Raw genomic sequence first — 70,738 nt, forward strand, 5'->3', positions numbered from 1 at the left:
GCTGTCGTTATGTTCTCACCCTCACTGATGACTTGAGTAGATATGGGTATGTCTACTTAATGAAACACAAGTCTGAGACCTTTGAAAGGTTCAAGGAATTTCAAAGTGAGATTGAGAATCAACGTGACAGGAAAATCAAGTTCTTGCGATCAGATCGTGGGGGAGAATACTTGAGTCACGAATTTGGCACGCACTTAAGGAAATGTGGAATAGTTTCACAACTCACGCCGCCTGGAACACCTCAGCGTAATGGTGTGTCCGAACGTCGTAATCGCACTCTATTGGATATGGTGCGATCTATGATGTCTCTTACCGATCTACCGCTGTCATTTTGGGGCTATGCTTTAGAGACTGCCGCATTCACTTTAAATAGGGCTCCGTCGAAATCCGTTGAGACGACACCGTATGAATTATGGTTTGGGAAGAAACCGAAGCTGTCGTTTCTAAAAGTTTGGGGATGCGATGCTTATGTGAAGAAACTTCAACCTGAAAAGCTCGAACCCAAATCGGAAAAATCCGTCTTCATAGGATACCCTAAAGAAACTATTGGGTATACCTTCTACCTCAGATCTGAAGGCAAGATCTTTGTTGCCAAGAATGGATCCTTTCGAAAGAAGTAAGTGGGAGGAAAGTAGAACTTGATGAATTATTGCCTCTTGAACCGGAAAGTGGCGCAACTCAGGAAAATGTTCCTGAGGTGCCTGCACCGACTAGAGAGGAAGTTAATGATGATGATCATGAAACTTCAGATCAAGTTGCTACTGAACTTCGTAGGTCCACAAGGACACGTTCCGCACCAGAGTGGTACGGCAACCCTGTCTTGGAAATCATGTTGTTAGACAACGGTGAACCTTCAAACTATGAGGAAGCGATGGCGGGCCCAGATTCCGACAAATGGCTAGAAGCCATGAAATCCAAGATAGGATCCATGTATGAAAACAAAGTATGGACTTTGACTGACTTGCCCAATGATCGGCGAGCCATAGAAAATAAGTGGATCTTTAAAAAGAAGACAAACGCAGATGGTAATGTGACCATCTACAAGGTTCGACTCGTCGCTAAGGGTTATCGACAAGTTCAAGGGGTTGACTATGATGAGACTTTCTCACTCGTAGCGAAGCCGAAGTCCATCCGAACCATGTTAGCAATTTCCGCATTCTATGATTATGAGATATGGCAAATGGACGTCAAAACGGCATTCCTTAACGGCTTTCTTAAGGAAGAATTGTATATGATGCAGTCGGAAGGTTTTGTCGATCCTAAGAATGCTAACAAGGTGTGCAAGCTCCAACGCTCAATCTATGGGCTGGTGCAAGCATCTCGGAGTTGGAACATTCGATTTGATGAGATGATCAAAGCGTTTGGGTTTACACAGACTTATGGAGAAGCCTGTGTTTACAAGAAAGTGAGTGGGAGCTCCGTAGCATTTCTCATATTATATGTGGACGACATACTGTTGATGGGAAATGATATAGAATTCTTGGAAAGCATAAAGGCCTACTTGAACAAGTGTTTTTCAATGAAGGACCTTGGAGAAGCTGCTTATATATTAGGCATCAAAATCTATAGAGATAGATCGAGACGCCTCATTGGTCTTTCACAGAGTACGTACCTTGACAAGATATTGAAGAAGTTCAATATGGATCAATCCAAGAAGGGGTTCTTGCCTGTATTGCAAGGTGTGCAATTGAGCACGGCTCAATGCCCGACCACGGCAGAAGATAGAGAAAAGATGAGTGTCGTCCCCTATGCCTCGGCCATAGGGTCTATTATGTATGCCATGCTGTGTACCAGACCTGATGTAAACCTTGCCGTAAGTTTGGTAGGAAGGTACCAAAGTAATCCTGGCATGGAACACTAGACAACGGTCAAGAATATCCTGAAGTACCTGAAGAGGACTAAGAATATGTTTCTCGTTTATGGAGGTGACGAAGAGCTCGTCGTAAAGGGTTACATCGATGCTAGCTTCGACACAGATCTGGATGACTCTAAGTCACAAACCGGATATGTGTATATTTTGAATGGTGGGGCAGTAAGCTGGTGCAGTTGCAAGCAAAGCGTTGTGGTGGGATCTACATGTGAAGCCGAGTACATGGCAGCCTCGGAGGCAGCACAAGAAGCAATCTGGGTGAAGGAGTTCATTACCGACCTAGGAGTCATTCCCAATGCGTCGGGCCCAATGACTCTCTTCTGTGACAACACTGGAGCTATTGCCCTTGCCAAGGAGCCCAGGTTTCACAGGAAGACCAGGCATATCAAGCGTCGCTTCAACTCCATTCCTGAAAGTGTTCAAAATGGAGACATAGATATTTGTAAAGTACATACGGACCTGAATGTAGCAGATCCGTTGACTAAACCTCTCCCTAGAGCAAAACATGATCAACACCAGAACTCTATGGGTGTTCGATTCATCACAATGTAACTAGATTATTGACTCTAGTGCAAGTGGGAGACTGTTGGAAATATGCCCCAGAGGCAATAATAAAATGGTTATTATTATATTTCCTTGTTCATGATAATTGTCTATTGTTCATGCTATAATTGTGTTATCCGAAAATAGTAATACATGTGTGAATACATAGACCACAACACGTCCCTAGTGAGCTTCTAGTTGACTAGCTCGTTGATCAAAAGATAGTCATGGTTTCCTGACTATGGACATTAGATGTCATTGATAATGGGATCACATCATTAGGAGAATGATGTGATGGACAAGACCCAATCCTAAGCATAGCACAAGATCGTGTAGTTCGTTTGCTAGAGCTTTTTCCGAATGTCAAGTATCATTTCCTTAGACCATGAGATTGTGCAACTCCTGAATACCGTAGGAGTGCTTTGGGTGTGCCAAATGTCACAACGTAACAGGGTGACTATAAAGGTGCACTACGGGTATCTCCGAAAGTGTCTGTTGGGTTGGCACGAATCGAGACTGGGATTTGTCACTCCATATGACGGAGAGGTATCTCTGGGCCCACTCGGTAATGCATCATCATAATGAGCTCAATGTGACCAAGTGGTTGATCACGGGATCATGCATTACGGTACGAGTAAGGTGACTTGCCGGTACCGATATTGAACGAGGTATTGGGATACCGACGATCGAGTCTCGAGCGAGTAACGTACCGATTGACAAAGGGAATTGTATACGGGATTGATTGAATCCTCGACATCGTGGTTCATCCGATGAGATAATCGAGGAGCATGTGGGAGCCAACATGGGTATCCAGATCCCGCTGTTGGTTATTGACCGGAGAGTCGTCTCGGTCATGTCTGCGTGTCTCCCGAACCCGTAGGGTCTACACACTTAAGGTTCGGTGACGCTAGGGTTGTTGAGATATTAGTATGCGGTAACCCGAAAGTTGTTCGGAGTCTCGGATGAGATCCCGGACGTCACGAGGAGTCCCAGAATGGTCCGGAGGTGAAGAATTGTATATAGGAAGTCCAGTTTCGGCCACCGGGAAAGTTTCGGGGGTCAGTGGTATTGTACCAGGACCACCGGAAGGGTCCTGGGGGTCCATCGGGTGGGGCCACCTATCCCGGAGGGCCCCATGGGCTGAAGTGGGAGGGGAACCAGCCCTTGATGGGCTGGTGCTCCCCCCTTGGGCCTCCCCCTGCACCTAGGGTTGGAAACCCTAGGGGTGGGGGCGCCCCACTTGGCTTGGGGGGCAAGCCACCCCCCTTGCCCCCCCCATCTAGATGGGATCTAGAGGGGCCGGCGCCCCCCTGGACCCCTATATAAAGAGGGGGGAGGGAGGGCTGCGCACCCTAGCCCCTGGCGCCTCCCTCTCCCTCTCGTGATACCTCTCCCTCTCGCTGAGCTTGGCGAAGCCCTGTCGAGATCACCGCTGCTTCCACCACCACGCCGTCGTGCTGCTGGATCTCCATCAACCTCTCCTTCCCCCTTGCTGGATCAAGAAGGAGGAGACGTCTTCCCAATCGTACTTGTGTCGAACGTGGAGGTGCCGTCAGTTCGGCGCTCGGTCATCGGTGATTTGGATCACGACCAGTACGACTCCATCAACCCCGTTCTCTTGAACGCTTCCGCTCGCGATCTACAAGGGTATGTAGATGCACTCCCCTTTCCCTCGTTGCTAGATAACTCCATAGATTGATCTTGGTGATGCGTAGAAAATTTTAAATTCTGCTACGTTCCCCAACACAACGCCCACGACGGCACCGTCTTCCTCCTCTGCTCCGATGAGCTTCGCCGCCGCTCTTCACCAACTCAGGCGACGCCCTTTGATGCTACTAAACCCCCAAGGGCCACCGTGTGTGTCGCTCGGTGAGCCTCCGCTTCCTTCCCTCTCTTTCTTGACGTTGTTCGCAAGTTGAACGCGCTGCCCCCAACTTGCCCGAGTGCGTCGCCGCATGCGCTCGTCGCCGGCAGCCGTCCGTTGACCATTTGGTCCTGGGCTCGTACCCTTTGTGCTCGCACGCACATGCCGCCGCACGCTCCCTGCCGCGCGCCGCTTCCCCCGTCCTCTCCTCCTTCCCCGTGCGCGCTCGACCCCTCGTGCCGCGCCCCTGCCGTGCGGCTCCTCCTCCAGCCTCCCCTGCCCGTCTACGCACCCGCTTGGGCCTCGGCTGCCCAGGGCTGCGGCTCCGCAGCCCGCACTCGCCGTCGCTGCCGCGCTACGCTCGCCTCCTCCCCTGCGCGCCGCTCAGGGCCGCGCCCAGTGCGCCTCAGGGCGCGATGCCCGCGCCCAGCCCCGCTGCTGCGCCCCCTGCCCGTTCTCTGCCGCGCTCGACCGCGACCGACAGCACGCACTCACGCCCACACCCCCGCTGCCGCTCCCGCTCGTGCATCCGCCCGCTGCTGCGTTCACCGGTGCCGCCGCTCAGGTCCACTCCCTCCCTGGAGCCGCCTGCGCCTTTGCGCCCCCCCTGACGCGACTGTCTGCAACAACGTCGCCGCCGCTACTCCCTGCCTCGCTCCGTGGTACCTCGCACCGAGTTGCACCGCATCGGCCTCTGCTGCCGCGCGCCGACGCCCCCGCGAGGCAACAGCCTCGCCTAGTGCCTCCCGGCTCCGCCTCCTGCCATCGTCACCGGCCGTCGCCGACGCCGGCCGCCCACACATCGGTGCCCCGCCGCGCCCCTGCAATCATGCGCCGCCCGCGCCCTGAGCCCGGCGCCTGCATGCCCGCTAACCGCTCTGGGCCACTGCCTAACGGGCCCCACGCCCCATTTATTAAAACAAAACGAAAACAAAAATAATAATTATTATTAATCAATTAATTAATTAACTTAATTAATTGTGTTTAATTAACCTAATCAATTAACAAACTAATTAAACATGTTTAGTTAGTCTTAGTCTATGACAGGTGGGTCCCAGTGGACCCACCGGCCAGGTTTGACTCTGGTTAGCTGGGTTTGACCTGTTGACGTTATGGTGATGTCATGCTGACATCACCTTTCACTTTTCTGGATAATGTTTGATTTAAATAATTAAATAAATTTCAAAAATGCATAAAACTTTGGTAAATCATATAAAATAAACCGTAGCTTGGATGGAAAAACTTTGTACATGAAAGTTGCTTAGAACGACGAGACGAATCCGGATACGCAGCCCGCCACACATCCCTAGCATAGCGAACACGCAACATTCCCCCTCCGGTTCATCTGTCCAAAAACGCAAAACACCAGGGATATTTTCCCGGTTGTTTTCCCCCTTCACCGGTATCACCACCTGTTGCGTTAGGGCACACCTAGCACCGTTACTTGTCATGTCACGCATAGATATGCATATGTTTGCATTGTATTCATTGTTTCTTACCCATCTTCTCTCCGGTAGACTACGATACTGAAAGTGCAACTATCCCTAGGTGGTTTTGGTAATTCATAACAACATATAGCTCATTGAGCTAATGCTATTCCAAGATGATTATTTCAGGAAAGCTCAATGATTGGCATGGCATGGATGTGAAAGTGGAACCCTCAAAATGCTAAGGACAAAGGATTGGCTCAAGCTCAAAAGCTCAAGACTCTTCATTTCATATTTTAGTGATCCAAGATCACATTGAGTCCATAGGAAAAGCCAATACTATTAAGGAGGGATGAGGTGTTGCTTAATGAGCCTCTTGCTTCATGTGCTTAATGATATGCTCCAAAATCCTCAACTACTTTCCCATATCCACATATGACCTAAACTCTAGGCCAAACTCGGTCCTACCGATTCTTCCTATCCGGCGCCACCGAGTTTCAATTGTCATTAGCCACTGCCAAACCCTAGCATTTCGGTTCTACCGATAAGGATCTCGGTCCCACCGAGATGGGGTTGCAAACTCTCTGTTTCCCATTCGTAACTTTTCGGTCCCACCGAAAGAGCGAATCGGTCCCACCGAGATTGCAATGTAAACTCAGTGTTTCCCGTTTGTAACTTTTCGGTCTCACCGAGTTCCACTCGGTCCCACCGAAAGAGCAAATCGGTCCCACCGAGTTTGCCTGACCAACTCTCTGGTTAGCTAATTACCAGACTCGGTCTCACCAAGTTTGTGTAATCGGTCTCACCGAGATTACGTTATGCCCAAACCCTAACCGAATCGGTCCTACCGAGTTGCATGTCAGTCCCACCGAAATTCCTAACGGTCACTAGGTTTACATTTTCGGTCCGACCGAGTTTTATGATTCGGTCCCACCGAGATTGGAAAACTGTGTAACGGTTGGATTTTGCGTGGAGGCTATATATACCCCTCCACCTCTTTCTCATTCAGTGAGAGAGCCATCAGAACACACACATCATTCCAACTCATTTGTTCTGAGAGAGAACCACCTACTCATGTGTTGAGATCAAGACATCCCATTCCTACCATATGAATCTTGATCTCTAGCCTTCCCAAGTTGCTTTCCACTCAAATCTTCTTTCCACCAAATCCAAATCCTATGAGAGAGAGTTGAGTGTTGGGGAGACTATCATTTGAAGCACAAGAGCAAGGAGTTCATTACCTACACACCATTTGTTACTTCTTGGAGAGTGGTGTCTCCTAGATTGGCTAGGTGTCACTTGGGAGCCTCCGACAAGATTGTGGAGTTGAACCAAGGAGTTTGTAAGGGCAAGGAGATCGCCTACTTCGTGAAGATCTACCGCTAGTGAGGCAAGTCCTTCGTGGGCGATGGCCATGGTGGGATAGACAAGGTTGCTTCTTCGTGGACCCTTTGTGGGTGGTTGCTTCTTCGTGGACCCTTCGTGGGTGGAGCCCTTCGTGGACTCGCGCAACCGTTGCCCTTGGGTGGAGCCCTGTGTGGACTCGCGCAACCGTTACCCTTCGTGGGTTGAAGTCTCCATCAACGTGGATGTAGGATAGCACCACCTATCCGAACCATGGGAAAAACATCCGTGTCTCCAATAGCGTTTGAATTCTCCAAACCCTTCCCTTTATATTCTTGCAAGTTGCATGCTTTACTTTCCGCTGCCAATATACTCTTTGCATGCTTGCTTGAATTGTGTGATGATTGCTTGACTTGTCCTAAAATAGCTAAAATCTGCCAAGAACTAAAATTGGGAAAAGGTCAAGTTTTTATTTGGTCAAGTAGTCTAATCACCCCCCCTCTAGACATACTTTCGATCCTACAAGTGGTATCAGAGCTTTGGTCTCCACTTGCTTGATCTCCATAGCTTTTGGTGGTCATAGCCTTGGTTTCACAACCTAGGAGAGTATGGCGTCTAGCGAGGGAAATTATCACCGTAGAGGTCCTTACTTTGATGGTACTAATTTTGCTAGTTGGAAGCATAAAATGAAAATGCATATTCTTGGACATAACCCCGCCGTTTGGGCTATTGTGTGTGTTGGTTTGCAAGGTGACTTCTTTGATGGGAGAGAACCAAACCGTGAAGCTACCGCGGATGAGTTGAAGATGTTGCAATACAATGCTCAAGCTTGTGATATTCTCTTCAACGGATTGTGCCCCGAAGAATTCAACAAAATCAGCCGCCTTGAGAATGCAAAGGAAATTTGGGACACTTTGATTGATATGCACGAAGGTACCGACTCCGTCAAGGAATCCAAGTTGGATGTGCTTCAAAGCCAACTTGACAAGTTCAAGATGAAGGATGGTGAAGGTGTCGCTGAAATGTACTCTAGGCTTGCTCTCATCACAAATGAGATTGCCGGCTTAGGAAGTGAAGAGATGACCGATAAATTCATCATCAAGAAGATCCTAAGAGCCTTGGATGGAAAATATGATACCGTGTGCACATTGATCCAAATGATGCCCAATTACAAAGATCTCAAGCCAACGGAGGTGATTGGAAGAATTGTTGCTCATGAGATGTCACTTAAGGATAAAGAGGAACTTCACAACAAATCAAGTGGTGCCTACAAAGCCTCATGTGAAGCCCCTACATCATCAAGTGAGAAACAAGACTTCAATGAAGAATTGAGCTTAATGGTGAAGAACTTCAACAAGTTCTACAAGAATAGAAGCAAAGATAGAAGCTCCAAATCAAGGTCCTACAATGATAAAAGATCTTCTAGTAGAGAGCGAAACTGTTACAATTGTGGAAGACCCGGACACTATTCCAACGAGTGTACGGCTCCCTACAAGAGAAGAGAAGAGTCTCCAAGAAGAAGAAGCAAAGGATCACCACCAAGAGAGAGAAGGAGTAGAGATGATCGTTATGAACGAAGATACTCACGGAGAAGCAAGGATTCGGAAAGGAAGGAAAAATCATCAAGGAGCTACACAAGACGAAGACATCAAGCTCATGTTGGTGAATGGGTATCCGGCTCCGACTCCGACAGCCACTCCGAGAGAAGTTATCACTCCGACTCCGAAGATACTCAAGATGAAGGTGTTGCCGGTCTAGCACTTGTGTCAACCAACTCCTACGACATATTTGACTCACCAAATGAAGGAATTGGAAGATGCTTCATGGCCAAAGGTCCTAAGGTAACACACCCCGAGTATGTTGATTTCAATAGTGATGAAGATGACTTGTTAGGTGATGATTTGATTGGTGACAACTCTAGTGATGAATACTATGATGAAAGACCAATTAATCATGCTAATCAAGATAAAACGAATGACAATGATAAGGAGAAGATTGAGGCTCTAACTAAAGAACTAAAAACTCTTAAGTTAGCTCATGACACTATCTTCGAAGATCATCGAGAACTTTTAAGGGCTCGTGAGAAGCTACGCTTTGAAAAGCTCAATCTTGAGCAAGAACATGAGTTCTTAAAGGCAATCAATGATGATCTCCGCAAGAAAAGTTCTTCTTACATTGCCAAGCGTTTACTCCTATCCACTTACATGCCTCAAGTCAAATCTAACAAGAAAGATTCTTCCTCTAGTAGTAACAATGATCATGCAAAATCCAATATTGTTGCTTCTAGTAGTTCTCTTGATTCCACTAATGATTCTCTTAGCCAAGTTACACTTGAGCAAGAAAATAGCTTATTGAAGGGAATTATAGAGAAAGGAGTGTACAAAAGCCTTGCCGGGAGTAAGCAATTCGAGGAAATTGTGCGCAAGCAAGGAATGCACCGGAAGAATCAAGGTGTTGGTTTTGAACGAAAGTTCAATGCCAATGGAGTTGAATGGGAAGAAGATCAATACCCCAAGACGAAGTTTGTCCCTCAACAAGAGAAGTATACTTCTTTCAAGGGGACACAAGCTCAAGATGATCTTCCACCACAAGACTACGAGCAAAAAGGCAAGGACAAGCTTCAAGAGGAAATTGATGCATTTGAAGAAGCTCCAAAGACCTTAGTCAAGTGGATTCCCAAGACTACTTCAAGTTCCACTTCATCAAGTACGACTACAACTCCAAGGATTCCCATCAAGATGATGTGGATCCAAAAGAAGAAGAACTAGAGAGTTCTTGAGGGTGACTCCGCCAACATACTTCACTCTTATCGTTTTGGCAAAAACAAGTGCAATCAACTTCCACATCTTGCACTAGTTCAAGGAGTCACAAACCCTCTTGTTGGTAAGACAAGGGACAAGGTAACCTAAAAGTTTTCATGGACATCATCTTTTGTGTGCATCACTCTATGTCTATGGATATCCTTGTTTGTTCCTTGTGGGACTAACCCATGTAGGTATTGAAAGTGCAATTCACTCAAATGGATAGCTCCAAGAGATCTACATCAACATTGAGCATCCACATCTTCAATATCTACATGAAGTCATCATCGACAAAACCCAAGGTTAGTTCATCCCTCTTAGGGGGGATATCACATCTAGGGGGAGCTTTACTCTAAGACTTGAGCTAAAGCAACTCTAAAGATGTGAACAAAACAATGCTTTATGTAAAAGTGGTAACCCCACTTGAGCCTAAACGATGAGTATGACCTACGATCAAGTGTTCTCACTTGAATCCTAAGTCAATATACTCATATATAGATGACCTAGTCATTGCAAATTGCTTGATAGATGCTAGAATTGGTTGTGCATGCTTTGTCACATATTTCATTTGCCATCTTATTGTGTGAGCATGTTGATTGCATATTTTACTCATTCGAGGACATCCACTTGTTGCTTTGATTGTTCGGTTTTATTTCTTTTTGCCAAGTGGATGGACAAGAATGCCTAAGAACCTCCTCTATCTATCTATGCTGTTCTCGTCTCAAACTCTATTCATGCTGCATCACAAAATTTGATCAAGTCAGATTCGAACCACTCTGTGTGAGGAGCGCTCGGAGTCCCCGATTCGTCATAGACTTAAACTTCCAAAACCTCTTTATGAATCTCGGTCTGACCGATACTCCATTTTTGGTCCTACCGAGTTCATTAAGTTGATCTAGGTTTTCGATCTCGGTGCAACCGATTTGAACTTTTCGGTCACACCGAGTTGCAATAACTGCACACAGTTTTGCATCTCGGTGCCACCGAGTTGTTCCACTCGGTCACACCGACAGGGTCGGGCTATATATAGTGACGGGCAGAATTTTGGAAATTTCTCCGAAACCTCCTCGCCCACGCGATAGCCTGCTCTGCCTTCGTGGTCTCCGGATCGTCTTCTCGCCGCCAGCAGCCTCCTGTCGCTGGTCTCCGTCGCCGTCAACGAATTTCTGCCCCGCCGTTGCCGCCGTAGCAAGTCCCCGCCAAACTAGGGTATGGACTTGATCCTTATGCTATTCCTTAATCCGATTCCTAGCACATTGTGATCATCATGATTCTTGCCACGATTGAAACACTCCTATCCAGTCAATGAACTCGTAGATTAGGCTTAATTCGAAAATTTTAGGGTTAGGTTTCCGCCGAAACCATCTCGGACCCACCGAGTTGAAAAACTCGGTCCCACCGATCTGGCTTTTGCCATTGCACAGGTGAAACTCGGTCTAACCGAGAATAACTTATCGGTGCGACCGATTTTGGAATTCTGTGAAACCCTAGCAGTCTCGGTGCCACCGAACTATGACTCGGTCTGACCGAGTTCACCAGTTCTGGTGCCAAAACTGCTTCGGTGTCACCGAGTTTGAAAATTGGTAGATCCGAGATGCTTTCTGTGGAAAACTAAAACTAAGTTTTTGAATTATTCTTTTGCAAAAATCTCTGTTTTTTTGTGATGCTCATCCACTCTATCTTATCCATAATCTATTCACGGGGTCAGCAGTCAGTTTGCAACATGTCTGATCAAAGTGACAGTCAGAATGTGTCTGAGCAGCAAGTTGTGATGAGTGAGGGCACTAGCCCCTCAAGTTCTTCTGATGATGGCAGCAGGAGCACACCCAGCAATCTGCCTAAGGCTGCCACACGTCAGAGCAAGAAGAGAACGTCTGATTCTGAGGATGAAGACTATGTGGCAGAGGAGGAGGCCACTTCCAAGAGAGTTGAGCCAGCTCAAGGCTCAAAGCCAGGCCTGAAAATCAAGAGGCCAGCAGGCAGGCAGCCCATGTCAAAGGCTAGAGCCTCCACTGAGAAGCCTGCTCCCATTGAGCCCGTTGCTGCTGAGGGCAAAAAGAGGAAAGAGAGGGTGAAGAAGACTGTAGCCAAAGTGCTTGGGAGAGCCTCCATCATGGTAGAAGAGGAGGAGGAAGAAGAGGCACCTGCACCAGCGCCCAAGGCAGCCAAACTTATGCGAGATGCCATAAGGTCAGGAACAGCTGCATCCAAGCCCAAGGAAGCACCCAAGGCTGCATCTAAGCCTAAGACAGCACCAAAGAGAAACACAAGGAGTATACCTGCCGCAGAAAAGAACAAGGCCCCAGTGCCTGAAGCTACTGAAGAAGAGGAAGAGAGTGTCCTCCGGAAGCTCAAGCCCAAGATCCCAGACCACAACGATGCTCATCCTGTGGCTGAGGACATGAAGCTCAGGAGAGACTCAGGGCTGAGAAAGTGGAGAGAAGCAGATCCGTATGCTTCTAGGAGAAGGACTGCCGTGGATTATAGATTTCACACCAAGGAGCAACAAGATTTTTATGAGACTTTTGCTTGACAAGAAGCCAATCGTTTGTGACATGAGATGGGTCGACTGGACCTACATCAAGGAGAATGAATAATACTACCCAGGAGTTTAGGACAGCTTCAGAGCGTGTGGAGTAGAGGACTTTGTTGGGCAGAAGCTCACAAAGTGGAACGAGGAACTCATCATGCAGTTCTACTCCACAGCTCACTTTTATCCAGATGGGAGGATTACATGGATGTCAGAGGGTACAAGGTACCAATCTACAGTGGCTGAGTGGGCACAGATCATCAATGCCCCAGAAGAGCAAGATGAGGACTTGGATATCTATGCCAAGAAGAAGATGGACCATAACTCCATGTCCAACATGTACAAGGAAATTCCCAATGAAGCTCTTGACACATTCAAGTTTGGCTCAGTGCATTATCTGCTCTCAGGATTGCCTACTATCAATTGGATACTAAGGCACACTATGTTGCCTAAGTCTGGAGATCACAAGATGATCAGAGGTCACGCGATCAACTTGCTTCATGTCTTTGACGTGCCTCAGAAATTCAAGGTCATGAGTCTCATTGTGGAAACCATTAAGAGGACAGCTGCAGATCAGAAGAGGAGCTGTGGATATGCCCCTCAGATTCAGGAGCTCATCAACTCCAAGATGGGCACGGGCATATATTTGTTGGATAAGGAACACCTGCCCATCCGCCCAGATTTTGAGAACAATGAAGTTGTGATGACAGAGAATGAGCCATCGTCTGCACAAGCATATGCAAAGAAGGAGAAGGCGAAGAAGGAAAAAGCTGCCAGGATGCCTACTCAAGCAGAGGCATCTGAATACTTCTTGAAGACCAAACAAGAGCAGCTTGGTTACTTGATTGCGTCCACCCTGCGGATTGAGCAGAGTCTAGCCACCCTGACTCAGAACCAGGCGAGTTTAGAGAGGATCATGGAACAAAGGTTCTATGACTTGGACATCAAGGTAACAGAAGTTCAGTCTGCAGTGGAGCAGCTCCAGGAGGACATGAATGAGAGGAGAGGCAGGACCACGACTCATGCGTTTGCGAGGGTGCCACGAGGTCCAAGGTCGTCTGCACTGCCAGTTGCTGACACCAGAGCTACTACTTCAGCACCAGCTACAGCCTCAGCTCCAGCGTCTACCTCAGCTCCAACTCCAGCGACTACTTCAACATCTACAGAAGCCTTCATCCTTGGAGTGATCCGGACTCCACCACCACCTGAAGATCAAGCCTGAGCGTCGATCTAGTGCTATGCATTTTCTAGGAACTTTTTGGTAACTTGTTGCCAAAGGGGGAGAAGATGTATAGATCATAGGCTTCGAGAGAGAGAGTGTGCTTTTCTCTCTTGTTTTTTTGGTGGTTTCTTCAAACTTTGTTTGCTTTTGTGTGTGAGATACTACGTCCTTATGTTTGTGAGACATCGATGATACACTTAATGTTTGCTTAATGCTTGCTTAAATATTATCATTCTATCTATCGTTTGTGATCATTCACTATTCTTGGTGATGAGTGCATGTATTTCAATCTTATCATTTTGAGCGCTCCACCAAGATGTATGTGACATGGAAGAGTAACCCATGATTCTAACTCTTTGTGCATTTGCAGTCCAAAGCAAATTTTAAATATGCACAAATTTAGGGGGAGCTCTTACTTATCACATACTTCTCAAAGCGACGATATATTTCATGCTTATTATCATTTGTCGAAGCTTTGATCTATATGTTGTCATCAATTACCAAAAAGGGGGAGATTGAAAGTGCAACTATCCCTAGGTGGTTTTGGTAATTCATAACAACATATAGCTCATTGAGCTAATGCTATTCCAAGATGATTATTTCAGGAAAGCTCAATGATTGGCATGGCATGGATGTGAAAGTGGAACCCTCAAAATGCTAAGGACAAAGGATTGGCTCAAGCTCAAAAGCTCAAGACTCTTCATTTCATATTTTAGTGATCCAAGATCACATTGAGTCCATAGGAAAAGCCAATACTATTAAGGAGGGATGAGGTGTTGCTTAATGAGCCTCTTGCTTCATGTGCTTAATGATATGCTCCAAAATCCTCAACTACTTTCCCATATCCACATATGACCTAAACTCTAGGCCAAACTCGGTCCTACCGATTCTTCCTATCCGGCGCCACCGAGTTTCAATTGTCATTAGCCACTGCCAAACCCTAGCATTTCGGTTCTACCGATAAGGATCTCAGTCCCACCGAGATGGGGTTGCAAACTCTCTGTTTCCCTTTCGTAACTTTTCTGTCCCACCGAAAGAGCGAATCGGTCCCACCGAGATTGCAATGTAAACTCAGTGTTTCCCGTTTGTAACTTTTCGGTCTCACCGAGTTCCACTCGGTCCCATCGAAAGAGCAAATCGGTCCCACCGAGTTTGCCTGACCAACTCTCTGGTTAGCTAATTACCAGACTCGGTCTCACCAAGTTTGTGTAATCGGTCTCACCGAGATTACGTTATGCCCAAACCCTAACCGAATCGGTCCTACCGAGTTGCATGTCAGTCCCACCGAAATTCCTAACGGTCACTAGGTTTACATTTTCGGTCCGACCGAGTTTTATGATTCGGTCCCACCGAGATTGGAAAACTGTGTAACGGTTGGATTTTGCGTGGAGGCTATATATACCCCTCCACCTCTTTCTCATTCAGTGAGAGAGCCATCAGAACACACACATCATTCCAACTCATTTGTTCTGAGAGAGAACCACCTACTCATGTGTTGAGATCAAGACATCCCATTCCTACCATATGAATCTTGATCTCTAGCCTTCCCAAGTTGCTTTCCACTCAAATCTTCTTTCCACCAAATCCAAATCCTATGAGAGAGAGTTGAGTGTTGGGGAGACTATCATTTGAAGCACAAGAGCAAGGAGTTCATTACCTACACACCATTTGTTACTTCTTGGAGAGTGGTGTCTCCTAGATTGGCTAGGTGTCACTTGGGAGCCTCCGACAAGATTGTGGAGTTGAACCAAGGAGTTTGTAAGGGCAAGGAGATCGCCTACTTCGTGAAGATCTACCGCTAGTGAGGCAAGTGCTTCGTGGGCGATGGCCATGGTGGGATAGACAAGGTTGCTTCTTCGTGGACCCTTTGTGGGTGGTTGCTTCTTCGTGGACCCTTCGTGGGTGGAGCCCTTCGTGGACTCGCGCAACCGTTGCCCTTGGGTGGAGCCCTGTGTGGACTTGCGCAACCTTTACCCTTCGTGGGTTGAAGTCTCCATCAACGTGGATGTAGGATAGCACCACCTATCCGAACCACGGGAAAAACATCCGTGTCTCCAATAGCGTTTGAATTCTCCAAACCCTTCCCTTTATATTCTTGCAAGTTGCATGCTTTACTTTCCGCTTCCAATATACTCTTTGCATGCTTGCTTGAATTGTGTGATGATTGCTTGACTTGTCCTAAAATAGCTAAAATCTGCCAAGAACTAAAATTGGGAAAAGGTCAAGTTTTTATTTGGTCAAGTAGTCTAATCACCCCCCCTCTAGACATACTTTCGATCCTACAGATACTAACGCCGCTGCTGGTGCCCCGATCGACTACGTTTTTGACGACCCCTCCTTCTTGCCAGAGCAATCAGGCAAGCCCTCCCCCCCTTGATCACCAAATATCGCCTATTCTTCTCTCTACTGCTTGCATTAGAGTAATGTAGCATGTTACTGCTTTCCGTTAATCATATCCCAATGCATAGCCTGTCATTGTTGCTACAGTTACTGATACCTTACCTGCAATCCTAAATGCTTATTATAGGATTCTTGTTTATCATCAGTGGCCCTACATTCCTGTCTGTCTGCCATGATATAATATCGGGCCATGATCACTCGGGAGGTGATCACAGGTATATAATTATACATATTATATGATACTTGTGGTGACTAAAGATGGGTCGGCTCGAAGAGTACCCGCGAGTGATTCATGGATTGGTCCGAAAGGACGTTTGTCCCGATGGCCCTCTGAGTGGATCTTTGTGGCGGAGCGACAGGGTAGGTTGAGACCACCTAGGAGAGAGGTGGGCCTGGCCCTGGTCGGCGTCCGCGGTTATTTCAAAATAACACTCTTAACGAGATCTGGGTATTTGATTTGAGTCTGTCCATTGGCCTATACGCACTAACCAACTATGCGGGAACATTTATGGGCACTCGACGTCATGGTATCAGCCGAAGCCTTCTTGACGTCAGCGACTGGGCGGCGCGCGCCGGGTTGAGCTGGAATGCCTGCTCTTGTATAAGGGAGGCTAGGTCTACTCACCGGCCGCGTTCGCAATGTGCAGGTGTGCAATGGGCGACGGGCCCAGACCCCTGCGCCATAGGATTTAGACCGGCGTGCTGACCTCTCTGTTGTGCCTAGGTAGGGCTGCGACATGTTGATCTTCTGAGGCCGGGTATGACCCAGGAAAGTGTGTCCGGCCAAAGGGGATCGAGCGTGTTGGGAAATGTGGTGCACACCTGCAGGAAAGTTTATCTATTCAAATAGCCGCGTCCCTCGGTAAAAGGGTGGCCCGGAGTTGTACCTTGACCTTATGACAACTAGAACCGGATACTTAATAAAATACACCCTTCCAAGTGCCAGATACAACCCGGTGATCTCTCTCACAGGGCGACGAGGGGAGGATCGTCGGGTAGGATTATGCTATGCGATGATACTTGGTTAACTTACCATCTACTCTCTTCTTCTGCTGCAAGATGGAGGCTGCCAGAAGCGTAGTCTTCGACAGGACTAGCTATCCCCCTCTTATTCTGGCATTCTGCAGTTCAGTCCGCATATGCTACCCTTTTTCCATTTGATACCAATGCTATGCGATGAGGGATGTGAACGGCGGCGCAAGGTTGCAAGCACAACGCGGGAAGGCCGGTGGCGGCTTGCTGTCGGGTGCGGGGCGGTGCTCTCCTTCCTCAACCTTTTCCCCGTGCAGGAGGTTGACGATGGATGCGGGAGAGGACGATGAAGAGATCTGACGGTTGTGCACGTAGATCGGATAGATCTGGCCAGACCGGCCGAAACTTTCGGCCGGTGCACCGGCGCAGAGTAGTGGCCTTCTTCTAATTCCTCATGATTCCCTTGTTATCCTTTAAAAAAAAGGAAATATATCTCTCTTGATTGTCTGTATCTCTCCTTATAGCAAAATAAGGAAAATATCTTTATGTCGATTGCATGTATCTCTCCTTATAGGGATCAAGAGAGATATACTTTATGTAAGGTGTATCTCTTATTTTTATGGACTAACTGATTTACTTGCCACTAACTAACAAATTTAATAAGGGTAATTTCGCCATAACATGTCTATAATTATGTGTCTTGGTCTCCATGTGGAAAATAAGGTAATGCACCTTACATGAAGGAACGGAGGGAATAGGACTGGGACGCGACCTTGATTTGGTACCGCCTGTTGAGAGGCCACGAGCAACCAAAAGCCTGCCTTTTAGCCTCATGTGCTGCCAACCAAACACCACGTATGCAGAACGTGGCTCTAGGCTCTAGCCCACTGCCTAATCGACACAGGGCGGCAGGCAGCCAAACAATCCATCATACTTCATTCAAGAGGATCAGATACTTGAAAGATTTCCAGTTGAGAGAGGTTAAACAGTACAGTATCAGGTAAAACAGATGTAAATTTCTTACACAGTGCATGACGTTCGAACAAAATTTAGATGATCCTAGCACTTAATAATAACATAACTCAGACTCAAACAAGAGCTGTGTAGCACATGAACAAGCAACAACCTAGACCTTGAAGCCTCTGCTGTTCCTCCTTCCTCTTGCCTTCTCAAACTTCCTTCCCTTCGAGCGGACATAAGGCTTGGTATGGCTGTGCGGCACACCAGGAGCCTTACCGAAGTGCCTCACTGCCTCACGGGCGTTCTTAGGGCCCCTCAGGAGAACCTGTTAAGACGATTGTAATTTGTGATGATTTGCTTGGTACACAACCAACAGCACAGAGTAATGGGCCAGTTGCAATGCCGGTATGCAATGACATATATTTGCATATTTAGAAGCGCAATATCTTGAAGAACAGGAACAACATTATGAAGGAATTTTTACAGCACAACAGTGTACAGACATGAACACTACACATAATAGGGGCAATACATGGTCGCAAAAAAGTGGGAGACGATACTAGACTAGCATTCAAACATCAAGGCTGAAACATCACAACCCAAAAAAATGTGCACTAAAATAAATCATGCCTAAAGTGTAGGTTTTTATTGCATCAATAGCTGAAAATGCAAAATGCAATGCACGAAAACATTTCTACGATAGAATCACGATATTCAGAGCACTGGAGAATAAGCAGTATTTGTCAACAGATTGAGCGTAGCATAATATGCAGGTGCATGCATTTTCAAGTATTACCATAGTCCATACTCAAGTATAAACTGCCCACCACTTAAGCAAGCAAAAAACATTCATATAACAAAATCATGATGCCATTAGTGGGATCAACCAATAAGCAGAGTATTGGTCCACACTGCATACAGCATGTACCACTAGACTATGCATCGTATGCTGTTCTTCCAAGAACACAGCAAATATTCAAATATTGAAACTACATCATTCATTTAGAAAAAGGAGAGAGCTAGTGTTGTTAGAACATTTGACTGAAGGACACCAGAAGAAGCAAAAGAGCAGAATTTCGGTTAGATCATTTGGCGCCAAAGCAATCATAATAATGTGATGGGCTGGTAAGACAACCATATAGATTTATGCACCAGCTAAACCTCCTTGGTCCAGAGTAAGGTTCCCAAGAAGAACATAACTAATGCAAGTGTCAAAATCATTAATGATCCTAGAAAGATGTGCTGGTTCAAGGCTCAGATCTATCTCAGCTTTCTCAGTCATGAATTCTCAGAAGCAGAACTGGCATGCAAGCTGAAGGTTTGTATCATCACTGCTGCAGTAAACCAGAGAACATACAAAGATAATAAATCTTAAAGAATAAAATGAAGGAAGAGTAATAATGAATGTATTAGTTCATTTGAAGAAATTCAACCACTGTTTTCTCTTGTGCTTCACAGATTAACAGAAGCGCAGGTGTGGTCACTGCCATCATTCCAATGCAAATTTTGTTACTACATGGACAAGAGATGCATGACCACTCAATCACAGTGACATGACTTGCAACACCAAATGGGATAGTAGATCTAAGCACAGAAATTGGGGGTTTCTTCAGGATTGTGATCTGAGAAGCCTGGGGACACCAATATGCTCAGAAGGGAAACAAACTGTACTCAAGAAACAATCATATTGCCTACTGGAGTCATAGCGATTAAAACTATTTCTGGGCACATCAGTCTATCTCCTACTTGCAAGATAGTAGCACCATGGTGATACAGGTACTTCCACCTTCGCAGGATCAAGCTAGACTGAATGAATTTAATATAAATTGGCGCTCACCATTTCGTTTGGCGAGCTAAATCCATCGGTCTGATGTAGGATGGCGACGCGCCGCCCGCGGCCTCGGATCTGACGCTCGCGCCTCTGGCCGGCCTCGCCCCGGCCGCCGGCGCTGCTGCGCAGCCCCCCGTCGCTCCTGCTCCTCTGGTTGGGTCCGCGCGCCCCCTGCTCCCCCAGGCCGTCGCCGCCCCTGCCGTGGTGGTGGCGCCGCTGCGCTGGGCCGATGTGGCGGAGGATGATGACGCCGCTGCCGGCCGCCCCATCGTCCAGCGAGACCCGCCGGCTGTCCATCTCCCCCTTCGGCTCGCCGGCCCCGCCCCCGCTCCCCCTCCTGCCGACCCCGCGAAAAAGGGACGCCCTTGGGTCCAGGACCGCTCGCCGCCGCCGTGCTCCGGCGTGGGGCGTCGCGGGGCGGTCCGACCTGGGCCGTGCCCAGCGCTCTTGGCGCCCCGCCGCGCCCGCCGTCCGGCCCACCGGCTGCCTCGTCGGTGGTCGCCCGTCGATCCCCCTTCCGCCCGTTCATCACGGTGTTCGGCTCCTCGTCGCTCCGGTTCTCCCCCAGCCGGTCCCTGCGACGCCCTTGGCTCCCCGTTGCCCCTTCGCTGGCGCCGGCGCCGGCGCCGGCGCCGGCCGCGGCAGTGGCCGCAGCATCGAGGGAAACCCTAGGTGCTGCCGCCCCGCCTCACAGGCTGGGCCGCGCCGCTGTGGGCCTCGAGGCTTCTGGGCTTGGCGCTAGGCCACCCCTGGTGCGGCTTCGCCTACGGGCCAGCCCACTTTGGCACGGTCCTGGGCCAGGCCAGCCTATTTGGCCGCCGGTTGGATTCCCCGGCATCCCATCTCGCCCCCTCCCGCCCCTGCTCTAACCCTAACCCGCGCCCCATCCCCTCCCGCCGCCAGCGCCGTCCGCCACCCCGGCTGCCTCATCGGTGGTCGCCCGTCGATCCCCCTTCCGCCCGTTCATCGCGGCGTTCGGCTCCTCGTCGCTCCGGTTCTCCCCCAGCCAGTCCCTGCGACGCCCTTGGCTCCCCGTTGCCCCTTCGCTGATGCCGGCGCCGGCCGCGGCGGTGGCCGCAGCATCGGGGGAAACCCTAGGTGCTGCCGCCCCGCCTCGCAGGCTGGGCCGCGCCGCTGTGGGCCTCGAGGCTTCTGGGCTTGGCACTGGGCCACCCCCTGGTGCGGCTTCGCCTACGGGCCAGCCCACTTTGGCGCGGTCCTGGGCCAGGCCGGCCTATTTGGCCGCCGGTTGGATTCCCCCGGCATCCCATCTCGCCCCCTCCCGCCGCCAGCGCCGTCCGCCACCCCTCCCCGTCGTCGCCCTCCGCCGGCATGCCCAGAGACTGGAACGATGCGGCCCCGCGCCCCAAGCGCCGCGCTGACGAGCGTCGGCCCGACGACTCCCGCATGGACGACCGACGCGACCCCTCCCGCCCCTCCCCCGACGCTCTCTGGCACGAGGCCGGCCTCCGCCGGCAGCTCTCCGGCCACGGAGATCGCCGGTCCCCCCCTCGCCGCTCGCCCGACCGGTCGGACCACCGTGGCCGGTCCCGGTCGCCCCCTCCTGCCGCTGAGTGGCGCGACCAGCGCCGCCGCTCGCCCTCCCCGGTGCGCAGGCGGGAGTCCAGCCGATCTCCGGCGCGCAGTGGTTGGCCCCGGTCCCCTGACCACATCCAACCCGCTGCCTCGCAAGGCCCTCTACCCCCCTCTGGCCAGTCTCGCCGTTACCAGCCCCTGCGTGGGGAACCGAGCTCCCCCCCCCCCCCGCGCAATGGCGCTGGCCGGGGCCGGCCGGAAGAAGCGGGGCTTGGGGCGTCCCAATGTCGCGGCCCCGACCATTGGCTCTACTCATGACCCGTCGACATCTACCACGACCGCGCTTCTCCTTGATGACCGCATCTCCAGCCTTGTCAAGTGCTTCAACTGCGGCCTCTCCCAGGTGGCATGTACTCAGCCCCAGGGCTGCTACCTCTGCTCGGATCCTGACCACCCGGCGATCCTTTGCCCCAACCGCCCGGTGGCGGAGGAGTTGGTGATGTACGGGCATGGGATTGAGGGCCTCGGCTTCTTCCACGTCGAGGTGCCTGACATCCCCTCCCCCTCACCATCGCTCCTGGTGATTGTCACTGTGAAGGATGGGGTCGCTTCGACAGAGATGATAGAGGCCGAGCTCAACCATCTCTACCACTGCTCCTGGGATTGGCAGGTCACCATGCTGCCTGGAGGCCAGTTCTCGGTCGTGTTCCCCGACGCTGTCAGCCATGGCTACAACACCCGCAGCGGAGACATTACTCTAGCTCTCTACAAGCTAGTGGTGGACATCTCTGTGCCGGTGCGGGACCCCCTGGCAGTGGCTGTCTTGGACACGGCTTGGATCCTCATCGGTGGCCTACCCGACATCGCTCGATCTAAGCGGGTCATTCGGAGCATGTCCCACATCCTCGGCAAGGTGGTGGTGGTGGACGAGTTGTCCCTCCACAAAGAGGAGGTTCGCGTCAAGGTCAAATGCCTCGACTCATCCAAGCTCCGCGCCACGATCCGGGTGTTCTTCAATGATCAGGGTTTTGACCTCCACATCTCCCCCGAGCCGCCCAACCACATTGGCCGCCCCCGCATCCCCGACGACAGCTTCTTGGGGGCCAGGCCGGACAGGGATGGTGCGGGGGATCGCCGCAGCGACCAAGACCCCCACCACGGACGCGGCTCCGGTTCGAAGGAGGACGACGATGACTCCGAGGACAGTCCTCCTCACGCCCAGCCTCCCGCGCCTGCTGCTAGGAGTGGCGGTGGGACCAGACGCTCCCACTCCTCAGCCGCTCTTCCGTCCCCCGACGACGGTCTCGACGCTTCGGACGCCAGCCTCCAGATCTTCCCAGCTTCATCGCCTCGCTCACCCGACGGTCCGCCCCTCGATGTCTTCACCGCCCTCTCCGCCAGGGCCGTCCCGAACCCGCCCAGCTCGGCCGCGCCCATGCTTCCCGCGCCTTTGGAGGAGCTCCCGGGGGCGGTCGTGGCGGCTCTGGACCCGCCTCCCTCGGGCCCTTCCGCTGGGGATACCGCCCTGGAGTTGGCGCCACTCTCCCCCCCCCCCCCCCGCTGCCTGCGGCAGCTTCCAGGCCGCACCAGGGGGCGGAGGTCCGACATTCCGACGCCGACCTGACTCCCCGGGCACCCGATGGGCCTCTCTGCCTTGCTCATCCTGGTCCGCCTCTGGTGCTTCCGGACTCCGCCGCCGTGGGGCTGCAGGTGGTGGTGACCACCCCGGTGGCCGCCCCCCTCCACCCTCCCAGACCGCGGCCTACTCCAGGCGGGCCAGGTCGACCTCGTCTCCGGTGACCTCTCGATGCAGTGCTCGGATCGAGGCGGCCAGACCGATGGGTAGCCCTGCTCTGCCTATCCCCGAGCAGGCAGAGCTCCGGGCCGCTGCCCAGAACCTCGAGCCAGGTACACTGCACATTCCTGCCTCATCCGCTACTCGTTCCTTTTCGGCTTTGGAGTCGGCTCCGCTTGGCCACCTCGCAAAGGTGGCAGCGGACTCGGCAATTGTGTTTCGGGGAGAGCCCCCCCCCCCCCCCCCGCAGTTCAGTTTGAGGCTAACCATGCAGGGGAAATCCTAGATGGTCGCCTCGTCGAGGCCCGTGCACGAGTACCCTCTCCTTCGGGGACGGCCCCGAACCCTTTGCCTCGCATGGCGGCCGCCCCAGTTGAGATCCGCGACCGCACTCGCTCTCGCACCGCTGCTCTCCGCGCCTCTCATGTCTTCGGGTCAAGCAGCCCCCGATGGATGAGTGATGCGGACCCTCTTCTGGAACATCCGCGGTTTCAGTCAAGATGGCCGACGCCGCCAACTAATCGAATACATGCGAACTGAGCAAATCGACATTGTGGCCATTCAAGAAACCATGCGTAAGGAATTCTCTCTGTCGGAGCTCGAGCACTTGAGGTCCGACCTATTTACTTGGCACTGGCTCCCTTCTAGTGGGAGTGCGGGCCACTCAGGTGGCATCCTCCTAGGGGTAAAGGATGCCACCTTTAAGGTAGGGAGCATGGAGCGGGGTGAGTTCTTCGTGAGCATGGAGATCTTTGAGCGGGCACTGAACTTCAAATGGGAAATTATTACGGTCTATGGGCCGGCCAACCACCACCGATCGAAGGCCTTCCTCGGTGAGCTCCGTAGGAAGGTAGCAGCCGCTCAGCTCCTGGTAGTGGTGGGAGGTGATTTCAACCTCATTCGTTCGGAAGAAGACAAGAGCAATAATTTGGTGAATTTCCCGCGGGTGCAGATGTTCAATAACTGCATTGCAGACATGGGGCTTCGCGAGCTCAATCGTGTCAGGGCCAGGTTCACTTGGACAAACCGACAAGTTGAGCCAACTCGCTCCGTTCTTGACAGGATCTTCGCTTCCCCTGAGTGGGACATTCATTGCCCCCTAGCATCGCTTCGGGCAATTACGCGGATTGGCTCAGATCACGCCCCCCTTCTCCTCTCTTCGGAGAATGAGTGTCCTCCCCTTCCGCCCCGATTTCGTTTCGAGACCTTCTGGTTGCGGCAGCCTGGGTTTTCTGCCACAGTGGGCGCGCGATGGCGCGAGGCGCGTGAGGCCCCCCATCGATCCCTTTCGGCCGTCGACAACTGGCACTTCTGTGCCAAGCGATCACAGCAATTCATGAAGGGCTGGGGCGCAAACGTCGGCCGCGACATCCGGGAGCGTAAAAACGCTCTCCTTCATGACATCCAAGCGCTCGACCTGCGGGCTGACACCACTGGCCTCTCAGCTGACAAGTGGATGCTTAGATATGATTCGAAAGACCAGCTCACGGTCATCTACTCAGACGAGGAGGCCTACTGGCGTCTACGGGGTACTCAGGATTGGGTCCTTAAAAGGGGACGCCAATACCGCCTACTTCCATGCCATTGCGAACGGCCGTTGACGCCGGAACACCATCCCTCTTCTTTGGGACGGAGAGTCCCTCTTGCAGAGTCCCGAGGACATCTAGGCTCATGTAGACGACTTCTACAAAGACCTATTCTCTGCTTCCCCACGGGGAGGTCTTGCCCTGGCGCAAGATATTTGGCCTGCCCACAGTTGCGTTTCGCCAGCGGACAACAAGGCCCTTACGGCATCGTTTTCTGAGGCTGAAATTTGGGCGGCTATTAAGGGCATGAATCCATCCTCGGCTCCTGGACCAGATGGGCTCCCAGTGAAGTTCTTCCAGACCTTCTGGGAGGTGATCAAACCTGAGGTGATGGCCCTATTTGACGAGTTCTTGGTCGGGTCCATCGACCTCGCCCGGCTCAATTTTGGTGTAATCCCCCTCATCCCCAAAGTGGCGGGGGCCTCAAAGATCAGCCAATTCCGCCCGATTACGATGATTAACGTCATCTTCCGCATCCTCGCAAAGGGGTACGCCATTAGGGTGGCCCCTATCGCCGACCGGATCACTCACCCGGATCAATCGACCTTCATCCAGGGTCATTATATCCTTGACGGAGTCCTAGTGTTTCATGAAGCACTCCATGAGGTTCACTCCAAACACCTCAAGGCAGTCTTCCTGAAACTAGACTTCCACAAGGCGTATGACACGGTTAGCTGGTCTTTCCTTTGGGAATGTCTCCTCCAAAAGGGCTTCGATGATCGGTGGGTGACTAGGGTGATGCAGATGGTTTCCTCAGGCCAGACCGCGGTGAACATTAATGGGGAGATCGGCCCTTTCTTCCTGCCAGGGCAACCCCTTCTCCCTGTTCCTGTTCAACATGGTTGTCGATGCTCTGGCCGCCATCTTGGATAAGGCCAAGGCGGCGGGCCGCATAAAGGGGATAGTCCCGCATCTTGTTGGGGAGCACGGGGTCTCCCTTCTCCAATATGCGGATGACACCATCATCATGGTGGAAGGATCGGAGAGTGATATTTCGAACCTCAAGTTCCTTCTGTTGTGCTTCCAACAGATGTCTGGCCTCAAGGTCAACTTCGACAAGAGCGAGGTGATGGTCTTGGGGTACTCCCAAGACGAGCGCCAGAGTATTGCGGATCGGCTTAACTGCCAACTTGGGAGCTTCCCCACGACTTATCTGGGGATACGCATTAGTGATTCTAGGCTCACGGTGGCAGACCTGCGCCCCACGGTGGGGAAGCTTCAGCACCGTATCGAGCCTTGGCAAGGTCGTTGGCTCTCCAAAGCAGCATGTACGGTGCTCATCAACTCGTCCCTCTCCAGCCTGCTCTTGTTCATCATGAGCTTCTACAACCTTCCGGAGACGCTTCATCACGAGATCGCCACTGTTCAGGGCCGTTTCTTCTGGGCCGGTGAGGGCGACAAGCAGAAGTACCACATGGTTAGGTGGTCAGAAATCTGCAAGCCTCGCTACCAGGGCGGACTCGGGATCATGTCTTCCAAACGCATGAACACTGCCCTCCTAACTCGGTGGCTTTGGCGGATTGCCAACGGAGATGGTGGCATGTGGCTTCACATCATTCAGCAGAAATACCTCTGAGGCCAGCCTCTCGCTTTCTGCCAGCGGTCTGGGGGATCCCAGTTCTGGCAATCCGTCATCCAGCTCCTCCCAATCCACAAGATTGGGACCTCGATAGAGGTCGGATCAGGCACCGCCACCCTGTTCTGGTTCGACAAATGGTCTGGCGACTTGCCCCTTGCGGCCCGCTTTCCCGACCTATTCTCCATTGTGGTGGCCCCTCAGATATCTGTCACGGCAGCCCTTATTGACTTAGGGCAGCTCATGTTCCGGAGGCCCTTTGGTCCGGCTGAGACCGCCAACTGGCAGGAGCTGCTTGACTGCATTGCATTGCACGCGCCTGATCTTACGACCGAGGATGACAGCTCCAGATGGCGTCTAGAGCCTTCTGGACAATTCTCCACCAAGTCCCTGTACCAGGCCATTGCTCCCTCGCCTGGGCATGAGGCGCTCACCTTCATTTGGGAGATTCGCCCCCCCCTGAAGATTAGGATCTTCTTGTGGCAATGGATCCATGGCCGCCTCCCGTCTGGCGTCAAGGTCCTGAAGCGCAATGGCCCAGGTGATGGGCGATGCCCGCTCTGCGGGCCGGAAGAGGATTCGAATCATATCTTCTTCACCTGCGTGTCCGCACAGTTCCTATGGAGCTGTTTCCGCGAGATAGTGGGTGGAAGCTGGGACCACAACAACTTCCCCACTCTCTTCGCCAACCTCCAGGCGATCCCACCCGCAGTGCGCCACATTAGGTGGCTGTCCATTGGGGTGCTGGCCTAGACGCTGTGGACTGTTAGGAATAAACTTGTGATTCAGCGCATCCCTCTTCGTCGTGCTACTGACGCTTTGTTCAAATGGTCTGCTTACTTGCAGCTTTGGCGGCCGCTTAGCCGCCCAAGGAGAGAGATGCCATCACCTCCATCATCACCCAGCTTCGCACGATGGCTCTCCGGATGGCTCCACCGCTTCCCCCACCACCTCCGAAACCGGATTAGATCATCGTCTTCTCGCCACCGCCTGGCCGTTTCTCTGTTGTCTCGTCGTGTGCTTGTGTTGGGCTTGTTGTGTTGTGCCCACAACGAAACTTGGGTCTCTTTGTCTGAGTGTGTGTGTTGGACCATGCCCGCGGTGGCTTTGTGTGAGTGTGTGTGGTGTGTTGTTGTTGTGACCTTGATATTCTGTGCTTGGTGGTTGCTTTATTTATAAAGCGGGGCGAAAGCCTTTTTTGGTAATCTAATATAAAAAGTACTAGAACCATAAGATATTTTATGGGTGTGTCTAGGGCACATCTAGATGTGCTCTAGTTATTGCACATCTAAATGAGTGAATCAAGCATAAAGAGAAAAAGAAAAAAGAGAAAAAAAAATTCACACGAATCTCAATGTAAGATCAATGACATACTCCCTCCGTCTTAAAATTCTTGTCTTAGATTCGTCTAGATACGGATGTATCTAATACTAAAACGTGACTTGATACATCCGTATTTAGACAAATCTAAGACAAGAATTTTGGGACGGAGGGAGTATGATTTAGATGTGCAATACTTATGGCACATCTAGATGTGCTTTAGCAAAACTGATATTTTATATGGCTGAGATGGCAAGTTGAGTTTAAATTTCGCAACATTAAATCTGATTATGTAACAGGATCTGAAATAGTACGGTCCGACAAGGGCATGCAACAACAAAAAGAAGTCTAGTAACAAACATATTCCCTGTGGATCACCGGTTAGAAGTATAGAAAACATTGTAATCCATAGCAATGGTCGTATGTAGACAAACTTAGTGACGAGTGAGGATGAGAACATAAGTGGGCAGCAGAAATTACCGTGTTCTGGCCAAGAGGAGCACAAAGGGCCAGCTGGTCAAAGGTGAGGCATTCTCCACCGGAATTCACAATGCGGGCCCTTGCCGTCTCAGTGAACCTGAGCGCTGCCACCTTGATCGCCGGCACCTCGTAAACTCTCTTGTCATCTGTTATGGTGCCCACGACCACAGCGATTTGGTTATCCTGCACTCCCAGAATCGCAAAGCCGAACAGGGTCATGCAGAGGTAACGAAAAGAACCTAATCACGCATCAATAAACACCAAAGCAAACGAACAGAGACCTTGCCGTCCATGAACTTGACGAGGCGACAAAGCGAGAGCGGCGGGCGGTTGGTCTTGCTCATGAAGAGGCGCTTCAGGATCACGGCATTGAACTGGCTCTTGGTCCTCCTCACCAGGAAGCGGTAGAGCTGCACGCACACGGATCGGGATGAGACGCTGCTCAAAATAAATTCCGAAATTCGGCAGGAAATGGGGAGGACTCCACCGGATCGAGGTGAACGTGTGGCTTACCTTCACCAGAAGCTTGAGGTAGACATCGTCCGACTTTGGCGCGGTGCGCTTGGTCCTCTTGTTACGGCCGCCGGCGACGAGGTCGATACCCTGCCACGAGAGAGCACAGGAGATGGGTCAGATCGTGCCCACGGTTACATAGATCAGCGTCGACAAGGCAGGCCGGGAGGTATGTTACCATGGCGGCGGCGGCGGCGGCGGCGTAGGGGTGGGTTCTAGGGTTTTGCGGGCGAGCCGAAAGAGTGAGGCATATATAGGCTCGGCGGTGGAGTCTGACTCGAATGGGTTTGTGCGCACCAGCACCAGGTCGGGAACCCCGTGTTGTGTTGGGTCCGGTCCGGTGGCTTGGAGCCTTGGATCAGATTCAGATGTTGCCGAGTGTGCGCAACTGCAGACTATGCTTTGCCCACCAGAAACATCAGCTACCGCCATTTTTTGAAAAATAAAACATCAGCTATCTCCTGATAGGGTGCTAGACATGGATCACTGCACTCGACAATATGCTGCCCCGTCAACAGCCAATATACGTCAAGTTGTTTCAATACAGGAGGCTCTTCTTGACAGTGAGTGAAGTACAGTAAGACAGGAAGGACAAAATTCAGTCATCAAAGATTGCCAGCATAGTACAGTAGTATATGTCTCGCTCCAGAAGAAATGTGGTTCGTGTTAAAATTCACGAGAAAAATGTAACCAAGAGCAAGAGCACAATGATTGCGATTACATCTTATATATTGTCTAAAATCAACAGGTTAACCAACAGAAACTGTTCAAAACTATCTATGAATATTGATCTATATTTCCTACAACTATGACTTATGCTTTCTGATTGCTGCCTACAAAAAATTCACTCGCCTTCAGCATCTTCATCAGATTCAGAATCTTGGATGATTTGGTTTGTCTTGGCTCTCTTCCTCCGTGCTAACATTTCCTCCTCTTCTCCATCAGACTCAGAATCTTGGACCATCTGGTTTGTCTTAGCTCTCTTGCTGCATGCTAATACTTCCTCCTCTTCTCCATCGGATTCAGAATCTTGGACAATTTGGTTTGCATTGGCTCTCTTCATGTGTACTAATACTTCCTCCTCTTCTCCATCGGATTCAGAATCTTGGACGGTGTCATCATGTTGTGCACTGGCCTGCAGGTTTTCATCAGCACGAACATCTGGACCTTCTTTTGCATCCTCCTCAGGGTCACTCTCAGGTGATGCGGCACTCGCTGGAGGAGAATCCCCTTCACGTTCTTCTTCTGCAGCTTTCTCCTTTGGTTGTATCCGAAAATCTCTTGCTACGCTACGCTTGGCATGCCTCAGAAGGTTCACCTTTGTGAGCTTGCTTAACTGAATTAGGTACTTCTCATAATCCTCAACCTGGAAAATAAGATCAGGAATGCATTTGCTCTCCCTTTTAATCTTCGCGAGGGTTCCTTTTTTGTGCGGTTGCTCACTCTGTAACACACAATAAAGCAAACGAGAAAACAAGAAACTATTAAAATGAGGTGATAGGAGCCATAAGCGTGAACAGTGTATTTATAGTGCCAGAGACCTCTTGAAGTGTAAAGACAAAATTGTAAAGTGGAGCAGTAAGCATCCTGCAAGTTACTTCCGCCATTTTCTGAAATTTGAGACCTGGTATGAACTGCTTGTAGCCCTTAGGTGCAATCTGAGACTTTGAGATGTGAGCCAAGAGCTTGTAGAACTTTGCAGTCAGTTTCAGAAACTGCTCTGCCTGAGAATCTGAGTGTGCAAAGGTAAAATCAGACTGAATAGAGGAATGTAACAATATAGGCGTTTTATGATACTTTTTCAACCTACCCTTAAGGCTCATATGTGTGAAAGACGAAAGAACATGAACTACTGATGTTGATCTGGAGTAGAGTGCTTCCTCCAGAAACATTCTTTGCGTCCTTTCATCTGCTGGCTGATCCTCGTCGACATTAGAAGAGCCGTAACCTAATGTCAGCATTGCCTTAAGCTTACCAAGACCCCATTCCAGTTCCATAAGAGATGACTCAACCATGTGAAGGAAGACAGCAACAAGTGAATTTTTTGTTTTACAATTGACAATGAGAAATGCCTCGGAAGAATCTACAGAGTCCTCGTCTCCGGAGGCTATTAATTTCTTCAACTCTGTTGTCATCTCATGCACAAGAATCATGTCATCTGGAGTTGTCATAAGATGGACAGCGAGTTTTACCATCTCTTGTGCGGTGGTTGGGCTTTGGACAGTATTCTTTCGACATAAGCCTGCAGCCCAATGTCCCACAAGATGCCTCTGATCAGGATGCAGTTTCCTTGATATGCCAAAAATCAGTTCAGATACAGCCTGCAGAAATGAACATGAACTTTAGTTTTTCCATTTGTGAGAGAACTTTAGATTATCTACCAAAGCAAACCATTAAGATCAAATTATTCACTTGTATCTTCAATGAGGATTATTTTGTGGATAGTTATTTATTAACACATAACATGGTATCTGGCATGACATACCCGCACATACCTAAAACAAAGAAAACAAAATCACTCAAAGACTGAGAACAGCAAGTTTGGACGGATAAGTTATCTAGAATATGAAATGTCAACTAATCTATATCATCTACTACCTCCATTCCAAAATAATTTAAGTTCTAGGTTTGTCCTAAGGCAAACTTGTTTAAGTTTGACCAAGTCTACATAAAATATATTAAATCTAGAACATCAAATTAGTCTCATGAGAATCTTTATGAAATATATTTTTATACTATGTGTTGGTGTTGTAAATCTTAGCACATTTTTCGATAGAGTTAGTCAAACTTAAGCAAGTTTGACTTACGACAAATGTATAACTTCAATTATTTTGGAATGGAGGGAGTAGAACTGAACTGTGGCACAACTTCCACCCAAAATAACATAAGCAGGCCAACAAGGAGCATGTGCAAATATTTCCAACGAAATGAACGGTGCAGAAGCAGAAGCATCTACTGTGCATTATGCTTATTATGCTAAATAGGTGCAACTGGGCATCAGAGTTATAATAATGTAATACAGTAGAAACACAATCCATCATATGTTGCTGTCCTACTCAGATTACCATTAGGCTTACCTCGGATTCACGTGAAAGGGATTGGGAAAGGGCTCTAGCATATAACATCTTCAATATGTTCAGAAACACATGAGCGCCTCTTTTTGCTGGATTCTCAGTCACAGTAGTGTCATTGTCAAGAAGCTGGTCAGCTTCCATCATATCCTCTATATTTGAAGGAGCCGAAGATATCAGAAGATCAGTAATGTCACTAGAACGGTCTTCTGATACACTTAGTTTAAAAAGTTCTTTAAAGCATGTCAATGCCAGATATAACTGATCCTTTTTGTTTTCAACTGTTTTCTTCCCTTGGGTTGTGTTCTTCTTGAATCCACCATTCTCTTGCTCTGAATCTAACATAAGCCACCATATGAGCTTCACAATTGGCTGCGCTAAGTTTTTTACATCTTCATACCGCGTTCTTCTTAGATTTCCAATGGCCAGATCACTTGCCTTAGCTGTAAGTGATCTGAACATCTCAAGACAGGCTTTCAGTACAAAGGATAATAGATTGGAGCTCTGATTCAATTTAGATTGGCTAGGACGCTGGCTGCCTTTATCATATTTATCAGCATGGCACTGTTTGGCACACATCACTACAAGCTCATACAAACTTGAATTCATAAATTTCCCCCTCTTTTCATGTAATTTCAGCAAAGAAGCGTTTGAATTTTCATTAGGTTCATTAGTCTGCCTATCTGTAGCACTTCTTGAATCCCCTCTTCTTCGTGCAACTTTCTCCCTGCTCTTGCTTGTTTTCCTCTCAAAGCCACTGTGAGCATCAACGAGCTCCAGTATTTCTTTTTCTAACTTCTCCTTCGGTTCATCAGCAGCTTCAGCTAGTTTTGAAGAAGCAAAATCAACAAAAACCTCAACGATTCCAGGCATAAAAACGTTATGACACTGGACTATCTCCAAAGATGAAGAAGCAGAACCAGCTTCTTGGGTCTGTCCTCGTTGATCTGTTATAAATCAACAGCAAACTGTAAGCATGAAAATATGTGTCATTTAAAATAATAGGGTTAAGCACCAACGGGATGCCTTTATCACAAACCTTCTGTGAGGCATTTCCTCAAATACTTCTGGATATTTGATAATCCTTTCATGAACAAGTCCCTTGATGAGGATCTTCCAACCTGACAGTAGCATAGATTTGGAATACATTATGCTTAAACCAATTAGTTAAGGATTTCAAAATGAGCAAAGACCAAACCTCATTATCCTGGGAAGGAGCAAAACCAAAACACTTCCAATATGCATCACGTGGTCGGTGACATTTACTATTTTGTTGAGCTCGAAGAATGCACGAGACACATGACAGTAGGCAATCCAAAGGTTCCACCATACATACTTTGGCATTCTCAACTTTAAAACATGAATCCATTTTAAGGGGGCATTCAGCATTCTGAAGCAATTTAGGCAACAGCATCCCATAAGAAAAACTTTATTTGGCTTGCGAAAAAAATGTACTTGAGTGAATCTACAGTATCAAGTGGACAGAAGTAGATACAAGAATCTCTTTGGTAGTTTTACCTCTATGTAATAGTTTAGGAAGTGAGGCCACAGGAAATCAAGGACATAGTCTGCAACATCTGGATCGGAGGTAACAATTCGAATGAGACCCTCGTACAAAACCATTTTGACTCTAGCCTGTAATAGCAGAGTAGCTATGTCAGGAACTAATATCTGCATTGCTATAGATGAAGGATAGAACAAATAAGTGGCACAGTATATCTGTAAGATACCTGCTGGGAAAGACATCTGCGAAGCAATCCACTTAATTCTTGAAAGAGTTCCACACCAACCTCTCTATGTATTTCAGGTTGCTGGCTAGAGCTCGGTTGACTTGATGAGTCTTGAAAAGGATTAGCCTCATTTTTCCTGTACTCGCTCTCTGTTACAATCAGCTCAACTATAGCATTTGTAGCGGCAATACGGACAGCATCCTCCCGCTTGAACATGGCCTTCCTTACTACCAATATTATGTAATCCTGAAAATTGATTCCACCACAATCATCATACCCCGGTTTACAACGACAAAAGCATGGAATACTGTGAAGGTCACAGACCTTGAGATCACGGCTGAACTTAGTGAGTGGCAAGATGCAATTGATCAGACCCGTCGATATCTTGTCATTCATGAAGGCAAAATAGTCCAGCAACTCCTTCAGGTGTGCAACGTATTCTAGCATTGGAAACGGATGACTCCGAACTAAGCATCCAAGCAAACTGTAGAAAAAGACAGAATTTACTAAAATAGAAAGTATACTCCGCAAGCTTTTAACGGGTTTTCGAGCTTCTGTTACCGAAGGACTGGTGCACTTTGCTGGGGCTTTGCTGAGAGGATCCGGAACTTGCATTGTTCAATTATCTGACCTCAAGTAAACCAATGGGAAAAAAGTAAGCCAATGGAAACATGCTATGTCATATTAAACGAATCAAGCAGCTAATCATAATTGACTCCCCAACAAAAAGATCAGACCGCCTTGATCATACCTCAGTGCGTGCCATTTCGTGGGTCTCAAACAACGACTTGAGCATATTAACACCTATTTCTTCAGTGCTCATAACCCCTTCGTCTGGACCATCTTCCTCCCCTGGATCACCGTTTGAGGCTTCTAACAGGAGAAAACCTACCTGAACAATGCTTGGAACGACATGCTCCCTCCCACCAATGCTCTCAGCGACCTGCATATTAGGCCCAATTTACAATCCCAAAGAGAACTAAGAATCCAAGGTAGAGTATTCTGATCATCACAGATTCAAAATACAAATTCCTCACTGCTTTCAGTAGTGCCTTCTCAACACAATGAGCAGCCTCTACACTTTCCTCTTTGAGGCCATCTGGCAACCACTTGCAGCGCCTATAAGACATTGGTCACGAAACCAGCCAATCAGAACAAATATCGATGCTAAATACTCCCTCCGTTCCAAAATAGATGACTCAACTTTGTACTAACTTTGTACTAAAGTTGGGTCATCTATTTTGGAACGGAGGGAGTACATCTCACAACAAATGTGTACGCTAAATACATCCCAATTAGACAACAATGCCCTCACCTCGACATCCGATAATCCCGGCGTGATGTAGTGGCAGCGTCCCGGAGCACGGCCACAGCACCGTCGTTGAACCTCCGCACGCGTGCCACGGACAGCAGTACCGCCACGGCGAATGCGTTGAGCACACCCGTGGCATTGGCCTTGACGGCGGCTACCACCTCCCTTGCCAGTGCAGGGTCCTGCTTAACCGCAAAGGCGACGTGCATCAGCACGGTGCCCTCGACCTGCCGTGCGATGGACGGCAGGGCGCGCACACGGGCGCCGTGGCGGCCGCCGAAGAAGCGGAGGAGGCCGGCGAGGACGAGCCGGGGGTGGACCGGTTTGGAGGCGAGGAGGAGGAGCTGATAGGCGAGTGCGGGGAGGTCCTGGACATCGGCGCCGGGGAGGAGGGAGAGAACCTTAGATAGGCAGTCGGGAACGCGGGATCGGAATGACACGGGGAGGTCGCGCAGGAGGGAGGCGACGGCGAGGAGGGTCGGAGACGGCCAGCTGGGCGCGTTGAGGAGGGAGGAGAAGGCAGCGGAGGCGGCCGAGGGGTTTGGGGAGAGGGAGAGCAGGGCTGGGAGGAGGGAGAGGTGGTTCGGGGGGGAGGCGGCGGAGAGGGAGCAGAGGAGGTCGGCGAGGGCGTCTGGCGGGAGAGCGGGTAGGAGGGGAACCGCGGCTGAGGGGTCGCGGGAGGCGAGTTGGAGGACAGGTTCCACGCTGGACCGTGGGGGTTGCTGCGACGAGGGAGGGCCATCGACGGCGGCCGCCGACATCACCGTCCAAAGGCGTGGCTGCCGGCGGGGAGTTTGGGGGTTCGGGCGGGAAGCGGGTGGGGTTTTCGCTCGCCTTCCGTGACACGAGAAGGTTTTTCTTTTTTCTTTTGTGTGTGTGTTTCTGCACGCTGTGAGAAATGATCCTGCACCTTTAGGGCTTGTTTGGTTCGACGTTATCCTGATCGGCAAATTTCACAGTTTTGATCTGTTGACGAAATCAATTCACATAATAAACTACCCGTAATTCACATAATGAACTGCCCGTGAAACTATTTCACTCTTCTCATCTTTTTGTGTAGCGTCCGTCATGCAGGCGCCACACCCTACGGTGCAACGTCCAATTCAACGGCGTTGCACGCCAGTCCACCGTGGCAGCCCCTGGGCCCGCACCCAGCAGTGCAGCGCCTCCGAGCTAGGCGCCGCACATATGCAACGCCTAGCGCTCGGGCACTGCATTGTGACTTATTCACCGCGGCGGCCCTCTCCTCCCCCTCCCCCCACCCCATTGCACCACTAGTTACAGTTACAGAAACAGCATAGCCGCGGCGGCGGCCCTCTCCTCCCCCCTCTCAATCCCCTCTTCCAAATTCTTCAGATCTAACGATTTGGTCCGTGGATTCCTTCACCAATCCATTCTAGAAGGTACTCTCCTCCGATCCCTTTCTTTCTATCCATAGAATGTATGATATTTTGAAGATTTGGGGAACCCTTATTTGAATCTTGCATGTATTAGATTTGGGGAACCCTTGTTAGATTAGAATGTTGCATGTATTAGAATCTTGCATGTATTAGATACCTAATTTAGCAACCCTAGTTTAGTATATTTTATTAAAAAAAATGGTTTGGATACATAGGTTGACATGTTATTTTATATGGAAAAGAGATTTGTATTAAATCTTGCATGTAGTAGGCCTAGTTTAGTTTATTTGTGTTGAAATTATATTTGTGTTGACAAGAATGCTTTGGATACATATGCTTTGAATTTTGTATGTACTAGGCATACTTTAGTTTATTTGTATTCAAAAGATAATCGTGTTGACAAGAAAATTTTCTTTTAAAATTGTTAGGATGGTTTGGCTTCTCGATAATCACTGGAACAAACAACACCGGTCGTATGCTATGGCGGTGGAGCAGCGGGTAATAATGAAAGTGGCCGGTTTTATGAATTTCGTGTTTATTTCAAACACAAATGCTCCATATGTAATGTTATGATTTGTTTGTTTGTAGGAGCTTGCACCTCTGAAGCTTCGTTCTCACGGGGTCACCCTTGGGTGGATGCGCTATGATGAGCGATACACACCGTATGTAAGGGAGACAGGACTTCTCCCTTTCATTCAGATGGTCAGACGGTCGACGCCACCCAACAATGCTCCAGCACTCACCGCGCTTATTGATCATTGGAGGCCGGAGACACACAGTTTCCATCTTCGGACCAGGGAGATGACCGTAACGCTTCAGGATATTGCTATGATCACCGGTCTTCCTATCAATGGGAATCCTCTATGTATGAGCATTGATTCTGATGGGTGGCGCGCGCAAATGAATGCCCTTATCGGTATGGTTCCTCCGGAGCCTCGGGAACCAGCAACAGAAGACAAGAAGAAGGAAAGAGTCGCAGTCGGTGCTCCTTTCACATGGATTACTGAGCACTTTGGTACTTGCCCTTAGGAAGCTAATGAGGACACGGTCAAGACATATGCTCGTGTCTATATGTGGTACGTGATATCCAGGACTATGTATGCTGATGGCACAGGCAAGAATGCTCCATGGATGTGGCTGAAGGTGTTGACCGTCTTTGATAGCAATTGGAGTTGGGGTTCGGCAACACTGGCTTACTTGTATAGACAGGTATGAAGTTGTTTCTTTTTCACTTCATTGCTACATTATAAATGCGATCTTGCTCTTAATTTAACCATGCTCTCTTTTATGTGCAGTTGGACGAAGCCTGTTGTAGGTCATTTGGAGGTATTGGTGGTTGTTTGCTCGCACTTTCCATATGGAGCTGGGAGCGTTTGCCGGTTGGACGCCCGAAGACCGTGAAGTACGAGGATTGGGACAACAAAAGCGACCCACTATGGCTCCCCAGTTGGGCTTACAAGTGGGATGTGTTAAATGAGACGACGGATGATCCCTCGGTCATGTACAAGTTGTACTAGAGTGAGCTTGACGCGATCACGCCTAAGCAGGTGAATCGACATTGCATAAGTGATTATGATGCTTCTATTGTAAGTCGATATCAATTTTGCATTCTATCCCATTTTGCAGGTGGTATGGGAGCCGTATGGAACAGGAGACAGTTTTGGTAACCCTATAGAGTTCAGACTGAATCCGATGTGCACTAGGGATAGGGATCTCTGGCGTATGCGGTGCCCACTCATATGCAATTGGGCGGTTGAGCTTCACCTCCCACATCGAGTGCGCCATAAGTTTGGTTTGTTCTAGGCACACCCATCGGAGTGGGAGGACACGGACAAGTTGCTACACGCGTAAAATATAATTAACCTTGAGCACTTAGCAGCTTCTCGGCGGTTTCGATGGTGCTAATATTCTGTTTCTAACTTGCAGGTTGGATAGGAAAAGGCAGCGGAAGATCAAGAATTGGGACAAGCATCACGGGAACTATGTCGTACAGTTCGCGCTTAGTGTGGAGCAAGCTAGGGCTGGAAAACGAGCCCCGCTTCGTGAGCACTGCCCGATCGCGTTCAACAACTATCTCACATGGTTTCTTGCAAGTACCCATGTGGAGGTATGCAAGCCGGCGTATGCTGAGGAGATTTTGGAAGAACCCACCGTTTTTGATGAGGTAGCGCAGCACCAGTACAACGCATTAGTCAGGAAAGGCAACTCAATGATCCCTTCAGCTCCAATGATGAACTTTATGGTATTTGCCCTCTTTGCTTTTCATTCACACTATTCACATCTTCGCTTGCCTAACATGTTAATACCGTTTCTGTTCATAGCGTGCCCAGATCAAGAAAGCAGCTGATGAGACCGAGACTATTCTTGAAACAACCCCGGCTGGCGAAAGCGATGGGGAAGGTGCACTTCGAGCATTCATCAAGGTTCACATCTCCTTCAAACTAGCACTTAACATGTGTTGCTACGTTCGATGTCTCATTCACTTGTACATGTTGCAGTGCCAGGGCCAAAAGTTAAGGCGTCTATCAATCCTTTTCGGTTGTCGTGACCCCGAGTATGTATCACCAGAACGGTCTAGGTCGGCGACACCATCAGATCCCGCTTCGGGGAAGGGCCATGGTGATCATTTGGAGGATGAGGATGTGGGTGTGGTCACCCAAGAGGTATGGCATGAGCATAGATATCCAATTGTTGATGCATTGCTAACTATATCCTCACACATTGTCTTTCCATATCTTTTGTTGATGCATAGGTTGCTGATGATATGACCTTGGGGACGTACCAGGTTAGGTCTGCATACAGGTTAAAGCCTAGGACGAGAATCAACAAGTACACACCTGAAGACTTCACCCAAAGAGGCAAAAGGATGGTCGGCACCTCGCGGATGGCGGCTTTGGATGACTATTTGGATGACGATGTGGATGACGTGGAGGAACCAGAGCCAGAGCGGGAGCGGGTTCCTCTTCCTAGGAAGGTGAAGAAGTTAGCTAGCAAGAGGGGGGAGCAACCAAAAAGTGCTCAAGGAACTAGTCATCGTCCTCTATTTGTAATGTTGAACTTGAAGTGGTGGTAGCTTGTAGTAATGTGGAACTTGTTATGTCGGTGAACTTGGAGTGGTGGTAGCTCTATGTTGGACTTGATCCTCTTGTATGTCTTAGTTATGTTGAACTTGGAGTGGTGGTAGCTCTATGTTGAACTTGAAGTCATTGGTTATCTTAGCAATGTTGAACTTGTTGTCTTAATAATGTTCAACTGTGACTGAAATGTTGAACTTAAAGATCCTGACTGCTTATTCTAGGAAATGTTGAACTGTGCCTGAAAATGACCCAGTTTGCAAGTTACAACCGTGCAACACCTAGCCTGGAGGTGCCACACTAAGCAGTGCAATGCCTAGCTCCAGGGCATTGCACTGCTCAGTGTGGCGCCTCCAGGCTAGGCGCAGCAGCAGCTGTAACTTGCAAACGTTTTGTTTGCTCTTTGTTTAGCTCATCCCAGGAGTGTAATGCCTCAGAGCTAGGCGATGCACTGTACAGTGTGACGCCTAGCTCTGAGGCGTTGCACGCCTTGGATGAGCTAAACAGAGAGCAAACAAAGTGTTTACAAGGGCGTTGCACTACTCAGTGTGGCGCCTCCAGGCTAGGCGCTGCAGCAGCTGTAACTTGCAAACGTTTTGTTTGCTCTCTGTTTAGCTCATCCCAGGAGTGCAACGCCTCAGAACTAGGCGTCACACTGAGCAGTGCAACGCCCTGGAGCTAGGCGTTGCACTTGTACTTAGCGAATTTTTTGGCATATGCACACATATTCCGATGATGTGAAGTAGGATTGATACATAGCAAGCGAAGAACTGTGAAGAAAACATATGCACAGAGTACTTCACGACACATACTAGTTCATAATACATAGTACTTCACGACACATAGTAGTTCACAACCAAATCGAGGAGGAGAGATAGTAGTTCATGACACATAGTAGTTCACAACCAAATCGAAGAGCATAGTTTAGAGGATAACACGATCATCGTCCACAAGCAAGTTGAAGATGACATAGCTCTATTGCGTAGAGCAAGGCCCCTTTCCCTTCTTCTTCTTCTTCTTCTTCCTCCTCCTCCTCCTCTCTTCTTCCTCTTCATCCTCCCTTTTCCTTATGAGGTGGGCCTCCTTAACCACCCTCTCCATGAATATCTGATTCCCCCTCTCTTTTTTTCAGCTGCAATTGCCCAAAGCTTCATGGTTCCTTCTTCAAAATCCTTTTGATGCTTCTTCTGTGCCTCCTCACATTTCCTCACCAACGCTTGCTCCCTAGCGCGCATCGCATTTGACGCTCTCTATTTTGCCTTCCTCTTCTCCTCAAGCTCCTCTTCCTTCTTCTTCTTTAGCTTGGCTACATCCTCCTCTCTAAGCTTCTTCGCAGCCTTCTCCCACCATCCCGCCATCTCATCTTCACCATCCTCCTTCATTGTTGATTTGTTGGGTTGTGAAGCCGCCATACCTACAATGAGTGAAACATAATGGTTAGTAAAGACAATAAGAACAAATGGAAGCACATGTAAAACAAGAACATATGAAAAATAATAACATATGAAACATTATAGTTAGTGAGCAACATACGAAAATGGTCCATCGAGGTATCCAAACTTTCCTCTGCAACGACCTTGCCCTTGTCCATCACCATGGCCAAGTCCATCACCAAGGCCAAGACCATCACCACGGCCAAGACCATCACCACAGGCAACACCACCACCACGAGCTCTACCACCACCACGGCCTAGACTACCACCACCACGGCCTCTTGTAAGTCCTAGTTGCCGACCTCTTTGTCACCCAGATCCTCTTTGGCTAACACTTGGTTGGCTTGGCACTTGTTGGCTACCACTTGGTTGGCTTGGCACTTGTTGGCTACCACTAGGTTGGCTCCCATTTGGTTGCCTTGGCACTTGTTGGCTACCACTAGGTTGGCTCCCACTTAGTTGCCTTGGCACTTGTTGGCTCCCACTTGGTTGCCTTGGCACTTGTTGGCTACCACGTTGTTGCCTTCGCACTTGTTGGCTACCTCTTGGTTGGCTTGGCACTTGTTGGATACCACTTGGTTGGCTCCCTTGTGTAGCTCCTTGTTGGCTAGTGCTTGCATCATTTTTCTTAGACCTTTTCCTTGGTTTCGTACATTTTCTTTTGTTGTGGCCATGACCTTTGCATTCCCCACAACGGGAGCTCTCACGAGGCTCTTGGAATTGGTTGTTTCCCGCTTCGCGGCGGCCACCATGGCCCCATCCATCCATGTCGCCTCTAAGACGCTTTGTCTTACGTCTATCCCGTTTAACAACCTTCAACTCCGGATCCGGCCATAGTTGAACTCCATGGTACTCCGGCCATTGTGATTGGTCAAAGTATGGGTGAAAGCAGGGAGCCCATGTTTTCTTGACCGTCATGATTGAGAACTCCAACTCCCTCACGGTGCATGGGTGATTGATGTCCACATTTCTAACGCGACCAGCGGTATACAAGTGTGAGCATGGGAGATGAAGCAACAATGGCCTCCCGCAAGAGCAATCACATTGTGTTAACGACACCTTGAAAGCCCGACCTCCATGTTGCCGGCCATTGTTTGTGGTTCCTCCTGGCTCTTTCACTTCGTACTTCCACTCTTCATTGTCATATAATATAGCTTCTTCTGAGTCCGCCTTCCGTGATTGAAATTCTAACCATTCATCAACCTTGGGTGGGAACTTGTACTTGTACTTGCGCGGGTTCTCACCTGCTATCTGTGCATCAGTTTCCATCGAGTACTTTAGAAAGTATGCATTCATCTTGTCAAATGTGTATTGAACTATTGCCGTCACGGGTAATCCACGTGCACCTTTGAGCACCCTATTTAAGCATTCGGCCATATTGCTTGTCATTTGACCGTATCTCCGGCCATCTTCATCAAAATCACGTGCCCACTTGTTCCGGTGTTGAATGTGCCTATTGATAAAGTCTTGACCCCAGGGATCAAGTTTTTTGTGTGCGAGCAATTTGTTCAACAAAGTGGCAAACCGCTTCTCGGAGAAAGCGAGACAACAATCTTGAAGATCATCGGCCAACTCCTTAAGGCCATATGCCCTATAGAAGTTCGAACAAAAGTGCCTCATGCACCATCGATGGTGCAACGGAGCATGCCTGGGAATGTCAATCTCCACCGCATTAAGAATTCTTGGATGCCGATCCGATATGACACAAATTTCCCTTTGAGCGGGTAACACCTTCGTCCTCAAAAGACGCAAAAACCACTCCCAGTTGTCATTGTTCTCCACCTCAACCAAAGCAAATGCCAATGGCAACACCCGATTACTGGCATCACTTGCTATCGCAACCAACAAGGTGTCCTTGTATTGTCCGGTCAAGAACGTGCCATCAATGGCGATGACCGGCCTACAGTGTTCGAAAGCCCTCACGCATTGCTTGAACAGCCAAAATGCACGACCAAATACTCGGACTTTCCTTCCTTCATGAACCGTTGTTTGGTGCCCATGAGGCTCGACCACATGAACCATGCCCGGGTTTGTGGCGGCCATGGCTAACAACAACCTAGGGATTCGGTTGTATGCTTCCTCCCAAGTACCATACAACATCTTAAATGCGGCTTGCTTCGCCTTCCATGCCTTGCCGCACTTCACCTTGTAATGAAAGATGGCTTTCACAAGGTCAATGACATGTTGGACGCTCATTGTTGGAAGTGTGGATATTGAGTTCGAGAGCCTGTAAGCGATGAACTTAGACGTGAGTTGTCTGTGGTCTTGGGACACAATCTTGCCATCCACCCTTTTGCCTCGGCACATGTGAGTTGGCACACAACTCACTACGTGCCAAGTGGGACCTCCTTTCCATGGTTTTGCATGCACAATCCACAGACATATTTCATCTTCACATGCACATGCAACCGTGTAGCGCACATTGACGTCCGAGTGCACCACCTTGTGTGGACGATAATGCGTAACCGAGTAGTTGTCGATCCACATCTTCAATTCCAAGAAGGTTTCGAACTTAGACCCTTTAGCAATCCGGTTCTTGTCGTCTCCCAAATCACGGTGAGAGCTTGGCCTAACCCCAAGAGATATAGATTTGCCACCATCCACAACGGCTTCATCCGCGAGACTAACATCCGTGAACAATGGTGTCTTGTGATCCCGACCGAATACCTTCTCGAAAGCTCCGGCCTCCTTCACCGTGAACCCCTCCTCATCAACTTGTTCATCGGGACCTTCGTCATCTGAATCCGATGCATATGCATGGGAAAAAGGGATGGAATGGTCCTTTGTCTCTTGCAAATGATATTTGTTGAGATCACCCACATTGTTGTCATGGAGATCAACTTCATTGTCATCGTTCGCATACTCATTATTGTCCTCTTGCAAAGCTTCATCTTGGTTGTTTGTAAACGGGCTCAATGTTGGCCTCACTTCTTGGGTCAAAAGAGGTTCAACAATTTCATCTCGCTTCAAGGGTGGGGGGCTACTAGCAACCAAAGGGGAGGGTTTCCGGTTCAAGTCCAAATGCAAACTTGAATCAACCTTCTTCGTTGCAAATAACTCAAGAGCCTTGTCAAGTGATTCGGCCACCGTTTCCTTGTATGCAACCCAACGTTGCTCCGAGTTGACACACATTGTCTTCCAACGGATGTACATTCCAAAACCTACATTATGCCTTCCCTCCAACTCAACGATATCACTAGGGCCCATCCAATTCAAATCTTTCCTCACTTGTTGCAAGAGCTCTGCATAGCTAGGACTACTATCAAACACCATGTCAAGCTCATCTGGGTCCGGTTCAATATTGCCTTTCAAGAAGGCGTCTTTGTCCCCATGATGAACAAACACACATGTTCTTCCCATCCCTATAAGCATTCAAACAACACAACATAACATTGCTTCCATGAGTACTAATTTAAGGATTAACACGGAATACAAACCCTAAAATATATATCAAACAACAACCCTAACCATAACCCTAACAATAACCCTAACCCTAACCATAACCCTAGCACCAACATAAGAACACCCATAAGAATAACCCTAACATACTAACAAAGCCTAATCATAGGAAAATGGCAAACAAAGATCTCACATCTCCATGCAAATCTCTAGATCCGAACAAAACTAGGGTTTCCCCAAACTAGCAACAAATGAGCAATTAGATAACATTACTTGGATCAAAACAAGGGGATCGGAGAAGATTACCTTGAGGGAGGGTTTGATTTCGAAATCCACGGACAAATTCTTCAAATTTGCAAGATTTGGGAGAGGATTTGAGAGGGGGAGAGAGTGGGAGAGGGGGCAAAGCTCGGGTTGGGGTGTGTGGGGTGGGGGAGTGGGGGAGGGGGCCCCAGCCCCTATCTAAGTCACAGTGCAGCGCCCGACGACTAGGCGCTGCACATTACATGTGTGGCGCCTAGCTCGGAGGCGCTGCACTGCTGGGTGCGGGCCCAGGGGCTGCCACGGTGGACTGGCGTGCAACGCCCCCGAGCTGGGTGTTACACCGTAGGGTGTGGCGCCTGCGTGGCGGGCGCTACACAAAAGGGTCAGGGGAGTGAAATAGTTTCACGGGCAGTTCATTCTGTGAATTGATTTCGTCCAGAGGTCAAAATTGTCAAATTTGCCTCAGGGATCCCCGTCCAAAACCGGGACGTACAACCCACAGGGCAAGTCGGACCATGGAAAACTACGGGAGCATTTGGTCGCTCGCTCACCAGGATTATGGATCCCGATCTGCGTCGTTTCCATGGGGCAGTTTTCCACGTCAAGAGGGGTCGGGGAGGAAACCCACGACGCGTGCGCCTGATTCTCCGTCGCCTCCGTCTAGCGAAAACCCTCTGTCATATGCCTCCAATCCTCCTTCTCCTTCCTCCAAGATTCGACCCAAACAGCAACATGATATTCTCCATGGTTTTGACGGGGATACCATGTGAGCGGGGAAATCCCCACTTGGAGGTTTACTCCCAGGCTCTGAGGGAACTAAATTTGACCCACCTTTTGGTTGGCTGCATTGCCTTAGGCGCACATATCACACGTTGTTTGGTTGTAACCTGCATAAGGTGGTGTCACCACTTCTCACTAGTGGTGACCTTACCACACACGGTCTGAACAGTTTCACTCCTGGCTATGAGTTATAGAGGGGAAAGCATCATAAAATTCAAGGAGCAAGACACAATTCATCACAAAAAATTGAGGGGGGAGCATCATATGATCCAACTATATCAACCAAGTTCATGATACAATCAAGATCGTAATATTTCAGGAACATGGGAGAGAGAGATCAAACACATGGCTACTAGTACATACCCTTAGCCCGAGGATGAACTATTCACACATCACCATGAGAACGAAGAGATAGTTGTTGGTGATGGTATGACAGAGATGTCCCTGGCAGCGCTCTGGCACTACCGGAGGAGAAGGGGAAGGGGCCCTCCTTCTTCTTCTTCTTCCTTGGCCCTTTGAGAAAAGATGGAATCTCCCCTAGACCAAATATCTCTTATTTGTCTTGTTTTCAGTACTATTTTCTGCCCGAGCATCATTTCTTTTATAGATGGAGATCCATAACTCTGACCAGACTAAAATTTGGAGTTTTTTTATTATAGTATCTTTCTTGCGGCAAAGAAGGTAATCAACCGACATAGGGGCCTCCAACGCGATCCCCTCACGTGGCCAGGGGATGGTCGCAGTGGCTGGACGTGTGGGGCCCTCGTGGCTCCCGTCTTCTAGCTATGGGACTCTTTTATTCAATAAATAATTAACAAAAATCATGTCATCCCGGCTCCGTGTTTTTGACCTAAAAACACAAAACAATAGAAAACAAGAATTGGCCTCTCGCACTAATCAAATAAATATTATGCCAGAAACTTAAATAAAGTATGAATACTTCATAAATTAGTACATGTTTGAGGCGCATCACACACCAAGACCAGAGCTAGCAAGTCTGTCATGACTACTCAAGCGGGGAACGAGGGACAGAAAAGGCATCCAAGTTGGAGCACGTAAACGACATAGTACAATGGCTACCCACTCCCTCCCTCCTCCCTTCCTTTCACTACAAAAAAATACACTTCCGTGATGATACGTGTTTGTCACGGTAGGTCACGTTTTCTGTCATGCATGTACATCCATGACGATTTTATGACAGAATTAAGATAGTCATACATGTGTTGTTGTAGAAGTGTTCCATGACAATACCAAAATTATCATTACGGAAGTGTCCACTTCCATGACGATAAATGACACGTCATAGAAGTGTTTTCGTCAAGGGTAACCGACACGTGGCATCCACCGTAATGGGTCGCCGTTAAGCTATTGGGTTCCGGTTTGAATCTTATAACCCGTTAATAGCCCCAACCAATGGGGATTTTCCACCTGTAAAATTCTCATTGGCCGGAGGATCCACGTGTTGGCTCAGTGTTGGGACAGATGTCATCCACTCATTGGACATGAGGCACCTATGATACGTCGACACGTGGCACGGCCCAACAGAGGCCCATTCTGGTGAAAAGGCCGGCCCATTTGTCTTAGTCAAAAGGTAGCGGACCGGCCCACGAAAAGTGTGTTAACGGCCTATTCGCATATAGCCCATTTACAGCCCGCTAACTCACGACCCATTATGGCCTATCCGAATTAGGCCAAGTAGCGTCATCTGGGCCGTCCAATATGATTCCGGCCCGTTGTAACTTCTGGCCCATGTATGGCCCATGACGTCTTTCGGTCCATATGAAGCCCTTTGTAACTCTTAGCCCATTAACGGCCCGTGGTGAAACTGGCCCGTAATGAATAGTGTATCACTTTATACCCATTAAAGGCCCATTATTCCATTGGACCGTTTCCATACCGTGTTATCTTTCAGCATTCTCAGGGCCCATTTATTCTTGGGTTGATTTGCAACATTCGATTACTCATGGTCCGTTACTCGCATATTCCGGTTGTGGGCCAAATTCAGCCTGTGGTTAAAGTCGGCCCGTTTGTGGCCCGTTAATCCGTTGGGCCGTTTTCATAGCATCATCAAATAGGGCCGATTAACGATGGCCCGTTATGGTCGGCCCATGAACGGATGATTCGAACTCTAGCCCGTTTACAACCCATAATGCGGTCTGTTATTGTCCCATGTTGCTAAAGTAGGAGAAACAGACACCCGCCAGCCACCTTTATGCAAAACTAGTTGCATGTCTGTCGGTGGAACCGGTCTCATGTGCATGGATATGTAAGGTTGGTCCGGGCCGCTTCATCCCACAATACCGCCGAATCAAAATAAGACGTTGGTGGTAAGCAGTATGACTATCACCACCCACAACTCTTTGTATTCTACTCGTGCATATCATCTACGCATAGACCTGGCTCAGATGCCACTGATGGGAATTGTTGCATGGAAACAAAAAAAATTCTATGCACACGCAATGATCTATCCATGGAGATGCATAGCAATGAGGGGAAAGTGTGCCTACGTACCCTCGTAGACCGTACGCAGAAGCGTTTCTCAACACGGTTGATGTATTCGAACTTCTTCGTGCTTAGACCAATCAAGTACTGAACGCACCTCCGCATTCTGCACACGTTCATCTCGGTGACGTCCCTCGCCTTCATGATCCAGCAAGACATCAAGGTAGTAGACGAGTTCCGTTAGCATGACGGCATGGTGACGGTGATGGTGAAGTGATCCTCGCAGGGTTTTGCCTAAGCAGTACGAAAATATGACCGAGGGTGTAAATGATGGAGGGGGGCGCCGCACATGGCTAGGCAATTGTCTAGTGTGTGGGACCGAATCCTACTTGGGCTCCTCCCAAGCCGCGCCCCCCTGCCATATTTGTCGGAGGGGGAAGGAAAGAGGGGGGGAGAGGGAAGGAAGGGGGAATCCTATTCCACTCTTTCCTTTCCCTTCCCCTCTTTCCTTCTCCTCCTAGTCTGGCCCATATGGGGGGCGCACCAGCCCCTTGTGGCTGGTGTGTTTCCCCTCTTGGCCCATAAGGCCCATATATTTTGCCGGGGGTGCCCGGAACCCCTTCCGGTGACCCGATAAGTACCCGATACCCCCCGAAACACTTCTGGTGTCCAAATACCATCGTCCTATATATAAATCTTTACCTCTAGAACATTTCAAGACTCCTTTTCATGTCCGTGATCTCATCCAGGACTCTGAACAACATTCGTTCACCAAATCACATAACTCATATAATACTATATCGTCATCGAACGTTAAGCATGCGGACCCTACGGGTTTGAGAACTATGTAGACATGACTTAGACACCTCTCCGGCCAATAACCAATAGCGGAACCTGGATGCTTGGCTCCTACATATTCTACGAAGATCATATCGGTCGAACCATTATGACAACATACGTAATTCCCTTTGTCCATCGGTATGTTACTTGCCCGAGATTCGATCGTCGGTATCTTCATACCTAGTTCAATCTCGTTACCGGCAAGTCTCTTTACTCGTTCCGTAATACATCACCTTATGACCAACTCCTTAGTCGTTTGCTTGCAAGCTTATGATGTGTATTACTGAGAGGGCCCAGAGATACCTCTCTGATACTCGGAGTGACCAATCCTAATCTCGATCTATGCCAACTCAACAAACACCTTTGGAGATACCAGTAGAGCATCTTTATGATCACCCAGTTACTTGTGATGTTTGATAGCACACAAGGCATTCCTCCGGTATCCGGGAGTCGCATAATCTCATAGTCGAAGGAATATGTATTTGACATGAAGAAAGCAATAGCTATAAAACTGAACGATCATAATGCTAAGCTAACCGATGGGTCTTGTCCATCACATCATTCTCCTAATGATGTGATCCCATTATAAAATGAAAACTCATGTCCATGCTTAGGAAATCTTAACCATCTTTGATCAATGAGCTAGTCTAGTAGAGGCTCACTAGGGACATGGTGTTTGTTTATGTATTCACACATGTATCAAGGTTTCTGGTCAATACAATTCTAGCATTAATAATAAACCTTTATCATGAATAAGGAAATACAAAATAACAATTTTATTATTGCATCTAGGGCATATTTCCTTCAGTCTCCCACTTTCACTAGAGTTAGTAATCTAGATTACATTGTAATAAATCTAACACCCATGGAGTCTTGGTGCTGATCATGTTTCGCTCGCAAAAGAGGCTTAATCAACGGTTTTGCTATATTCAGATCCGTATGTATCTTGCAAATTTCTATGTCTCCCTCCTTGACTTCTTTACGAATGGATTTGAAGCCTCTCTTGATGTGTTTGGTTATCTTGTGAAATTTGGATTCCTTTGCCAAGGCAATTGCTCCAGTATTGTCACAAAAGATTTTCATTGGACCCGATGCACTAGGTATTACACCCAGATCGGATATGAACTCCTTCATTTGCTGCTTCTGAAGCAGCTATGTACTCCGCTTCACACGTAGATCCCGCCACCACGCTCTGCTTGGAACTGCACCAACTGACAGCTCGACCATTCAATATAAATACGTATCCGGATTGTGACTTAGAGTCATCGGGATCAGTGTCAAAGCTAGCATCGACATAACCATTTACGACGAGCTCTTTGTCACCTCCATAAATGAGAAACATATCCTTAGTCCTTTTCAGGTACTTTAGGATGTTCTTGACCGATGTCCAGTGATCCACTCCTGGATTACATTGGTACCTCCCTGCCAGACTTATGGCAAGGCACACATCAGGTTTGGTACACAACATTGCATACATGATAGAACCTACGGCTGAGGCATAGGGAATGATTTTCATTTTCTCTTTATCTTCTACAGTTGTCGGGCTTTGAGTTTAACTCAACTTCACACCTTGTAACACAGGCAAGAACCCTTTCTTTGACTGATCCATTTTGAACTTCTTCAAAACTTTGTCACGGTATGTGCTTTGTGAAAGTCCTATTAAGTGTCTTGATCTATCTCTATAGATCTTGATGCCCAATATATAAGTAGCTTCACCGAGGTCTTTCATTGAAAAACTATTATTCAAATATCCTTTTATGCTATCTAGAAATTCTATATCATCTCCAATCAACAATATGTCATCTACATATAATATTAGAAATGCTATAGAGATAGCACTCACTTTCTTGTAAATACAGACTTCACCAAAAGTCTGTATAAAACCATATGCTTTGATCACCTCATCAAAGTGTATATTCCAACTCTGAGATGCTTGCACCAGTCCATAGATGGATCGCTGGAGCTTACACACTTTGTTAGCACCTTTAGGATCGACAAAACCTTCTAGTTGCATCATATACAACTCTTCTTTAAGAAATCCAATAAGGAATGCAGTTTTGACGTCCATTAGCCATATTTCATAATCATAAAATGCAGCAATTGCTAACATGATTCGGACGGACTTAAGCATCGCTACGGGTGAGAAAGTCTCGTCATAGTCAACCCCTTGAACTTGTCAAAAACCTTTTGCGACAAGTCGAGCTTTGTAGACAGTAACATTACCATCAACGGCAGTCTTCTTCTTGAAGATCCATTTATTCTCTATGGCTTGCCGATCATTGGGAAAGTCCACCAAAGTCCATACTTTCTTCTCATACATGAATCCTATCTCAGATTTCATGGCCTCAAGCCAATTGTCAGAATCTGGGCTCATCATAGCTTCTTCATAGTTTATAGGTTCGCCTTGGTCTAATAACATGACTTCCAGAACATGATTACCATACCACTCTGGTGCGGATCATGCTCTGGTCGGCCTACGAGGTTTAGTAGCAACTTCGCCTGAAGTTTCATGATCATTATCATTTGCTTACTCTCTAGTTGGTGTAGGCATCACGGGAACATATTTCTGTGATGTGCTACTTGCCAATTCGAGAGAAGGTACGATTACCTCATCAAGTTCTACTTTCCTCCCACTCACTTCTTTCGAGAGAAACTCCTTCTCTAGAAAGGTTCCATTCTTGGCAACAAAGATCTTGCCTTCAGATTTGTGGTAGAAGGTGTACCCAATTGTTTCCTTAGGGTATCCTATGAAGACGCACTTCTCTGATTTGGGTTCGAGCTTATCAGGCTGAAGCCTTTTGACATAAGTGTCGCAACCCCAAACTTTAAGAAACGATAGCTTAGGTTTCTGGCCAAACCACAGTTCATATGGTGTCGTCTCAAAGGATTTATACGGTGCCCTATTCAATGTGAATGCACCTGTCTCTAATGCATAACCCCAAAACGATAGTGGTAAATCGGTAAGAGACATCATAGATCGCAGCATATCTAATAAAGTACGATTATGACGTTCGGACACACCATTATGCTGTAGTGTTCCAGGTGGCGTGAGTTGTGAAACTATTCCACATTGTTTTAAATGAAGGCCAAACTCGTAACTCAAACCTTCGCGATCAAATCGTAGAAACTTTATTTTCTTATTACGATGATTCTCCACTTCACTCTGAAATTCTTTGAACTTTTCAAATGTTTCAGACTTGTGTTTCATTAAGTAGATATACCCATATCTGCTCAAATCATCTGTGAAGGTTAGAAAATAACGATACCCGCCGCGTGCCTCAACACTCATTAGACCCAATACATCGATATGTATTATTTCCAATAAGTCATTGGCTCACTCCATTGTTCTGGAGAACGGAGTTTTAGTCATCTTGCCCACGAGGCATGGTTCGCAAGTATCAAATGATTCATAATCAAGTGATTCCGAAAGCCCATCTGCATGGAGTTTCTTCATGCGCTTTACACCAATATGACCTAAACGACAGTGCCACAAATATGTTGCACTATCATTATCAACTTTGCATCTTTTGGCATCAATATTATGAATATGTGTATCACTAAAATCGAGATTCAACAAAAATAGACCACTCTTCAAGGGTGCATGACCATAAACGATATTACTCATATAAATAGAGCAACCATTATTCTCTGATTTAAATGAATAACTATCTCACACTAAACAAGTCCAGATATAATGTTCATGCTCAACGCTGGCACCAAATAACAATTATTTAGGTCTAAAACTAATCCTGAAGGTAGAAGTATTAGAAGTAGAGGTAGCATGCCGACGGCGATCACATCGACCTTGGAACCATTCCCGACGCACATCGTCACCTCATCCTTAGCCAATCTTCATTTAATCCATAGCTCCTGTTTCGAGTTACATATATGAGCAACCGAACCAATATCAAATACCTAGGCACTACTACGAGCATTAGTAAGGTACACATCAATAACATGTATATCAAATATACCCTTTGTTCACTTTGCCATCCTTCTTATCCGCCAAATACTTGGGGCAGTTCCGCTTCCAATGACCAGTCCCTTTGCAGTATAAGCACTCAGTTTCAGGCTTGGGTCTAGCTTTGGGCTTCTTCTCGGGAGTGGCAACTTGCTTGCCATTCTTCTTGAAGTTCCCCTTCTTTCCCTTGCCCTTTTCTTGAAACTAGCGGTCTTTTTAACCATCAACACTTGATGCTCCTTCTTGATTTCTACCTCCGTAGCCTTGAGCATTGCGAAGAGCTCGGGAATTGTCTTGTCCATCCCTTGCATATTATAGATCATCATGAAGCCTTTGTAGCTTGGTGGCAGAGATTGAAGAACTCTATCAATAACACTATCAACTGGAAGATTAACTCCCGGCCGAGTTAAGTGATTGTGATACCCAGACATTTTGAGTATGTGTTCACCAACAGAACTATTCTCCTCCATCTTGCAACTATAGAACTTGTTGGAGACTTCATATCTCTCAACCCGGGCATTTGTTTGAAATATTAACTTCAACTCCTGGAACATCTCATATGATCCATGACGTTCAAAACGCCTTTGAAGTCCTGGTTCTAAGCCGTAAAGCATGGCACACTGAACTATTGAGTAGTCATAACATCGAGCTTGCCAAACGTTCAAAACATCAGCATCTGCTCCTGCATCAGGCCTTTCACCTAGCGATGCATCAAGGACATGATTCTTCTATGCAGCAATGAGGATAATCCTCAAGTTACAGACCCAGTCCGTGTAGTTTATACCATCATATTTCAACTTAGTTTTCTCTAGGAACGCATTAAAATTCAGGGGAACGGTAGAACGGGCCATTGATCTACAACATAGATATGCAAATCCTATTAGGACTAAGTTCATAATAAATTAAGTTTAGTTAATCAAATTACTTAAGAACCCCCACTTAAATAGACATCCCTCAAGTCATCTAAGTGATATGCGATCCAAATCAACTAACCCATGTCCGATCATCATGTGAGATGGGGTAGTCATCAATGGTGAACATCACTATGTTGATCATATCTACTATATGATTCACATTCGACCTTTCAATCTCCAGTGTTCCGAAGCCATGTCTATACATGCTAGGCTCGTCAAGTTTAACGCAAGTATTCAGCATGTGCAAAACTATCTTGCACTCGTTGTATGTGAACGTAGATTCTATCACACCCGATCATCATGTGGTGTCTCAACACGATGAACTGTAGCAACGGTGCATATTGTCGGCGTCCTGGGAACGGGGGTCCCCAGACTTGCCTGCCTGCGGCCCACGGCGTGGCTCTGTCAGCGGCCCCGTACGGCCCATCTTCATCGGCAAAACACTCAGGACCCTCGCGAGGTGGACGACGCAAGACCTCCTCGGGGGCGGCCTCACCAGGCTGACTCACGAGGGTCGGAGAGATCAAGGCAAGGGGCTCCTCGCGAGGTTCCTGTGATGCAAGCCATGACGACCAGGACCAGGCGAGCGCCAGCGCATGCAGTGTCCTCGTTTCCTCTTTGGTGCTAAAGAGGCAAGCGCAAGCGTGGAGTCCCGAGGCGTCAAGCAAAGGTTTCCATATCGGTGCAACGAGACCAAGACCAGCAGGACGACAGGACGGAGGTCACCGTGGAGCCCAGGACAGTGTCATCACCAGATCCTTTGGCAGGCGAAGACCGTCTTTTGTCAGGATAGCTTGTACTAGCTGTCCCCCTTCAAATTGGCCGTTGTGGGATCCCTTCCCGCCTAATATTTGGGAAGAGGACCCGGGCCTCTATATATAGGACTAGCCACCATCGTAGGGAGGCATATCATCTTGGACCGGATCCATTCCACCAAGGCAAGCACACAAACTCGCCAAGCACAAGAGCACCTCTCCTCAGGAGGCTGTTCTTCCCTTGTAACTTTTCACCCTCAGCCCAAGAGGCAATCCACCACACCACACTGGAGTAGGGTATTACACCACGTCGGTGGCCCGAACCAGTATAAATCCGGTGTCCCTTTGTTCTACGAGTTCGACGCGCCAAGCCTTGAAATTGTGGTGAGGGCATGAGCTAGAGGGAGGAGAGATCTTCGTGCGCACCCCAGTGTTCGAACCTCAAGGGTTTTGCCGGAACCCGAAATCCGACATTTGGCGCGCCAGGTAGGGGGTGCGCCGAAGCTCCGCCTCTCCGCTTGCTTCGTCCAGCTCCATGGCAGACGCCACCCCTCTGGTTAGGTCGGCGGGTGCCTGCGGGTGCGCCGCGGGCGTCCGTGCCTTTACCCACACCCTACGGCAGGTGCAGTGGCTGCGCAAGTTCAAGCCAGAGATGCCACCCCGCTACAATGGCGCGGCAGATCTGGCGGCCTTCCTGGAGGCGTATGAGAAGGCCGTCCTCAAAGCTGGAGGCGACGACCAGGTCATGGCCAATTGGTTCCCCTTGGCCCTGGGCGGCATGGCACGCGCCTGGCTGCTCAGCTTGCCAGGATCTTCGGTGACCTCCTGGGAGGAGCTGCGCGGTCTCTTCGTCGCGCGCTTCGCGGCACCGGCGCCCCTCGCCGTCGCGGCCCTCCTCGGCGGCTCGCAAGTACTACCCTCGGACCGTCACACCAAGCCGTTCATTCGCCAGATTAGCGCCGCCTCTGCGCGGCAAGGAGCTCCCCCGGGTTGGGCGTGCCCAAGGCCGACCTTACCTTTGACATGGGGGATCACCCCGCCACCACTGTCGGCTCGGGCATGCTCCCAATGATGTGCACGCCCACCATCTGCAGCGTAGCTATCACCAAGACCCTCATCGACGGTGGTGCCGGTCTCAACGTGCTCTCTATGGAGGCTTTCAGCCTTCTTCATGTACCACTCCAACGGCTCAGACCCAGCAAGCCCTTCTCCGGGGTCAGCGGTGGCTCCACCAGCCCCTTGGGGCAAATCCGCCTTCCTGTGACCTTCGGCACCCGCGATAACTACCGCACCGATCTGATCAACTTCGACATTGCCTGCATCAGCCTCCCGTACAACGCCATCCTCGGATACCCGGCTCTGGCTCAGTTCATGGCGGCGACCCATCCGGCCTACAATCTCATGAAGATGCCCGGGAGTAAGGACGTCCTCACCGTAGTTGAAGATACTAAGGAGGCTCTAGCGGCGCTCAAGTGCGCCCTCAAAACTGCCGCAGTGGCACGACCGGCCAACGAGGCCACCCCAGGGGCTAAGGAGGCCGCACTAGCAAAGAAGAAGCAGTTGTTCACTCAAGATCGGGCCGAAACCAAGCAGGTGCCGGTCGAGGAAGATGGGTCCTCAGGAGCCACCTTCACCATAGGCCAACTGAAGGAAATATGCCCTAGAGGCAATAATAAAGTTATTATTTATTTCCTTATATCATGATAAATGTTTATTATTCATGCTAGAATTGTATTAACCGGAAACATAATACATGTGTGAATACATAGACAAACAGAGTGTCACTAGTATGCCTCTACTTGACTAGCTCGTTAATCAAAGATGGTTATGTTTCCTAACCATGGACAAAGAGTTGTTATTTGATTAACGAGATCACATCATTAGTTGAATGATCTGATTGACATTACCCATTCCATTAGCTTAGCACCCGATCATTTAGTATGTTGCTATTGCTTTCTTCATGACTTATACATGTTCCTATAACTATGAGATTATGCAACTCCCGTTTGCCGGAGGAACACTTTGTGCGCTACCAAACATCACAACGTAACTGGGTGATTATAAAGGAGCTCTACAGGTGTCTCCAAAGGTACATGTTGGGTTGGCGTATTTCAAGATTGGGATTTGTCACTCCGATTGTCGGAGAGGTATCTCTGGGCCCTCTCGGTAATGCATATCACTTAAGCCTTGCAAGCATTGCAACTAATGAGTTAGTTGCGGGATGATGTATTACAGAACGAGTAAAGAGACTTGCCGGTAACGAGATTGAACTAGGTATTGGTATACCGACGATCGAATATCAGGCAAGTAACATACCGATGACAAAGGGAACAACGTATGTTGTTATGCGGTCTGACCGATAAAGATCTTCGTAGAATATGTAGGAGCCAATATGGGCATCCAGGTCCCGCTATTGGTTATTGACTGGAGACATGTCTTGGTCATGTCTACATTGTTCTCGAACCCGTAGGGTCCGCACGCTTAAGGTTACGATGACAGTTATATTATGAGTTTTTGCATTTTGATGTACCGAAGTTTGTTCGGAGTCCCGGATGTGATCACGGACATGACGAGGAGTCTCGAAATGGTCGAGACATAAAGATTGATATATTGGAGGCCTATGTTTGGATATCGGAAGTGTTCCGGGTGAAATCGGGATTTTACCGGAGTACCGGGAGGTTACCGGAACCCCCCGGGAGCTATATGGGCCATAGTGGGCCTTAGTGGAAAAGAGAAGAGGCAGCCCAACATGGGCCGCGCGCCCCTCCCCTCCCTTGGTCCGAATAGGACAAGGAGAGGGGGCCGGCCTCTCTCTCTCTCTTTTCCCCCCTCCGCGAATCCTATTCCAACTAGGATTGGGGGGGGGGGAATCCTACTCCCAGAGGGAGTAGGACTCTCCTGGCGCGCCTCTCCTAGGCCGGCCGCACCCCCGTTTAGTCCTTTATATACGGAGGCAGGGGCACCCCAGAGAGACAGAAGTTGATCTTCGTGATCGTTCCTTAGCCGTGTGCGGTGCCCCCCTCCACCATATTCCACCTCGGTCATATTGTAGCGGTGCTTAGGCGAAGCCCTGCGACGGTAGAACATCAAGATCGTCACCACGTCGTCGTGCTGACGGAACTCCTCCCAGACGCTTTGCTGGATCGGAGCCCGGGGATCGTCATCGAGCTGAACGTGTGCAAGAACTCGGAGGTGCCGGAGTAACGGTGCTTGGATCGGTCGGATCGGGAAGACGTACGACTACTTCCTCTACGTTGCGTCAACGCTTCCGCTTCGGTCTACGAGGGTACGTAGACAACACTCTCCCCTCTCGTTGCTATGCATCACCATGATCTTGCTTGTGCGTAGGAAAATTTTGAAATTACTACGTTCCCCAATACCAACCTCGACCAAAATCAAGAGGAGGCACTGGTGAGGTTCTTGCGCGCGAACAAGGATGTGTTCGCCTGGGAACCCAAGCAGCTAGTATGGGTCCCAAGAGGGGTGATCGAGCATCACTTGAGGGTGTGCCCCAATGTGCGCCCTATGAAGCAGAAGGCGCGGCGACAATCCACGGAGGAGCAGTCCTTCATCATCGAGGAAACCCGCAAGCTGGAGGCAGCGGGTGTCATTTGCGAGGTTCGGTACCCCGAGTGGATGGCGAAGCCCGTCGTCGTACCGAAGAAAGGCGGGAAGGAGCACATGTGTGTTCACTTCACCAACCTTAACAAGGCTTGTCCCCAAGACCCATTCCCGCTCCCGCGCATTGATCAGATTGTTGACTCCACCCCCTACTCCGCTAGCGCAGCCCTAGTGGTGGTTCGGGAAGGGCGTCAGGCCAAGGGGCTGCCGTGCCGCGCCGCACCACCAGCCGAGGCGATATAAGACCCAGAGGGCACCGCAAGGGCTGTAGCAATGCCGACGAGTGACCAGGCCCAGCAAGGCGGCGTTCGCGAGCCGGCAGAGGTCCCAACAGGCGATCAGGCTCTTGAGGTCCCGTCATCTCAGGAGACGCCCCAACTGCCGGCAGGCACAAGCTCCCTCGACGTTCCCACCCTCGTCGAGCACCCAGTATATTTTGCCAGCATGGTACTGCAGGATGCAAGGGCACGGTACCCCATGCCTCAGAAGCTCCTGCTCATGCTTCTGGTGGCCTCGTGTAAGCTGCAGCACTACTTCCAAGGTCACCCAATGAAGGTCATCTCGGCCTACCCGCTGGAGAGGGTACTCAGGAGCCCCAACGCTGCTGGAAGAGTCGCCGAATGGAACATCGAGCTGCAAGCATTCCAGCTGGAGTTCAGCACAACTAGGGTCATCAAGGGGGCCACGCTCGCCGACTTCGTGACAGAATGGACTGAAGCCCCGGTGTTTGAAGCAGGCGAGGACCGGTCCCTCTCGCCAGGAAGTGAAGCACCAGATGGCTGGATCATGTATTTTGATGGCGCATTCGCACGCCAGGGCGCAGGGGCTGGAGCAGTGCTCATCTCTCCTACTCAGGACAAGCTCTACTATGACGTGCAGCTCTGCTTCCAGTAGGGCGAGAAGGTCTCCAACAACATCATGGAGTACGAAGGTCTCACGTTGGCCTCAAGGCCGCGGTGGCCCTAGGGGTGAAGCGCCTCACCATCAGGGGCGACTCGCAGCTCCTCGTCAACTTCTCCAACAAGGTACACGAGCCGAAGGATGAGCACATGGAGGCATACCTCATGGAGGTACGCAAAATGGAAAAGCATTTCCTGGGTCTAGAGTTGCAGCACGTGCCCCGCAAACCAACAAGGAGGCTGATGACATCGCCAAAAGGGCGTCCAAGCGACAACCCCAAGAGCCTGGTGTCTTTGAAGAGAGGCTCTTCAAGCCGTCGGTAGCACCTCCACTTTCGCGGCCGGTGCCGCCTCAAGAGGAGCTCCCCCAACTACCAGCCCCGGGAGCCCCGGCCTGCGGCCCGACCTCGGGAGCGCGCCTACTCCTGGCACTCGAGCCTCAGGAAGGGAGCTGGACCAAGGAGCTCAAGGAATACCTGATGCAAGGGACGCTACTGGAGAAGGAGGAGGACGCGGAGCGCGTGGCCCGACAGGCTACGACATACTGCATCCATGACGGTGAGTTATACAGGAAGCGGCCAAATGATGTTTCCTTATGATGCATCTCCAAGGAACAGGGGAACGAGCTGCTGGCTGACATACACGGCGGAGACTGTGGGCACCACTCGTCATCACGAACCCTTGTCGGCAAGGCGTTCCGCAGCAGGTTCTACTGGCCTATGGCACTCAGTGACGCAACCGAGCTGGTGAAGTCCTGCGAGGCCTGCCAATTCCACACCAAGCAGATTCATCAGCCAGCTCAGGGCCTCCAGACCATCCCGCTCTCGTAGCCGTTCGCAGTCTAGGGTGTGGATATCTTAGGCCCATTCCCTCGAGCGCCTGGGGGCTACCACTACCTCTATGTCGCCATTGACAAGTTCACCAAATGGGCGGAGGTAGAAGCCGTCCGCACCATCTAGGCCGGATCTGTGGTCAAGTTCATCAAGGGTCTCATGAGTCGGTTCGGGGTCCCTAATCGTATAATCACCGACAACGACTCGTAGTTCACTAGCAATCTTTTCAAGGCATACTGTGCTAACCTTGGAACGCAGATCTGCTACGCTTCATTGACACACCCCAGGAGCAATGGCCAAGCCGAACGCGCCAACGCGGAGGTCCTCAGAGGCCTTAAGACCAGGACCTTCAAGAAGAAGCTTGAGGCCTGTGGCAAGGGCTGGCACGACGAGCTCCAGTCTGTACTGTGGTCCATCCGCACCACCGATACCAAGCCAACAGGCGAGACCTCGCTCTTCCTCGTCTACGGAGCAGAAGCGGTTCTCCCTCACAAGGTCAAGCATTGCTCCGCACAGGTCCTGGCGTTTGATGAGACGCAGCAGGACGCCATGCGGAGGATGGAACTTGTGCTGGGGGAGGAACACAACCATGAAGCCTCGCTCCGAGCGGCAAGGTACCAGCAGGCGCTGCGACGGTACCACTATTGCAGCGTCCGCTCCAGGACGCTCAAGGTGGGTGATCTCGTCCTGAGGCGGGTGCACTCAAGGGAAGGGCTGCACAACCTCTCGCCCATGTGGGAGGGCTCGTTTAGGATCGCCCGTGTCTCCAGGCCTAGCGCCGCGCGCCTGGAGACGCAGGACGGGATCCCCATCCGGAACGCCTAGAACATTCAGCACCTCCGGAAGTTCTACCCATGAAGCAAGGCCCCGTGCATGCGAAGGTCTCCGCTCGTGACACTCTCACGTAATAATGTGTGTTGCTGTACACGCCCCGGAGTCTCAGGAGTGCCGTCCTCGGGCCTCGGGGGCTCCCTCCCACGTCCTAGTGGCAGCACTTAGCTCTGCGCTGGTGAGAAGACTAGACTAGGTGCCGGACGCGGCTTTTCATTTGCTTTCTGTAGTTGGCTTTCCCCCTTTTTCTTAATGGAAGTTTGCATTCTGATTTTTCTTGTCCTCTTGGTTCGATCTCCTTTTCCTCTGTTCTTCCTTGGATCTTTGTTTTGGTCCGTGCTCTCCCTCGCATGCCTAGCGAGGGGACTGGACAGGTGCCCTCGTGAGCGTTTTTCCTGTTCTTTGCGAGGCACCCTGCTACCTCTTGAGCACTGCGTTGGTTTTCCCTTGAAGAGGAAAGGGTGATGCAACAGAGCAGTGTAAGTATTTCCCTCAGTTTTTGAGAACCAAGGTATCAATCCAGTAGGAGGCCACGCACGAGTCCCTCGCACCTACACTAACAAATAAACTCCTCGCAACCAACGCGATAAAGGGGTTGTCAATCCCTTCACGGTCACCTACGAAAGTGAGAGCTGATAGATATGATAAGATAATATTTTTAGTATTTTTATGATAAAGAGAAATAAAGATGCAAGTAAAATAAATGGCAAAGGAAATAACTAAGTATTGGAAGATTAATATGATGGAAAATAGACCCGGGGGCCATAGGTTTCACTAGTGGCTTCTCTCGAGAGCATAAGTATTACGGTGGGTGAACAAATTACTGTTGAGTAATTGATAGAATTGAGCATAGTTATGAGAATATGTAGGTATGATCATGTATATAGGCATCACGTCCAAGACAAGTAGACCGACTCCTGCCTGCACCTACTACTATTACTCCACACATCGACCGCTATCCAGCATGCATCTAGAGTATTTAGTTCAAGAGAATAGAGTAACGCTTTAAGCAAGATGACATGATGTAGAGGGATAAACTCATGCAATATGATATAAACCCCATCTTGTTATCCTCGATGGAAACAATACAATACGTGCCTTGCTGCCCCTAGTGTCACTGGGAAAGGACACCGCAAGATTGAACCCAAAGCTAAGCACTTCTCCCATTCCAAGAAAGATCAATCTAGTAGGCCAAACCAAACTGATAATTCGAAGAGACTTGCAAAGATAACCAATCATGCATAAAAGAATTCAGAGAATATTCAAATATTGTTCATAGATAAACTTGATCATAAACCCACAATTCATCGGTCTCAACAAACACACTGCAAAAGAAGATTACATCGAATAGATCTCCACAAGAGAGGGGGAGAACTTTGTATTGAGATCCAAAAAGAGAGAAGAAGCCATCTAGCTAATAACTATGGACCCGAAGGTCTGAAGTAAACTACTCACACTTCATCGGAGAGGCTATGGTGTTGATGTAGAAGCCCTCCGTGATCGATACCCCCTCCGGCGGAGCTCCGGAAAAGGCCCCAAGATGGGATCTCGTGGATACAGAAAGTTACGGCGGTGGAATTAGGGTTTTGGCTCCATATCTGGTAGTTTGGGGGTATGTAGGTATATATAGGAGGAAGGAGTACGTCGGTGGAGCAACATGGGCCCCACGAGGGTGGAGGGCGCACCTAGGGGGGGGGGGGGGTAGGCACGCCCCTACCTCGTGCCTTCCTGGTTGATGTCTTGACATAGGGTCCAAGTCCTCTGGATCACGTTTGTTCCAAAAATCACATTCCCGAAGGTTTCATTCCATTTGGACTCCGTTTGATATTCTTTTTCTGCGAAACTCTGAAATAGGCAAAAAACAACAATTCCGGGCTGGGCCTCCGGTTAATAGGTTAGTCCCAAAAATAATATAAAAGTGTATAATAAAGCCCAATAATGTCCAAAACAAGATATAATATAGCATGGAACAATAAAAAATTATAGATACGTTGGAGACGTATCAATCATCCCCAAGCTTAATTCCTGTTCGTCCTCGAGTTGTAAATGATAAAAACAGAATTTTTGATGTGGAATGCTACTTGGCATTATTTCAATGTAATTCTTCTTAATTGTTGTATGAATATTCAGATCCGAAAGATTCAAGACAAAAGTTCAATATTGACCTAGAAATAATAATACTTCAAGCATACTAACTAAGAAATTATGTCTCTTCAAAATAACATGGCCAAAGGAAGTTATCCCTATAGAATCATATAGTCTGGCTATGCTCCATCTTCACCACACAAAGTATTTAAATCATGCACAACCCCAATGACAAGCCAAGCAATTGTTTCATACTTTTGGTGTTCTCAAACTTTTTCAATCTTCGCGCAATACATGAGCGTGAGCCATGGACATAGCACTATAGGTGGAATAGAATGGTGGTTGTGGAGAAGACAAAAAAGGGGGGAGATAGTCTCACATCAACTAGGCGTATCATCGGGCTATGGAGATGCCCATTAATAGATATCAATGTGAGTGAGTAGGGATTGCCATGCAACGGATGCACTAGAGCTATAAGTATATGAAAGCTCAACAAAAAGAACTAAGTGGGTGTGCATCCAACTCGCTTGCTCATGAAGACCTAGGGCATTTTAAGGAAGCCCATCATTGGAATATACAAGCCAAGTTCTATAATGAAAAATTCCCACTAGTATATGAAAGTGATAACATAGGACACTTTCTATGAAGATCTTGGTGCTACTTTGAAGCACAAGTGTGGTAAAAGGATAGTAGCATTGTCCCTTCTCTATTTTTCTCTCATTTTTTTACTTGGGCCTTTTCTCCTTTTTTTATGGCCTCTTTTTTTAGTCCGGAGTCTCATCCCGACTTGTGGGGGAATCATAGTCTCTATCATCCTTTCCTCACTTGGGACAATGCTCTAAAAATGATGATCATCACACTTTTTTATTTACTTACAACTCAACAATTACAACTCAATACTTAGAACAAAATATGACTCTATGTGAATGCCTCCGGCAGTGTACCGGGATATGCAATGAATCAAGAGTGACATGTATGAAATAATTATGAATGGTGGCTTTGCCACAAATACAATGTCAACTACATGATCATGCGAAGCAATATGACAATGATGGAGCATGTCATAATAAACGGAATAGTGGTAAGTTGCATGGCAATATATCTTGGGATGGCTATGGAAATGCCATGATAGGTAGGTATGGTGGCTGTTTTGAGGAAGGTATATGGTGGGTGTATGATACCGGCGAAAGGTGCGCGGTATTAGAGAGGCTAGCAATGGTGGAAGGGTGAGAGTGCGTATGATCCATGGAATCAACATTAGTCATAAAGAAGTCATATACTTATTGCAAAAATCTACAAGTTATCAAAGCAAAGTATTACGCGCATGCTCCTAGGGGGATAGATTGGTAGGAAAAGACCATCGCTCGTCCCCGACCGCCACTCATAAGGAAGACAATCAATAAATAAATCATGCTCCGACTTCATCACATAACGGTTCACCATACGTGCATGCTAAGGGAATCAAAAACTTTAACACAAGTATTTTCTCAAATTCACAACTAATCAACTAGCATGACTCTAATGTCACCATCTCCATATCTCAAAACAATTATCAAGTATCAAACTTCTCATAGTATTCAACACACTCATAAGAAAATTTTATTATTAATCTTGAATGCCTAATATAATTAAAGCAATTTACCACGCTGTTTTGTAGGACTCTCAAAATAATCTAAGTGAAGCATGAGAGAACAATGGTTTCTATAAAGAAAATCCACCAACGTGCTCTAAAAGATATAAGTGAAGCACTAGAGCAAAAACTATATAACTCAAAAGATATAAGTGAAGCACATAGAGTATTCTAAAAATTTCCGAATCATGTGTGTCTCTCTCAAAAGGTGTGTACAACAAGGATGATTGTGGAAAACTAACAAATAAATACTCAAATAATACAAGATGCTCCAAGCAAAACACATATCATGTGGTAAATAAAATATAGCTCCAAGTAAAGTTACCGATGGAAGTAGATGAAAGAGGGGATGCCTTCCGGGGCATCCCCAAGCTTTGGCTTTTAGGTGTCCTTAGATTATCTTGGGGGGTGCCATGGGCATCCCCAAGCTTAGGCTCTTGCCACTCCTTGTTCCATAATCCATCAAATCCTTACCCAAAACTTGAAAACTTCACAACACAAAACTTAAAGTAGAAAATCTCGTGAGCTCCGTTAGCGAAAGAAAACAAAACACAACTTCAATGTACTGTAATGAACTCATTCTTTATTTATATTGGTGTTAAACCTACTGTATTCCAACTTCTCTATGGTTTATAAACTATTTTACTAGCCATAGATTCATTAAAATAAGCAAACAACACACGAAAAACAGAATCGGTCAAAAACAGAACAGTCTGTAGTAAACTGTAGCTAACGCAAGATCTGGAATCCCAAAAATTCTAAAATAAATTTCTGGACGTGAGGAATTTATCTATGAAGCATCTGCAAAAAGAATTAACTAAATAGAACTTTCCAAATAAAAATTACAGCAATTCTCGTGAGCGCTAAAGTTTCAGTTTTTTACAGCAAGATTAAAAAGACTTTCCCCAAGTCTTTCCAACGATTCTACTTGGCACAAACACTAATTAAACACAAAAAACACAACAAAAACATAGGCTAGATAAATTATTTATTACTAAACAGGAGCAAAAATCAAGGAATAAAAATAAAATTGGGTTGCCTCCCAACAAGTGCTATCGTTTAACGCCCCTAGCTAGGCATAAAAGCGAAGATAGATCTAGGTATTGCCATCTTTGGTAGGCAATCCATAAGTGGCTCTCATAATAGACTCATATGGTAATTTAATTTTCTTTCTAGGGAAGTGTTACATGCCTTTCCTTAACAGAAATTGGAATCTAATATTCCCTTCCTTCATATCAATAATTACACCAATCGTTCTAAGGAAAGGTCTACCAAGAATAATAGGACATGAAGGCTTGCAATCTATGTCAAGAACAATAAAATCTACGGGCACATAATTCCTATTTGCAACAATAAGAACATCATTAATTCTTCCCATAGGTTTCTTTATAGTGGAATCCGCAAGGTGCAAGTTTAAAGAGCAATCATCAAAATCACGGAAACCTATCAAATCACACAAAGCCTTAGGAATCGTGGAAACACTAGCACCCAAATCACACAAAGTATAGCACTCGTGATCTTTAATTTTAATTTTAATAGTAGGTTCCCACTCATCATAAAGTTTTCTAGGGATAGAAACTTCCAACTCAAGTTTTTCTTCATAAGATTGCATCAAAGCATCAACGATATGTTTGGTAAAGGCTTTATTTTGACTATAAGAATGAGGAGAATTTAGCACGGATTGCAACAAGGAAATACAATCTATCAAAGAGCAATTATCATAATTAAATTCCTTGAAATCCAAGATAGTGGGTTCATCGATATTTAAAGTTTTGACTTCTTTAATCCCACTTTTAACAATTTTAGCATCAAGATATAAAGACTCCAAATTTTTGGAACACCTTCTAGGTAAAGGTGGATCATATTTAGTCCCATCATTATGAAGATTCATATTACAAAACAAATATTTAATAGGGGACACATCAATAACTTTTAGATCTTCATCTTTGTTATCCAAAATTTTTTCCGGCTTAGCGGCCATCTTATTAACTAAAGTGGCTTGCTTATCCAAAACTTCAGCTATTAACTTCTCAAGACGAGCAATTTGAGATTTAAAACCATCAAATTCTTTAGACATAACATCGAGCTCTTTGTTCATATAACCCATAAAGATTTTTTGTTCTTTAAGCTCATTTCTAAAGAAATTATTATGCTCAAATTGTACGACCATAAAACTCCTGACGTTGCTTTCGATCTCTTCTAACCTTTTAAGGTGAAGATCACCAAATCTAGATAGAGCCATCGTGACAAGCAAGCAATCCAACACACAAGCAAACAAGAGATGGGCAAAAAAGCAAATAGAGAAAGAGTAGGAGGACGGAGAGAGAGAGGGCGAATAAAATGGCAAGGGTGAAGTGGGGGGAGAGGAAAACGAGAGGCAAATGGCAAATAATGTAATGCGGGAGAAAAGGGTTTGTGATGGGTACTTGGTATTTTGACTTTTGCGTAGACTCCCCGACAATGGCGCCAAAAATCCTTCTTGCTACCTCTTGAGCACTACGTTGGTTTTCCCTTGAAGAGGAAAGGGTGATGCAGCGGAGCAGCGTAAGTATTTCCCTTAGCTTTTGAGAACCAAGGTATATATCCATTAGGAGGTCACGCACGAGTCCCTCGCACCTACACAAACAAATAAACTCCTTGCAACCAACGCGATAAAAGGGGTTGTCAATCCCTTCACGGTCACCTACGAGAGTGAGATCTGATAGATATGATAAGATAATATTTTTGGTATTTTTATGATAAAGAGAAATAAAGATGCAAGTAAAATAAATGGCAAAGGAAATAACTAAGTATTGGAAGATTAATTGATGGAAAATAGACCCCGGGGCCATAGGTTTCACTAGTGGCTTCTCTCGAGAGCATAAGTATTACGGTGCGTGAACAAATTACTGTTGAGCAATTGACAGAATTGAGCATAGTTATGAGAATATCTAGGTATGATCATGTATATAGGCATCACGTCCAAGACAAGTAGACCGACTCCTGCCTGCATCTACTACTATTACTCCACACATCGACCGCTATCCAGCATGCATCTAGAGTATTAATTTCAAGAGAACAGAGTAACTGTTACGGCATATCTCTCTCAAGGTAGTTTCGGTGATTGATGACAACATGTTTGCGGACTAATCTTGTGCTTTGAATAATTCACAGATTCTCCCCCGACACGAGATGTTTTCTTCCCCTCGGAGTGTATTTCAAGACGGTGTAGCTCTTTCGTTTCTTTCTCGGTGGACTAGTTGCATAGAGGGCACCGTACTATCAAGAGGGGGTCCGCTGGGGTATTGCATGGGTGGAATCAACACGTACACATCAGCTTCTCACCCTCCGACCTTTTCCATTCCATTGTAGAGATCTCTCCTCTCTTCCTTGTCCTATCTGGGTCCAAGCGGTAGTACCGCGCAACCCAGCGGTAGTACCGCTGAGGAGCCACAAGCGGCAGTACCGCTCTACAACGGTAGTACCGCCCGTGGCTCCACAGCAGTAGTACCGCTGGGGTGCCTGGCACCTCCGCCTCGTCCTTAGCCTCTTTGGAGAGATTCTCTCTCTCTTCTGTGCCCCAGCGGTAGTACCGCACTACCAGCGGTAGTACGGTCGAAGGGTCACAAGCGGCAGTACCGCTCCACGGCGGTAGTACCGCCCGTGACCCCGCTGCCGTAGTACCGCTGGGCTGTGTGGCTCCTACCGCCTCGACTCGAGGGGTCTTTTTCCCGTGTCGGGTTTTGCGGCACTAGTTGCGGTTGTAGAGGCGGTAGTACCGTTCCAGGAGCGGCAGTACCGCCCCTACCACCGCGGTAGTACCGCGTTGGGTCCTATTCCCTACTAGTCTCCTCTGCGTGGCAGTGCCGCTGGCTGGCGCGGCAGTACCACTGACCTGGCGGTAGTACCGCCCTGTGCGGGGCTGGTTGGTGAGGGGAAACGGTTGGATGGTTGCCCACACTATAAAAGGGAGTCCCCTTCTTCTCTTTGACCTACCTCTTCCTCCCCCAAGCTCCATTTATTGCTCAAGCTCCATTAAATGCTCCAAGCTCCATTTTTGCCTGATCTATCTCTCTAGCCAATCAAACTTGTTGATTTGCTCGGGAGTGGTTGAGAAGGCCCTGATCTACACTTCCACCAAGGGATTTTCGATTCCCCCACTCATCCCTAGCGGATCTTGTTACTCTTGGGTGTTTGAGCACCCTAGATGGTTGAGGTCACCACAGAGCCATAGTCCATTGTGGTGAAGCTTCGTGGTTTTGTTGGGAGCCTCTGATTAAGTTGTGGAGATTGCCCCAACCTTGTTTGTAAAGTTTCGGTCACCGCCTTCAAGGGCACCAATAGTAGAATCACGGCATCTCGCATTGTGTGAGGGCGTGAGGAGAATACGGTGGCCCTAGTGGCTTCTTGGGGAGCACCGTGCCTCCACACCGCTCCAACGGAGACGTACTTCCCCTCAAAGGGAAGGAACTTCGGTAACACATCCTCGTCTTCATCGGATCCACTCTTGGTTATCTCTTACCTTTACTTGTGCAAGCTCTTTAGTGTTACTTCTCTTGCTTGCTTGCTTGCTTGTTGGTATTGCATCATATAGGTTGCTCACCTAGTTGCACATCTAGACAACCTACTTTGATGCAAAGTTTAATTTGATAAAGAAAAGTTAAAAATTGGCAGTTGCCTATTCACCCCCCTCTAGTCAACCATATCAATCCTTTCAATTGGTATCAGAGCCTCGTCTCTTTATTAAGGACTTTACCGTCCAAAGAGTATGGTTGATACCGTAGACGGTGTGGAGGAACACTCCGGTGTGAATCCGATCTCGTCCACGGGCGATGGGGGAACCTTGGTCTCTCGTGAGGAATTCAATGTGGCCTTAGAGACATTGAAGACCTCCATGACGACCGAGGTTGAAAGCATGTTTACTAAATTTCTTGAGGGGCTTAAACTTTCCACCGCACCGTTGAAAGTGGACGCCGGATCTGGTTCACACAACCTCGACGCCCCCTACCTGGCATGCCAAAGATGTCGGGGGGCTGATCCACGAACACCTATGGGACCGGCGGGCCGAGTCCCTTTCGGTTCGGCGGGGGCGGAGGTCGCACGAAGAGCGGATCGAGGCGAAGCACACGAGCGGTTTACCCAGGTTCGGCGCGGATGGAGCAGCTGCCTCCGAAGCCTTCTTCTTCGGCGGCATGTTGATGAAGATGATGAAGATCTAGCTCGAGTGAACACCGGATCTGGTTCACACAACCTCGACGCCCCCTACCTGGCGCGCCAAAGATGTCGGGGGGCTGATCCACGAACACCTATGGGACCGGCGGGCCGAGTCCCTTTCGGTTCGGCGGGGGTGGAGGTCGCACGAAGAGCGGATCGAGGCGAAGCACACGAGCGGTTTACCCAGGTTCGGGCCGCACGGATGCGTAAAACCCTACTCCTGCTTTATGGTTTGTATTGAGTTCTTGCTCGGGAGCGCGGAGTGCTACAGTACACACCAGCAGCTAACGAGACCGAGCGTGAGTGTTCTGTTTCTCCCAACCCCCCTCTATGTTGCGCGTGGGCCTCCTTTTATATGCTCAAGGGGTCACCGATAGGTGGCAACGGAGACAAAGGGTAAAAATGGAAAGGTGCTGCGGTAGGTATAGCTACCTGCTACAGTGTATCATACCTAATCCCTGACGGCAGGGGACAAAGGCATTAAATGTCCGTCTGCGTCGCCTAAATAGTGCAAAAGGGACCGTCAGGAACGCCACCGCTCGCCACGATGGTAATCTTGTCAGCGCCGCTCGCCACCGCGCACCGCTGGCTGCACAGCCTCCCGCCACGCACGCCTGGAAGGGTCCCAGAGTGACACGTTGGTGGATGTGCTGGAGCGCGGGCACAGAGTGGTGGCTTGCCGCGGCAAGCGCCTTGCCGCGGTCGTTGTCTTGTCGCGTTCGGGAGCTTGTCGCTCACCGGGCCTTGCCGGGACGCGTGGCGCGCCGCGGCAAGTTCCTTGAGATGCCTTGGGTGGCCTTCCCGGCAAGCTCCTCTTGCCGGGGTCTTGTCTCCTTGAGCGCCTTGCCTTGGTTGGCCTTCCCAGCAAGCTCCTCTTGCCGGGGTCTTGTGGTGCCTTGGTTTGGATACTTTGTTCTTGAATGGCTCCAAAGGAACCACGGAGGACCTTGGCGGTCACCCGACAAGCCTTGCCGCGGGATGCTGCGACTGCCCGTGCACAAGTTCGGGATACTAGGGTACCCCTACTCTAGTACACCGACAGGAGCCCCCGGGCCTGGGCCATACACGGTGCCGAGCGCTGTTGGGCCAGGCCCAAAACAGGGCACGGGCACGCGCGGCCTAGGTTACGCCGTATCTCTCTCCGTATCCACCGCGCCCTCCCCGAACGGCACGCGTTGAATGCGGCGTCGTGGGAGAGATCGTTGGTGGTTTCTTTATTCGGAAATGCGGAACGTCCGCCCCCTCCCTCTTTATAAGCAGGGGAAACAGGGGTAGTTCGCCCATTCGCTGGTTGCTGCTTCAATCTCGGAAATCTCCGCCGCTCCCCCATCTTCCCAGAGCCGAAAGAGAGTAGTGCTCCGCCCCCCATCGCCACCAGCACCACCAACGCCGTCGACCTCCTCCACCACTTCCGCCATGGCTCCAAAAGCCGACAAGGGGAAGGTTGTGAAGTCGACCGAGGCGCAACGGCTTGCGGCGCTGCGGAAGGAGCGGGCAGTCTTCCCCCCCAAGCTCGCCGCGAAGGAGCTGAGGGAGAACTACTACCTCTTCTGGTCGACGGAGACGCGAGCGCATCCGCGCACGAAGGTACTTCCAGCCACCGCTTGGAAGAGGGCTCCAAACGGATATCCTTTCTTCGCCTTGTTCTTCTACTGCGGGCTCTGCCCGCCCTTCTCTGAGTTCTTCTGCGATATCATGAAC

General features: G+C 48.8%; 5 protein-coding genes, 1 non-coding gene and 1 pseudogene across 6 annotated transcripts; 3 read left to right on the forward strand and 4 right to left on the reverse strand.

Annotated features, from left to right (window-relative positions):
- Nucleotides 1-17,926: 17,926 nt before the first annotated feature.
- Nucleotides 17,927-28,906, reverse strand: LOC125551583 (large ribosomal subunit protein eL18x-like). Its single transcript, XM_048714837.2, has 5 exons — nucleotides 28,749-28,906; nucleotides 28,571-28,660; nucleotides 28,339-28,467; nucleotides 28,058-28,240; nucleotides 17,927-18,258 (listed from the first exon to the last, which is right to left on the reverse strand). Exons 1-5 carry the CDS (start codon nucleotides 28,749-28,751, stop codon nucleotides 18,100-18,102), a joined length of 564 nt encoding a protein of 187 aa, XP_048570794.2. The 5' UTR covers nucleotides 28,752-28,906; the 3' UTR covers nucleotides 17,927-18,099.
- Nucleotides 19,181-19,273, reverse strand: LOC125555067 (small nucleolar RNA Z223). The gene has a single exon (XR_007304518.1). It is a non-coding gene; the product is annotated as a small nucleolar RNA Z223 (small nucleolar RNA).
- Nucleotides 19,344-19,422, reverse strand: LOC125555180 (small nucleolar RNA U36a; annotated as a pseudogene).
- LOC147975873 (uncharacterized) lies at nucleotides 21,536-22,924 on the forward strand. Its single transcript, XM_087519386.1, has one exon. It carries the CDS (start codon nucleotides 21,536-21,538, stop codon nucleotides 22,922-22,924), a length of 1,389 nt encoding a protein of 462 aa, XP_087375512.1.
- Nucleotides 28,907-29,182: 276 nt separating the features above from the next.
- On the reverse strand, nucleotides 29,183-35,547 carry LOC125551584 (fanconi anemia group I-like protein). Its single transcript, XM_048714838.2, has 13 exons — nucleotides 34,687-35,547; nucleotides 34,409-34,490; nucleotides 34,123-34,314; nucleotides 33,933-33,997; nucleotides 33,696-33,855; nucleotides 33,372-33,617; nucleotides 33,160-33,276; nucleotides 32,840-33,031; nucleotides 32,681-32,762; nucleotides 31,648-32,588; nucleotides 30,381-30,891; nucleotides 30,112-30,302; nucleotides 29,183-30,014 (listed from the first exon to the last, which is right to left on the reverse strand). The coding sequence occupies exons 1-13, from the start codon at nucleotides 35,442-35,444 to the stop codon at nucleotides 29,415-29,417; spliced, it is 4,137 nt and encodes a 1,378-aa protein (XP_048570795.1). The 5' UTR covers nucleotides 35,445-35,547; the 3' UTR covers nucleotides 29,183-29,414.
- Nucleotides 35,548-36,563: 1,016 nt separating this feature from the next.
- On the forward strand, nucleotides 36,564-38,018 carry LOC147975874 (serine/threonine-protein phosphatase 7 long form homolog). The gene is made up of 6 exons (XM_087520618.1): nucleotides 36,564-36,581; nucleotides 36,672-36,785; nucleotides 37,113-37,292; nucleotides 37,379-37,593; nucleotides 37,710-37,746; nucleotides 38,010-38,018. The coding sequence occupies exons 1-6, from the start codon at nucleotides 36,564-36,566 to the stop codon at nucleotides 38,016-38,018; spliced, it is 573 nt and encodes a 190-aa protein (XP_087376744.1).
- Nucleotides 38,019-38,310: 292 nt separating this feature from the next.
- Nucleotides 38,311-39,156, forward strand: LOC147975875 (uncharacterized). Its single transcript, XM_087520619.1, has 3 exons — nucleotides 38,311-38,325; nucleotides 38,405-38,746; nucleotides 38,836-39,156. Exons 1-3 carry the CDS (start codon nucleotides 38,311-38,313, stop codon nucleotides 39,154-39,156), a joined length of 678 nt encoding a protein of 225 aa, XP_087376745.1.
- The last annotated feature ends 31,582 nt before the right edge of the window (nucleotides 39,157-70,738 follow it).

Source organism: Triticum urartu, chromosome 4A, assembly GCF_056163025.1.
Source record: "Triticum urartu cultivar PI428250 chromosome 4A, HENAU_Tu73, whole genome shotgun sequence".
Taxonomy (NCBI): Eukaryota; Viridiplantae; Streptophyta; class Magnoliopsida; order Poales; family Poaceae; genus Triticum; species Triticum urartu.

Coding starts and splice junctions, on each gene's coding strand:
- LOC125551584 (XM_048714838.2), bottom strand. CDS start 35,444: ATGTCGGCGGCCGCCGTCGATGGCCCTCCCTCGTCGCAGCAACCCCCA. Junction 33,618..33,695: donor AGTTCAGCCGTGATCTCAAG/GTCTGTGACCTT, acceptor ATCAATTTTCAG/GATTACATAATATTGGTAGT. Junction 32,763..32,839: donor CTCCTTCCCAGGATAATGAG/GTTTGGTCTTTG, acceptor TGCTACTGTCAG/GTTGGAAGATCCTCATCAAG.
- LOC147975873 (XM_087519386.1), top strand. CDS start 21,536: ATGGCGCTGGCCGGGGCCGGCCGGAAGAAGCGGGGCTTGGGGCGTCCC.
- LOC147975875 (XM_087520619.1), top strand. Junction 38,747..38,835: donor TGGGTGTGGTCACCCAAGAG/GTATGGCATGAG, acceptor GTTGATGCATAG/GTTGCTGATGATATGACCTT.
- LOC147975874 (XM_087520618.1), top strand. Junction 36,786..37,112: donor TTCTCCCTTTCATTCAGATG/GTCAGACGGTCG, acceptor ACTTGCCCTTAG/GAAGCTAATGAGGACACGGT. Junction 37,594..37,709: donor CCCTCGGTCATGTACAAGTT/GTACTAGAGTGA, acceptor CCCATTTTGCAG/GTGGTATGGGAGCCGTATGG.
- LOC125551583 (XM_048714837.2), bottom strand. Junction 28,468..28,570: donor ACCTCAAGCTTCTGGTGAAG/GTAAGCCACACG, acceptor GTGTGCGTGCAG/CTCTACCGCTTCCTGGTGAG. Junction 18,259..28,057: donor CTCCTCTTGGCCAGAACACG/GTAATTTCTGCT, acceptor TCGTCTTAACAG/GTTCTCCTGAGGGGCCCTAA.